At 43.7% G+C, this 72,089-nt stretch overlaps 1 protein-coding gene and 1 pseudogene across 1 annotated transcript; both read right to left on the bottom strand.

Moving 5' to 3' along the window:
* Positions 1-12,573: 12,573 nt before the first annotated feature.
* LOC123395370 (RING-H2 finger protein ATL65) lies at positions 12,574-14,988 on the bottom strand. The gene has a single exon (XM_045090362.1). It carries the CDS (start codon positions 14,369-14,371, stop codon positions 13,130-13,132), a length of 1,242 nt encoding a protein of 413 aa, XP_044946297.1. The 5' UTR covers positions 14,372-14,988; the 3' UTR covers positions 12,574-13,129.
* Positions 14,989-33,074: 18,086 nt separating this feature from the next.
* Positions 33,075-33,617, bottom strand: LOC123398975 (annotated as a pseudogene).
* Between the last annotated feature and the right edge of the window lie 38,472 nt (positions 33,618-72,089).

The following is a 72,089-nucleotide window of genomic DNA, read 5'->3' as shown; positions in this document are numbered from 1 at the left end:
TCATGTTATGAATAAAAATATAGCTCCAAGTAAGATATACCAAAAATGTTGAAGGGGAAAGAGGGGATGCCTTCTGGGGCATCCCCAAGATTAGCCGCTTGATTCTTCCTTGTATATTACCTTCTGAATGCATTGGGAATCCCCAATCTTAGATTCTTTCTGCTACATATTCTCCTCATATCATATCTCACCGAAAACTTGAAAACTTCAATCACACAAAATTTAACGGAACTTCATGAGATGGGTTAGTGTAATAAAGATAGATCATTCTCTTAGGCACTATCAAGACAAGATTCATAATTTTTATCACATGATACCTACTGTACATATCGTTACCATAATTTGTATCACTCAATATAAGTATGGAAATACTAAAATAAGCAAACTATGCATGCAAAACAAAATCTGTCACAACAGAATAGTCTTTGAAGATCTGAATGAACACAATACTTGCCTTACTCTAAATATTCCGAAATATTTGGAGAACACAGAGAATTTGCATATAAAAACTGTGTAAAAATTTCAGAATTTTTTTGCGCGCCAATAAAATCAGAGAAATTTTCCACTGGGCATAAAAGTTTTTGTTTCTGCACAGAATCAAACAAGCAAGTATCCACACCATCCCAAAGGCTTTACTTGGCACCTAATTGAAGTAAAAGATACAAAACATGATTAATACATGGGATTTATCATGTGAACACACAAAAACAGAAAGGAAAAGTGTTGGGTTGTCTCCCAACAAGCGCTTTTCTTTAATGCCTCTTAGCTAGGCATGATGATTTCAACGATGCTCGCATAAGAATAGTAATTGAAACATGCAAAAGAGCATCATGAATCACATGACAAGCAAATTTAAGTATAACCTCTTGATAGGGATTTTCCTATGCATAGGGATTTTCCAAGCAAACAATTATTGTAGAAATAATTATCTTGCATAGTAAGGCAAAATAAGCATGACTTCGAAACTTTGAACACATAGGGAGGAAACTTGATATTATTGCAATACCTACAAGCATATGTTCCTCCCTCATAATAATTTTCAGTAGCATCATGAAGGAATTTAACAATATAATTATCACATAAATCATTATCTTCATGATCCACATGCATGGAATTTTTATTGCTACCCACACAAGCAAAATTCTTCTCGTTCAAAGAAGTGGGAGCAAACTCAACAAAATAACTATCATGAGATACTTGGTTGATATAATTAAAATGAAAATTAAATTTATGATGACAAGTTTCATGGTTATCATTATTCTTTATAGCTTACATGTCATCACAATAATCATCATAGATAGCAACTTTGTTGTGATAGTCAATTGAAACCTCTTCCAAAATAGTGGACCCGTCACTAAATAAAATCATGACATCTTCGAATCCATTGTTATCATTATTACAATAAGATTCAACACCCTCCAAAATAGTAGGATCATTGGTACCTAGAGTTGATGCTCTTCCAAACCAACTTTCATCAATATAGTTATCCTAAATAGGTGGCAAGCTTTCATCATAAAAAAATCGCTCATCAAAACTTGGGGGACTAAAAATATCATCTTCATCAAACATAGCTTCCCCAAGCTTGTGGCTTTGCATATCATTCGCAAGATGGATATTCAGAGAATTAATACTAACAATATTACTATCCTGCTCGTCATTGAAGGAAATATCATTAAGCATTTTTAAAAATTCTTCCTCTAACAATTGAGCACATTTTTCCAAACTATCATTTTCACGAAAGACATTATAAAGACAAAGCAAATGAGGCAATCTAAATTCCGTTTTTTGTAGTTTTCTTTTATAAAGCCAAACTAGTGAAAAACAAGAAACAAAAATATCTAATTACAAGATCTAAAGATATACCTTCAAGAACTCACCTGCCTCGCAACGACGCTAGAAAAGAGCTTGATGTCTACTATGCAACTTTATTCTTGTAGACGCTGTTGGGCCTACAAGTGAAGAGTTCTGTAGGAGAGCAACAAATTTTCCACAAGTGGATGACCTAAGGTTTATCAATCCGCGGGAGGTGTAGGATGAATATGGTATCTCTCAAACAACCGTGCAATCAAATACAAGAAATCTCTTATGTCCCCAACACACCGAATACAATGGCAAATTCTATAGGTGCACTAGTCTGGCGAAGAGATGGTGATACAAGTGTAGTATGGATAGTAGAAATATATTTTTATAATCTGAAGAAATAAAAACAATGATGTAGAAAATAGTAAAAAGTGAGAAAAAACGTTGAATGAATGTTTAGAAACAAGGCCTAGGGTTCGTACTTTCACTAGTGCAATCTCTCAACAATGCTAACATAGTAGAATAATATGATCACCCCTCAACGTGCAACAAAGAAGCACTCCCAATATCATAAGTAGCTTTTGTTGCCTGGCAAGGAGCCAACGTCGACCTCCGAGCTTTGGTTGCCTGAAAAGGCACCGTCGTCGACCTCTGACCTCTTATTTCCTGGCATGCTTGGAATAATTAATGGAAGATAGGTGTCGACTAGATCTATGCACGGTGTCGCTGCATTGCCGCAAGGGTCATATAGAGCTAGCCACTCATTGGTGGCGGAAACAACAGAGGAAGAGGCGGGAAGCATTGGCGTGGATTGTAGGACACGCGTATAACCCCATTAATTTGTGCACTAGGGCTTCTTTGTTCATAGGTACCAGCTGGTGCACGTCATCAGTGGTTGTACACGGGCCGGTTTCGGGGTTTCTCCGAATTTATTATGCATCTAAATAGTTTGTTGAGGTAGTCAGTTATATAATCATAACTTTAATTTGGTTATGCATCTTGTATTTTTTTTCTCAAGCACGCAAAGATTTTGTACCATTGCATTGGTTATGCATCTTGTATTTGTAAGCATTTATCTTGTTGTTCTATACACAGAGCAAATCACATCGTGAACGATTAAACCAACAAACACGACGGTGATGATTTGAACAATCACAAACAAGTGTTCACCAACAAGCGTTTGCCCACACCACATACAACTTATTAGCAGAAATTGTGTGTACTATTATCGGTCTTCACACACAATTCAGATAACTGGCATATTTTCTCGGTATCACACACATCTTCTTACGCCGAACCGTATCTGTTACTTTGGCTCATCACACATAGTTTATCCGAGTGGCACGTATGCTCTGTATCACACACAGCTTGATCTGAGCAACCGTTTGTGTTATTTTGGATTGTCGCAAATAGTTCATTCGGGCAATTGTTTGCCTTCTATCGCACACATGACACATCTTGATCTGGGTGATCCTTTGTGTTATTTTATGTCATCGCAAACAGTCCATCCGACTGACCTATATGGCGTCTATTGCACACATAATCATCTGGACAATCGTTTGTGTTGTGCTTGATCAGCGCAGACACTTTATCCGGGTGAACTGTGTGTCGTACATCACACAAACTTGTATTAAGTTAACCGTTTGCGTTATTTTGGTCCATCACAAACAATTTGCGCGGGTCAACTGTCTGCCATATATCGCACGCGTAACTCTTTTCTGAATCATATCTGATGGATCCGCCATCGCACAGAGTTCATGTCATTAGCGACGGAGCTTGAACTATACCGTTTTTGATTGATGGACCGCGCGCAATTTCGTCGAAGGGTCTCTAATTGATGTGTCATCTTTGGACCATCCTGTAGTAGTGTCAGGTGATGATCGTCATCAAGGTTGCGGTGTCCAAGTTCAAGTGGAGCATCACGAAGAGATCACATGCTTTACGCTTGCCATCCATTATGGTGATAATAGACATGTGAAGATGTGCCGAAAAGAGGCTCACGCATAGTGGAGTATGGGGGAACAATCTATTGGTCTTCATCGAGCCGACGCATCAACAAAGGTGATACATCTTAAGGATGACAAGATCATCATCATCTAGATCAAGTGGACTATGCGCAGGGGAAAGGTTTGCTCTTTATAGGTTATATATTTTACCGGTCTCATGGTGTTAGTTGGGAGACTGGGTTATATGAGAAATTGTCGTACTATCAAGGAGGTCTCTCAAGTGAGTTGCTTGATCGCAGCATTCATAGAGAACTCAAACCATTGCATCATTGGCATCATCTTTCTTGGTTTTTGTTTTTATTTTATCCATATGAGATTTGAAGCTTATGGTCATCTTATTGTGAAACTCAAGTTCATCAAACCAATTTCATATGCATCATCCTTGTATTTTTGGTGTTGGGGATTTCGTTGGATCATATTTGGGAAGGTCATCTTCCTTATCCTAGTGGCAATTATTTTCCATTGCTTGTTCTTAAAATAACCTTGAGTTTGTTCATTTTGGATCATATTTGGGAAGGTCGTTGTTACAGCTTAGGCGGTACTTCCGCTGTGAACTACTGCTGCTACTACCACTTGGGAAATCCTTTCTATGTAAGTTTTTGTTGCGTAATTTCTTCAAGGGGTAATAGGACGGTAGTAGCCCGGTAGTATCGCTTAAGCAGTACTTTTGTTGTCTACTACCGCTTAGGGATTTTCTTCTGTGTTGGTTTCTGTTGCCCCTTCTCCATCTCTGGTACTAGGGTGGTACTAGCATAGTAGTACCGCTTTGTGCGATACTTCTGCTTTAGTGCCTCTTTGTACCGTCGTTCCTCTGTACCAGGTGTTCCAAAGCGGTAGTAGCGATGATGCATGGACGGTAGCACCGCTCCGGCGACACTGCCATGTCAGCACTTCACGTGCTCACTGTGCTACTCTTGGAACTACCGCTTGAGCGGTGGTACCACTCCTAAGAGCGGTAGTACCGCTTTGCTACGGGTTGGGGCATAATGGTTGGATTTCTCCGTGCCTATAAAGGGGGGGGGGTTGTGACACCCGAGACCGATGCTTCAGAAGATTCCCCTCTTATTCCGTTGCCGCCATGTGATTATTTGTTTGTCGCACTGATCATCGCACCATGCCCATCATCTGCATTGCATCGGCACTCTGTTGCTGCCAGTTTTCAAACTTGCATCTGTTATTAGTTGACGGTTCTCTCCGTGTTCTTCGTTCACCGTTTTGAGACCAATCACACACCCACGCGCCCGCGGGATCGTTAAAAGTCTTGTTTTCAAAAGTGCGTTAAAAATATTCTCAGATTGGATTGAAACTTGACGTGCGGTCTTAATAGTGTATAGGTAGGCCGCCTGTCAATTTTCGTCGCAATGAGAGTTCGTTTGATCCCCGAACGGTCGATCGTAGCGGCACCGTCTTCGGTTTATTGTTCGACGTTTGTCGGTGTTTTGAAACTTGTGTCACGGGCTGTCATTTCCCTCTCATCTCAGTCCAAGTCTCTATACACATCCCAATAACCTATCATAATACTAGGGCGCAACCGGAGCCGTCCGATCGAGATCGGAGGATCCGAAAACGCCCCAAACAGCAAACCCTAGCCCCTGTCTATAAATAGACAGCCACATGCCTTATCTGGACAGCCAACCCCTAACCCTACCTCGATTTCCACGCCCCTCCTAACCCTAGCCACCACTTGGTGTCCCCTGTCTCCCACCTCCAACCGCAGGCCCGTCAGGACCCGGATCGGGCCCTGGGAAGCCCATCTGGGCCCGACCCCGAGTTCCCTTGGCGCTTCCCCATGGCTCTCGTGCCCTAGCTCGCGCCACTCTTCACCCGCGACAACCATCACCCCGTGCCGCACCTTTGCCGCCGCCGGAGTTGGCCATTCCCGGAGCAGCGCCATCTCGCAGTCGCAGCTTCGCTGGCTAGCGCCCCACCGGAGCCCGACCAGCAGCCCCGCCACCAGCTTCTCGTGTGCATCGCCCCTGCTCCTCCCTTTTCCGCCGTCGGGAATGGACCGGCCGCCCCCGGATCTGGCCCCCACCGGCGAGCCCTGCCAGGTACCTCGCCCTGCCTTGCTGCCATCGCCGGAGTTCGAAGCCGTCGCCGCCGCCGACCTCGTCCTTAGTCCTGTCGGGATCGGGAGGACGACGAGGCCCCGAGCGCCCCGCCTCACGACCTGGGCCGACTTCCCCAGGTGGGATGCAGCGAGCGCCTCGCCCATTGGCTAGTGGCTGGGCCCCGAGCAGGCCCAGCAGCGCCCCCCAGCCAGCCTCCTCCGTGGCGAGGCCCAGCTCCGCCCGACCGGCCTGCCAACCCCCTCTCCTCCGAGCCGGCCCATGAGGCCCTCTCGTAAGCGTCCGCTTCTATCCCCCACCTTGGCACATTGTAGCTAAGATGCGCCCGCTGAGCACTATTGGGCCAGTCAGATTCGGCCCAGTGCTATTTTTTTAGTATCCGCGATTATTCTTTTTTAGAAAAATAGCATTATTTTTAAAATGTCGTAGCTTTTAATCCGTGCGTCGAATTTCCACAAGTTAGATATGTAACTTGGCTAGAATTTTGCGTAGAACAACATTTTCCAACTCTCGTGCATGTTTAAGGCTGTTAGCTGTGCTGTTTGCATCGGTTTGCATGTCGACGCGATAAAAACTGTTTAGGTCGTAGTTTTTTAACCGTAGCTTCGTTATAGATGAGCCATATATGTAAATGGACCAGAACGATGTGTAGTTTCACGTCAACCAATTTGTTTTGATGTTTAACAAACATAAAAGGTGATTAGGAAAAATCTGGACAGATTTAGAATTTAACGCGTGGGGTCATTCGGAGATGCTATATGTCGTTTCCGACCTCATTTGAAATGCCTAGATAGGTTGATTAATTTATGCTTCACCACTTGCCATGTTAACAACATTTTAATATTGTCGTGTTAATAAACGGGAGTGAACTAAATAATTAATCGTGGAGTTTCGTCAATATGCAACTCGTTGCATATTGAACTTCACTTAACGTGTAGTGTTTGGTTGTTGTGAATTGCCATGCCATGTCTTGCATTTTTGAAATTGATCATGCATCATATTAGGTTGTGCATCATATTGTGCATGTGCCGTGGTGAATATCATGTGTTGATGCTTGTTTCCGGTTGCTTCGTCTCGACAGAGTTCCACAAGCGTATCGAAATGTGAGGACCCGTTTGACTACGTCGGTTCGTCTACTTCACGGAGTCGTTCTTCTTCCAAGCGAGATCTCAGGCAAGATGATCATTTACCTAGATTCCATTACTATCAATGTCATTCTAGTTGTTGTTTCTATCGTTATGTCTCGCTGCCTACCACCTGTTAATATGTTAGTCTTTCAGCATTGTCATGAAACCTTCAACCTGTTCACAACCTACCAAACCACTAATTGGCTATGTTACCGCTTGTTAACCATTAGATAGTGTTGCTAGTTGCAGGTGCAGTTTCTTCCATGTGTTAACACGGGTTCCTTGTCATATCACCATATTTAATGCTAGTTAAATTAATGCACCTATATACTTGGTAAAAGGTGGAAGGCTTGGCCTTTCTAGCCTGGTATTTTGTTCCACCTTTGCCGCCTTAGTTTCGGCTACCGGTGTTATGTTTCATAAATGAGCGCTCCTAACATGCTTGGGGTTGTTATGGGTCCCCCTAGATTCTCGTTTTGGGATAAAGCTCGTCTGGCAAGGCCCAACATTGCTACTACATTTGCCTAATAACCTAATAAAATTGCATAGGGACTTTACGGACCCCGTGGATAATTAATCACCCCCCCCCCCCGTCCAGTGCTCCACATGAGTGTTGGTCCAACCTGTCAACCACCAGTGGCTACCAGGGGAAACTTTGTGTTTGTCCTACCAGAAGTTTGGACAATCTGTCGTGTTGTGAGAACGAGGTACGCGGCTCCTATCGGGATCGTTGACACGTCGGGAGGCCTTGCTGGACTTGGTTTACCTTTCTCGAGCGTCTTGTGCGAGGGATTCCGAGGATGCTTTGGGTTATCTCGAGGTTGAGGTTTTCTAATAGGAACCCGAGGAGATCACGGGTTTCCCTGATCGAGGTTATTCCATCGCAGTGTGTGGTAGTTTGTGATGGACTAGTTGGAGCACCCCTGTGGGGTTAAATCTTTCGGAAAGCCATGCCCGCGGTTATGTGGCAACGTGGAAGCTTTGTTTAACATCCGGTTCTAGATAACTTGAAGAAATCTTCATTAAAACTTCCCAACCGAGTGCGTAACTGTGACTTTCTCTTTCGTGAGTTCCTTCTCCGATCGAGGACATGGTGGGGTTATGTCTGACGTAAGTAGGTGTTCAGGATCATTCATTTGATCATAAGTAGTTCACGTCCGCTATGCGTAGATCATCCCCCTCTTTTGTCGTTGTACTCATAAGTTAGCCACCTCAAATAAATGCTTAGTCGCTTGCTGCAGCCTCACCACTTAACCACACCTCACCCATTAAGCTTTGTTAGTCTTGATACCTTTGGAAATGAGATTGCTGAGTCCCTATGGCTCACAGATTACTACAACACTAGTTGCAGGTACAGTTAAAGAGTTACTTTGATGTGAGCGTGATGATTGTGCTTTTGGAGTTTCTTCTTCTTCATCATCGATCTAGGATGGGTTCTAGGCTGGCAGCCTGGGATAGCAAGGATGGACGTCGTTATTCTATCGTTTGTTTTCATCCGTAGTCAGACCCTGCTCTTCTTCATGATGATTGTATGTATTGTACTGATGTGACTCAGATATAGCTTGTAGCGAGTGTAAGCCAACTCTTTATACTCATCTTTTCCGTACATGTACTAGTTACGATATCCATTCTTGCAAAACGACGAGATGCGTTTCTATCCCTGTCGAGGCCCTCGCGCCAAAATAAGGATAGTACCACATCTTGGGCGTTAAAGTGTTCTTCCCCAATGGATCTTATCCTTTCAGATTGTGTTCTCCCCCCATTATTGACCCTCTTAGAGCTTGCTAGCTCTCAATCCCTCCAATGATTCTTGCTGCATTTTAAGGAAAAGAGAGAGGAGATCTAGATCCACATTTCCACTAATCACTTTCTCCTTTATTTGATGGGAACGCCTTGGATCTAGATCTTGTAGTTCTTTGTGTTATCCTTGTTCTTCCTCTCATATTCCTCCATAGATTTTATTGTTGTGGTGGGATTTGGGGGTGAGGTACTTGACCACTTCTTGTGTTCTTACTATTACATTAGTTTCGTCAGTTTGAGTTCTCCACGATGATACGTGAAAGTGAAAAGTTGAGAAGCTTAATACCCTTGGTTGTTTAGACACCCTAGAGCTTGTGGCTCTTGGGTGCATGCTTGGGTGCCCTAGATGGTTGCTGGTGCCAAGAAGTTCGATCATTGTTGTGTAAAGCTCCGAGCAAGTGTTACGTTCTCCAATTAGGTTGTGGAGATTACCACGATAAATTTGTACTGGTTTCGTTAAATGCCCGCAAGAGTTGCCAATTGTACAAGTTCGGTGACCGCCCTCAAGGGTCCCTTAGTGAAATCATGACATCTTACATTGTGCGATGGCGTGAAGAGATTATGATGGCTGTAGTGGCATTTTGGGGAGCATTGTGCCTCCACGCCGTTCCAAACAGAGATTAGCATCCGCAAGGGTGTGAACTTCGGGATACATCATCGTCCCGAGTCCTTTACTTATGCACTTTACTTTGTGATAGCTATATTGTTTCATGTTATATATCTTGCTATCACTTAGTTATTTATCTTGTTTGACATAAGTTCTCGGTGCACATACGTGAGCCTAATTGTTCTAGATTTTGTGCTTGACAAATTAAATGCTAGTTTTATTCCGTATTTGTTCAAGCGTAAAATTTTATTATTTTAAAACGACTATTCACCCCCCCCCCCCCTCCGCGGTGACACCTACGGCTTTTCACTGATATTAGCAAAGAACGAGTAACGTTTATATAGGATGCTAAGAGCTCCAAAACTGAAAAATCCAACCTAGCTAGAATTTTTATGCCTACGATCAGAACTTTTCACTTGTCAATCCAAATAAAGGAGGGGTCAGTGTAGGTGTCAAAATGAACAAATTTGACGCTTGCTGGAAGTTTAACACATAAGGAAACCAATCCATATGTTTTCATTAAGTGGCCAATTTGCATGACGTATAGATCTAGCATAGCACTCTGCCCCGAGGCTTCATGCAAATGGGCCCTAGCATGACGCCCCGTGCCAAGGCGTCATGCTATATAGCATGGCGCCCCAACTCCGGGCGTCATGCAAGATTAGGTCATTTGTGTTTTTTTACTTGGGTTCATTTTGTGTCAAAGTTCCAAAAACTAGTCAGATTTCTCTTTCATGATGTAGGTAGAGTATCATGACTGTTGTTGGATCTACCCTATAATGATCCACGCAATAAGCAGCTGCAGATCCGACAACAGTTAGGATGGATGCGCGAAAAAGGACCCAGTATACGACATTTGGAAAAGCACGCGGCAACACGAGACAATGTTCAAAAAATATGCAGATGTAAATGTACAAATATCATAACACTCATACTTATGGTGACCTCGAGTAAATAGCAAAAAAAAAAACTACCACAAAATTGGTTGGTTTTTCCCAAAAAAAACAACAAATGACCACGTTGTTTAAAATTGATTCGGATTATCTCGGGGCCACTCGCGAGGTTGACCCTTAGCTTTGAGCGTTAGGTTGACCATTGTCACGTTATGACAAATATGCCTCACATATTTATAAAAGGCAAGCAGTTCCTACATAAAAAAGCAATCAGGTCCTTGTAATTTAAAAAGGGTAATTGAGTCGCTCCAAATATATATAAATCAATAAGGTTCCCGTAGGCGAGCTCGTCACTCGAGCTGGTGAAGGGATCTGTGCGAGTCGACCGGCCTTGCTCTCGCGACGGAGCTCGAGGGCGTGTCGATTGTTGCACGCAGCGAAATAGCTGCTCCCCTTGGATGTTGCGACTCCCGTTGTTCCTCGCATGGCGGCCCAAGCTTCTGGGAACGACAGCGGCTCCTCTGGTTGGCGCAGCGGCAACTCGAGCCTCTCGAAGAGTGAAAAACAAAATTGCGAGAGGCATGGTTTTGCCTCTGTGAGAGCAAGGCCGGTTTTGCTTTACGGAAGCAAAAACGTGTCTCTCGTAAAAAAATAAAAAACACGTTTTTTCCTTTTCCGAGAGGCACAGCCTTTCGCGAAAGCAAAACCGTGCCTCTCCCAAAAGGAAACCCGTGGCTCTTGAAAAAAAACACATTTTTTGCTTAATTATTTTTTAAAAGAAAATCATCAAAAAATTAAGAAATACCGGTGAAAAACCAAAACACAAAAAAAATGAAAAAAAACATTCTAAAGAACCGAAAACACGGGCGAAAAAATAAAAAAGGAAATCCGAAGGAGGCGCTTAGAGCGCTAAGCCGACACGTGACGTAGGTTGAGAACGAGCCAAGCGACGGCGCGTGGAAATGCTTGCTGCGTTGATCCTGGAGAAACACTCGCTAACTAGTGGCTCGCAGGAGGGGATAGGTCTCGCACAAGAGAGTTTACTCGGGTGCTGGGTGGTTTTCTCTTTTTTAAGACTACCCATAGTGAGAGTAACATAGGTAGTAACATAGATGGCACCTAGACAAGAAATATGATGTGGCAACTAATTAATAAAAAGAGAAAGAAATTAAGTAACTTAGCATGTTACTCAAACTAGGTAACATAACGGATACCAAAGCAAAATGAGTCTATAGGCTAATAAATAAAAGGCTCAATGTTACTACCCCTATATTACTATCCACTCTAGAGGTACTAACTTAGGGCCAGTTCTTTTCATAGCTTCTAGAATAAGCTGAAATAAGTTGCCCCCTACCCAGCTTATTCTAGAAGCTCAATCAAATATATATTCTTTTAGAAGCCTACTAATTAAGTCTTGATTGCTAGGCTTCTAGAAAAATATTTTTAGTTGGGCTTCTAGAATAAGCTGGGTAGGGGGCAGCTTATTCTAGAAGCCCAAAAAAGCTACCAAAAGAACTGGCCCTTAGACTAATAACATATGTATGTTACTAATCTATGTTACTCTCCGTTGTGAGTAGTCTAATGGGCTGGGCAGATGACATGTGGGCCTTAACAATCGACGCCAATGATCTTAAGGCCCTGTTTGGCACCGCTCTGCCCCATCAAAAACAGCTTCGCTCCACTAAATCCACTTTGAAGCAGTTTCACACGGAAGTTGTAGCTCTTTCAAATAGAATGTTTGGTTTTTATCCAGCTCCAGCTTCACGAATGGAAAATTTGATGAAAATGATCTATTTGATTGGATGAGAAGGGAGAAAAGAAAGGGTATCCACTTACTGATGGCAATGGTGGGTAATTTCGCTTCAACTTCAGCTTATACAATTTGATGGAGCACCTTTTTAAGAGCTTCATAAAAAACATGAAGCTGGACCCCAGATTCTAGTTTTTTTGTGGAGCTGTATATCGTGGAGCTACTTCGTTTGGCTTATGTTTTCTAAATCGGAGCTGAATTTTGTGGAGTAGAGAAGTCCCAAACAAGCCCTAACAGTCAACACTTTGAGGGGGGCCCACCCTGTCATAAACCTGTTTAATACCTAATAGTTCAATCATTTGTTTTTTTAAACAACCAAACAATTTTGTGGTAGCATTTTGAAACATTAAGAAATGGGTAGTATTTTTTTTTATCCCTGGCCCGTAACGTACATGAATATTTTCTTCCTTGCATTCGGTGACCTCATATATATGTACGAGGTTAAAGTTTGGTCAATACAGTTTGGTGAACGTAGATGAATATTTTCTTCCTTGCAGAAAATTTTGACAAATATTTGTAAACAAATATATGGTACAACAAATAGGACGCCAACTTCTTAAACTCAAGCACACTGCTTCTATATAACTGAGTTTTCTACCAGCAGAGAAGAACACATGGCAATGGCCCCCACTGCTGCCCTCCATTTGAGCCGTCCGGCGAGAAAACGAACGCTCCGGCCAACCGCCATCGTCGCCGAGAGCCGTTTGTTTTCTGATCGGACGGCTCAGACGGCCACCGACTCTGTTTACCCACCGCGACCGCGCGGTACACGATGAGCATCCGGTCAAAACTTGGGGCTGGAAATTTCGAACGCGTCGAGGCCTGCGCGGAACAGGACACGCCTCGTCCTCCCGCCATTAAAACCTCGGCAGGCCGCGCATTTAACGCGCCATTACTGCTGCCTCCCTCTCTGTCCACGCGACGCGGGCCCACCACCACCGCCGCGGCGCGCGAGGACAGTGCACGACACCGGCAGCGGGGTGGGGTCAGCGGCTGCGGTGGGAGGTTTTCTTGGGGTCAGCGGCTGAGGCGGTCCGGCGAGAGCAGCGCCTCGGGGTCCCCGCACCGGAGCCGGCTCGACGGGCGGTTGCTCCGCCTCGCCGCGGCGATGGACGGGGGCTCCGAGGACAGGGACATGAAGAACCCGCCTGCTGCCGGGGCTGCGCCGGCGCGGCGGCGGGCGAAGGGGGAGGACTTGCCCGTGGCCGAGCGGAACGAGAAGACACGGGCTGCGGCCGCCGCGGAGCCCCCGACGCCGCCGAATGGAGACGGCCAGCGCTTGCTCCAGAAGCTTCGGCCGCGGCCGCTGGCGCCGTCTCCGCCGCCGCCGCCCAAGCGGTAGCGCCAGGAAGGGGATGCTGTGGACGCGGCCTCCGTGGCGAGGTTGCGCTCGAAGCCGAAGGAGTAGGAGCGCTTGAGGAGGAAGTCCCTCGGGTTGAGCTCATCGGGGCTGGCCGGCGTGATCTCCGGCAGCGCGCCGGCGTCGTTCTGGGGAGGCGGCGGCACGGGGTGGAAGAAGAGGAGGTCGTCGAGGCTGGGGCGGACGCGTCGGGCCGAGCGGAGCGGGGAGGAGACGGGGGGCGGGAGCGCGACGGCGGCGCGGCAGAGCGGGCAGGAGGCGTGCGCGCGGAGCCAGACGTCGATGCAGTCGGCGTGGAATGCGTGCGCGCACAGCGGCAGCGCGCGGAGCTCGTCGCCGTCGCCGAACTCCAGCAGGCACACGGCGCAGTCGCGCGCGCCGGCGCTCGCGCGGGCGGCCTCCGCCTTGAGGAACTGCGCCGAGGGCAGCGACTTGATGGCCGCGTCGTCCAGGCCGTAGGGCGAGAAGGTGTGGTAGAAGTTGTCGTAGGTGGTGAAGGACGCGAAGGAGTCGTTCGCCGGGGAGCCGACCGGGAGCATCAGCAGCCGCCGCCGCCGCCTCCACCCACGCCACCGCCGACGGACGGCCCGGACCACGCGCCTGGCCAGCCGCGCGTAGAGCACCACCAGCAGCGCCGCCCCCACCACCGCCAGCATCGCGATGAGCGGCGGGCTGATGCCACCCACGCCTCGCCGCGCGCCCGCGTACGCGAGCACCGCATCAGGCTCCGGCGCCGGCGCAGGCACGGGCGCCGGTCCCGGCGACGCCACCGCAGAGGGAGAAGGCGGGGAGCTGATGAGCCCGCCCTGAAATGCCGCTGTCGGGGACGGCATTGGCGACTGGTACGGGGACGGAGAGGGCGCCGGCGAACCGCCCGGCGGCGGGCGGTGCGCGCGCATGGCGTTCTTCCCGCTCTCACTTCCCTCTGCTTCTCACCGTCTCAGTGCGTGGTAGTAGTAGGAGGAGGAGGAGGTGCGCACATGGCAGCAGCGAGTGGAAGTGAGGCTGCGGCGCATCATTGGTAGGAACTAGGGAGAGTGTGGTTGAGCCGAGTGCAAAGCTCCACCATGGCTACACAGTCACACACACACTACACAATACACTGGTTGGTGGCATGGTTTATTATGAGTGCCAAATGCATTCATTTCGCCACCACCACCACTGGTACGAATGACGATCCATAAAAAAATTTGAGGCGCGAAAATCACCTTGGTTCGAAAAACACGTTGGAGGCAGGGAAATCAAGGGTTTCCTTTTGAACTGAAATCAACTTTTCTTGTGTGGGAAAAGATATCTCCGGTTTGTTTAAATTGAAACAGAAACCATTGTTATTTTTCTTTGGATTGTAAATGACTTTGTTCATTCAGAATGTGCTAGGATGCCTATAGTAATTGGGAGGAGCTAAAACCACATATATGGATGTTCCGCATTGAGGCCCAAAGTCCTTTTTCAAGAGCATGATTTTCAAAAAAAAAAAGTGTCTTTCAAAATTTCTTTCCCACCCTTCGTGTTCGAACTATACGCTTGCCAAATGGATCTTCCACATGACAATCTCCTTCTAAAATGCACTGGATATAGGGTGTCTAAATTGTTATCATTTACCACCATCAAGCAAACTATGGCCACTTTACGCATAATTCAAGTGAAGAACATGCACTGAAGATACAGCTTCACCACGGCCCATAGCACTTTGCTTAAACCGGATTGAAAAATCCCCCATAGACCGTCGCCAAAGCCCTTGATAAATCTTGTGCTTGTCCCAAGAAATAATCGTGAAACTTGGTCAAAGGTTGCTCCTGGGGTGGATCCCTCGGTTGTGCTAATACTTGGTGCATAGGGCCGCAGAGCGTCCACAATGTGTTGATTTGCCGCCTCTAAGGCCTTAGAGACTGGCGCTATACACTACATGCGTGAGGCTCTAAGCAAAAAATGCTACCATCGACGCTTAGCTTAGAGGCTGCCTCCAACGTTTTGGTTTGAATAAAATAATATGCTTGGTCCACTTGTCATTGGAGGAAATGGTACTGGCCATGCACAAGAGACGTGAAGGATTTGGTTGGAGAAATAGTTGTTTATAAAACATGGGTCCACCTTAGAGGCTTGAAGCCATTTGCTATACACTACGACAGTTTTGCAATAGCTTAGAGGCTAGACGTGGGACCCAGCTTGGAGGCAAGCCCGCCTCCAAACGCTGTGGATGCCCTGATGAATCTTGACTAGTGCTGGTAGCTGCAACGGATATGTGCTTGTTTATAGTGTAGAAGTGTTTTGTTTTCTTTGTTTTAGCCTACTTTGGTACGCTTTGCTATAGCTTCTCTTCACCAACTTGTATCATTTAGCATGTTGGCATGTTGTTGGTTATTGTAATCATGACCAATTTATGACTATTGATTCAAAGTCGGACCGGTCCCAACCCCATTCTAATAATCTCACGCCCACATATATCCTGGCACAGTGGGAAAAAAGTCAGGTGGGACATATAGCCCAAACGCCTTTGCGGGATATAACCGAAAAGTGTGTGCTTCACTTTCCTAGTAGAGCGAGGGTTTCTGATACATCTTCAACATATCTATAATTTTTAATTGTTTTATGCTATTATATTATCATTATAGGATACTTTTTCAGTAATAATTTACCAACTTATACTTTTTGAGCACTAACCTATTAATCCAATGCCAGTGCGAGTTGTTGTTTTTTGCGTGTTTTTTTACTTTTCAGGTTTACTCTACCAAACGAAGTGCAATTACTTCAAAACTTTTTTATGATTTTTCTGGACTGAAAGAAAACCTGGAAGACTCGGGAGAAGCCGGAGACCACACGAGGGAGGCACAAGCCAACAGGGCGCGGCCACGGAGGGCGACGTGCCCTGATGGCTTGTCCCTCCCTGGTGGCCCCTCTTCCTCCTTCGCTGGCCTATAAATTCACATATATTTCAGCACCCTCGGAGAGCATCGCGTAACACTTTTTCCGCCGCCGCAAGTCTCTATTCAGTGTCGATCCCATCTGGAACTTCGTTTCGACACAATGCAGGAGCGGGATCGATCACGGAGAGCCTCTTCATCAACCTTGCTGCCCTCATGATTATGTATGAGTAGTTCACCACAGACCTACGAGTCCGTAGTTTGTACCTAGATGGCCATCTCTCTCTCTTTTGATCTTGAATACAATGATCATCGCAGCTTCACTTTGATCCATCCGATGTAATACTTGTGTACGGTGCGTTTGCTGGGATCCGATGAATTGTGAAATTATGTTCTGATTATTCATGATAAATATATGAGTCTTCTCTAAGTTTTAATTATGATTCCTATTTTCATGATCATCATAGCTTCCTAAATCTATCTGATCTATTGAATTGCTTTGGCCAGGTAGCTTCATTGTTCTTCAGTGATAGGTGTGTGTTGTAATGGGTTCAACCTAACCAGTATCTATATCCAGTGATAGAAGGGCACAAGTTGAGTCTTCGTGTTGTTGCCACTATGGACAACACGATGGGGTTTATTCATATTGATTGAGTTTACTTTGTCTACATCATGTCATTGTTCTCCAAGCATTACTCCATTTGTCGTCAACTTCATACGTGGAAATGAGAGCATATAAACGCTCCTGAAGTGGAGTAATAGTTGTAGGTGCAGGCAGGAGTCGGCCTATTTGCTTATGGACATGATGCCTATATACACATGATCATTGTCGTGAAAATCGCATAACTATGTGATTTTCTGTCAATTGCCCAACAGTAATTTGTTACCCATTGTATGTTGCTATCATGAGAGATGCCACTAGAGAACACTATGCCCCCCGGGTTCGTTCACTTATATATTTACTAGACTTATCGTTACCTCGTTGCCTTCATTTATCTTTTTTTTTGTTTAGAGTTCTCTACAATTATCTACACAAGTCATTTGCTTAAGAATAACGAGATCAAGGGGATTGGCAACCCTCTTGCCCGCCTTGGGTGCAAGTTGATTGCTCTTTTGTGTGCAACCGCTGAAGACGGTTGAGGATTGATATTCCTATTGGTTCGATAAATCTTAGTTTCTTAACTGATGGAAATACTTACCCGCTTTGTGCTGCAATCACACATTCCTCTTCATAGAAAATCCAACGCAGATCACAAGCATCACGAACATTCCTCTTCACACAAAACCCAACGCAGATCACAAGCACCAGGAAGGATTTTTGGCGCCGTTGCCGAGAAATACCATCACCAACTACCAAGTAACTTCACACAAATTATCATTCACTTGTTCTTCTTTTTGTTCATTGTTTTATCTTGCTTGCTCCATCAAAATGGAAAATACAAAAGTATTTACCTTTGCTTGTTGCTAGTTTGCTACTTTAATCGCTAGTTCACTTGTCGTACTTGTTACTTTGCTTGCTCGGTCACCATGTGTAACGTCTAAGATGCGGCCCTTTCCTTATTTGGGGGCGAGGCCTCAAAAGGGAGAGGGGCGCATCTACACGTTTCGCAAGCGAGATAATCATAACATTACATAACTGAAAGAGTGACAAGTAGGGCATACGCTTGTTATCTAATAAGAACATAGTCATATAGTCATACAGACACAATTATTCAGAACATGGTAATGTCGAGCTACGGATAAGATAAAAACAGATAAAGCTATGACATCCCGCATGCTGGCCCCACGATCACGACCACGGCCTCTAGTCCTCTGGATAAGTCACGTACAACCTGCCGCTGTCCTCATCGAACTCCCACTTCAACTGACTCTCATCACGATCTCCTGCATCAGGCGTACCTGTACCTGTGGGTGTTTGTAGTAAACCGTGAGCCACGAGGACTCAGCAATCAAATGACCTTGGTATCGAATCTAGCCGAGTTAATGGGTGAGGAAGGTTAAGTGTATGGGTTTGCAGCAACCTAAGCATATATGGTGGCTACCATACGATGATCAGAGTAAACGTATGGTGGTCTACGCAAATCGGCCGAAGACTAGATTGATCACTAAGTGATCATGAACACCTACTTACGTCAAACATAACCCCACCATGTTCTAGATCAAGGAAGGGGCTCTGAAAGAGACTCACGGTTACACACTCAGTTGGCAGTTTTATTAGAATTACTTTAAGTTGTCTAGAATCGGATGTTAATAAATATCCATATTTGCCTCATAACCGCGGGCACGGCTTTCCGAAAGATTAAACCCTGCAGGGGTGCTCCAACTAGTCCATCACAAATTACCACATGCCGCATAGTAATCCTCTACCACGAATCTCGTGATCTCATCGGATTCCTTAGAGGAAAACCTCAACTTTGAGGAGACCCAAAGTTTCACCGGAATCCCAATACACAAGATATATCGCTAAGGTAAGACAAATCCAGCAAGGCCGCCCGGCGTGTCAACGACCCCGATAAGAGCCGCGTATCTCAGTCTCAGGACACGACGGATGGGAAGCCTACAGGATACGAGACCTCAAGTTTCCTTGGGATGGCCCCGCAGCCTGCCCAATGTGGACCAACACGCATGAGGAACACTGGCCCGGGTTGTTGATTAATTCCTCGGGGTAGTTATTCCCTATGCATTTTTATTATTAAGTTATAGCAATTAAGACCAATGTTTGGTCATGCCAGACAAGCCTTAGCACCATGCGATTTATCAAGGGGGTCCCAATAACAACCCCGAACGTGTTAGGAGCGCTCGGTTATGGAATAAAACACCGGTAGCCGAAACTAAGGCGGCAACAACGGAACAAATCACCCGGCAAAAGGCTAGGCCTTCCGTTATTTACCAAGTATATAGGTGCATTAATTAAATAACAGATAATATGATGATATCAAATTGCTCATGTTATCACATGGGCCAGCTGGCACGTGCAACTAGCAATGTTATCCATTAGTGGTTGACCAAGCCTACTTAGCCAAACAATATTTTCTAGGAAAGGGAAGTGTTTGAGATTCATGGCAAAGTTTGATGGCATATGTATCATGTGGTAGGTAGCAGGCATGTAACGAAGGAAACATAACTCTAAGCATAACAAAGCTAGAAACGGTGTCAAGGTCACACTCATCTTGCCTGTGATTTCTTCAGACCGGAACTACTCTTGTTCTTCCTGCACGAACTCTCCAGAATCCACGTACTCGCTCTCCATTACCGGTGCTACCCAAAGATAAGATAACAACAAATAAACACCAGCAAAACATAATGCAACAACCAACATGATGCATCTGTAATGAAGAGGGCATGCATCACTATTCTAGTCACTTTCATATGCATTAGTTGAGTTGTTTAAATTCTGGGACAGAAGCTCATGTTAAGTTATCTTGACATGCATGAACATGACATAATCATATGCATCACGAGAAAACGATGCAACAACCTATAAAGAACGTCGTGAATGGAGTCTCGAATCAACCGGAAACTACAAAACAAGTTACGAAGGTCTATGAATTCAAAACAGCCACAAACACAATTATATGGGCACTCACTAGTGTAACCAGGTTGCCAAAAGAGCAATCACTAAAATACAAGTGGGGTGGTGTTGGAGAACACACAAAACCATCAACCATAGCTCACACAAGCTCAAAAACCAGTTTGACACCAATCTGTTTTTAACAGCAACATAACACATTGACTACAATATCTATAGCAGCTACAACCCTCTAAATAATTCAAACAAGACATGAAACTGAAGCCATCCAACTTCACTACAACCTCTAACAAGTAGCTAAGGCAAAGGGATCACACATCAGCAGATATACAGTCCCTAATTTGGACAAAATATCACACATTGGGACTTAGTGAAAACTACAGATTTTTCACCAACTGCTTATGCTCTGAAGCATTTTGGCAGCCTCCAAAATGATATGTACAGGAGGTATTTGGTCATGAAATTTGACAGAGAGCTAGACAAACATACCAGCAAACAAACATTAGTTTGTTGCTTGGGCTAATTCCCAACAGAGGAGCAAATATAAACAACACAACATGGGAAGAAAATAACCCCAGATTCCCAGACTTAGTGAAATTCACAACTTTTCTCAAAAATGTCATTTTCAGTCAAGTGGTCACTTTGACAAGGGGTAATAATAACATGCAAAAACATATGAACAAAATATATGTCCCATGTTGTAGAGGGGTTCAACCACTACCATCTACCAAGGGATCAACATCAAAAGATCAATGCTCCACTTAATACAAAGCTCTAAACAGGGCATGAAATCCTAAGTTGCAACCTTAGGGAAAAATCTTCCTCCTCCACAAACAACAAAACAAACATGGAGAAAAATATATAGTGAGGGGGGTCCACCTGGCAGTGGCCCTCTCACAGGATGACATGTGGGTCCTTTGGACCCACTATCATACACACACAATTTCACACACCTGCATACAGTAAAAGAAAAAGGGGCCAGAGGGGGGATCGAACCCACCACCTCTCTGGCGGAGCTAGGTACTCCCACCACTGGGGTAGCACCTCGTTGTTGTACTAACATGAAACTGAAGCAACATAACACTTTGACTACAATATCTATAGCAGCTACAACCCTCTAAATAATTCAAACAAGACATGAAACTGAAGCCATCCAACTTCACTACAACCTCTAACAAGTAGCTAAGGCAAAGGGATCACACATCAGCAGATATACAGTCCCTAATTTGGACAAAATATCACACATTGGGACTTAGTGAAAACTACAGATTTTTCACCAACTGCTTATGCTCTGAAGCATTTTGGCAGCCTCCAAAATGATATGTACAGGAGGTATTTGGTCATGAAATTTGACAGAGAGCTAGACAAACATGCCATCAAACAAACATTAGTTTGTTGCTTGGGCTAATTCCCAACAGAGGAGCAAATATGAACAACACAACAGGGGAAGAAAATAACCCCAGATTCCCAGACTTAGTGAAATTCACAACTTTTCTCAAAAATGTCATTTTCAGTCAAGTGCCACTTTGACAAGGGGTAATAATAACATGCAAGAAACGATGAACAAAATATATGTCCCATGTTGTAGAGGGGTTCAGCCACTACCATCTACCAAGGAATCAACATCAAAAGATCAATGCTCCACTTAATACAAAGCTCTAAACAGGGCATGAAATCCTAAGTTGCAACCTTAGGGAAAAATCTTCCTACCTACACAAACAACAAAACAAACATGGAGAAAAATATATAGTGAGGGGGGTCCACCTGGCAGTGGCCCTCTCACAGGATGACATGTGGGTCCTTTGGACCCACTATCATACACACACAATTTCACACACCTGCATACAGTAAAAGAAAAAGGGGCCAGAGGGGGATCGAACCCACCACATCTCTGGCGGAGCTAGGTACTCCCACCACTGGGGTAGCACCTCGTTGTTGTACTACAATATCTATAGGAGCTACAACCCTCTAAATAATTCAAACAAGACATGAAACTGAAGCCATCCAACTTCACTACAACCTCTAACAAGTAGCTAAGGCAAAGGGATCACACATCAGCAGATATACAGTCCCTAATTTGGACAAAATATCACACATTGGGACTTAGTGAAAACTACAGATTTTTCACCAACTGCTTATGCTCTGAAGCATTTTGGCAGCCTCCAAAATGATATGTACAGGAGGTATTTGGTCACGAAATTTGACAGAGAGCTAGACAAACATACCAGCAAACAAACATTAGTTTGTTGCTTGGGCTAATTTCCAACAAAGGAGCAAATATGAACAACACAACAGGGGAAGAAAATAACCCCAGATTCCCAGACTTAGTGAAATTCACAACTTTTCTCAAAAATGTCATTTTCAGTCAAGTGCCACTTTGACAAGGGGTAATAATAACATGCAAAAAACCTATGAACAAAATATATGTCCCATGTTGTAGAGGGGTTCAGCCACTACCATCTACCAAGGGATCAACATCAAAAGATCAATGCTCCACTTAATACAAAGCTCTAAACAGGGCATGAAATCCTAAGTTGCAACCTTAGGGAAAAATCTTCCTACCTACACAAACAACAAAACAAACATGGAGAAAAATATATAGTGAGGGGGGTCCACCTGGCAGTGGCCCTCTCACAGGATGACATGTGGGTCCTTTGGACCCACTATCATACACACACAATTTCACACACCTGCATACAGTAAAAGAAAAAGGGGCCAGAGGGGGGATCGAACCCACCACCTCTCTGGCGGAGCTAGGTACTCCCACCACTGGGGTAGCACCTCGTTGTTGTACTAACATGAAACTGAAGCAACATAACACTTTGACTACAATATCTATAGCAGCTAGAACCCTCTAAATAATTCAAACAAGACATGAAACTGAAGCCATCCAACTTCACTACAACCTCTAACAAGTAGCTAAGGCAAAGGGATCACACATCAGCAGATATACAGTCCCTAATTTGGACAAAATATCACACATTGGGACTTAGTGAAAACTACAGATTTTTCACCAACTGCTTATGCTCTGAAGCATTTTGGCAGCCTCCAAAATGATATGTACAGGAGGTATTTGGTCATGAAATTTGACAGAGAGCTAGACAAACATGCCAGCAAACAAACATTAGTTTGTTGCTTGGGCTAATTCCCAACAGAGGAGCAAATATGAACAACACAACAGGGGAAGAAAATAACCCCAGATTCCCAGACTTAGTGAAATTCACAACTTTTCTCAAAAATGTCATTTTCAGTCAAGTGCCACTTTGACAAGGGGTAATAATAACATGCAAGAAACTATGAACAAAATATATGTCCCATGTTGTAGAGGGGTTCAGCCACTACCATCTACCAAGGGATCAACATCAAAAGATCAATGCTCCACTTAATACAAAGCTCTAAACAGGGCATGAAATCCTAAGTTGCAACCTTAGGGAAAAATCTTCCTACCTACACAAACAACAAAACAAACATGGAGAAAAATATATAGTGAGGGGGGTCCACCTGGCAGTGGCCCTCTCACAGGATGACATGTGGGTCCTTTGGACCCACTATCATACACACACTATTTCACACACCTGCATACAGTAAAAGAAAAAGGGGCCAGAGGGGGGATCGAACCCACCACCTCTCTGGCGGAGCTAGGTACTCCCACCACTGGGGTAGCACCTCGTTGTTGTACTACAATATCTATAGCAGCTACAACCCTCTAAATAATTCAAACAAGACATGAAACTGAAGCCATCCAACTTCACTACAACCTCTAACAAGTAGCTAAGGCAAAGGGATCACACATCAGCAGATATACAGTCCCTAATTTGGACAAAATATCACACATTGGGACTTAGTGAAAACTATAGATTTTTCACCAACTGCTTATGCTCTGAAGCATTTTGGCAGCCTCCAAAATGATATGTACAGGAGGTATTTGGTCATGAAATTTAACAGAGAGCTAGACAAACATACCAGCAAACAAACATTAGTTTGTTGCTTGGGCTAATTCCCAACAGAGGAGCAAATATGAACAACACAACAGGGGAAGAAAATAACCCCATATTCCCAGACTTAGTGAAATTCACAACTTTTCTCAAAAATGTCATTTTCAGTCAAGTGCCACTTTGACAAGGGGTAATAATAACATGCAAAAAACCTATGAACAAAATATATGTCCCATGTTGTAGAGGGGTTCAGCCACTACCATCTACCAAGGGATCAACATCAAAAGATCAATGCTCCACTTAATACAAAGCTCTAAACAGGGCATGAAATCCTAAGTTGCAACCTTAGGGAAAAATCTTCCTACCTACACAAACAACAAAACAAACATGGAGAAAAATATATAGTGAGGGGGGTCCACCTGGCAGTGGCCCTCTCACAGGATGACATGTGGGTCCTTTGGACCCACTATCATACACACACAATTTCACACACCTGCATACAGTAAAAGAAAAAGGGGCCAGAGGGGGGATCGAACCCACCACATCTCTGGCGGAGCTAGGTACTCCCACCACTGGGGTAGCACCTCGTTGTTGTACTACAATATCTATAGGAGCTACAACCCTCTAAATAATTCAAACAAGACATGAAACTGAAGCCATCCAACTTCACTACAACCTCTAACAAGTAGCTAAGGCAAAGGGATCACACATCAGCAGATATACAGTCCCTAATTTGGACAAAATATCACACATTGGGACTTAGTGAAAACTACAGATTTTTCACCAACTGCTTATGCTCTGAAGCATTTTGGCAGCCTCCAAAATGATATGTACAGGAGGTATTTGGTCACGAAATTTGACAGAGAGCTAGACAAACATACCAGCAAACAAACATTAGTTTGTTGCTTGGGCTAATTTCCAACAAAGGAGCAAATATGAACAACACAACAGGGGAAGAAAATAACCCCAGATTCCCAGACTTAGTGAAATTCACAACTTTTCTCAAAAATGTCATTTTCAGTCAAGTGCCACTTTGACAAGGGGTAATAATAACATGCAAAAAACCTATGAACAAAATATATGTCCCATGTTGTAGAGGGGTTCAGCCACTACCATCTACCAAGGGATCAACATCAAAAGATCAATGCTCCACTTAATACAAAGCTCTAAACAGGGCATGAAATCCTAAGTTGCAACCTTAGGGAAAAATCTTCCTACCTACACAAACAACAAAACAAACATGGAGAAAAATATATAGTGAGGGGGGTCCACCTGGCAGTGGCCCTCTCACAGGATGACATGTGGGTCCTTTGGACCCACTATCATACACACACAATTTCACACACCTGCATACAGTAAAAGAAAAAGGGGCCAGAGGGGGGATCGAACCCACCACCTCTCTGGCGGAGCTAGGTACTCCCACCACTGGGGTAGCACCTCGTTGTTGTACTACAATATCTATAGGAGCTACAACCCTCTAAATAATTCAAACAAGACATGAAACTGAAGCCATCCAACTTCACTACAACCTCTAACAAGTAGCTAAGGCAAAGGGATCACACATCAGCAGATATACAGTCCCTAATTTGGACAAAATATCACACATTGGGACTTAGTGAAAACTACAGATTTTTCACCAACTGCTTATGCTCTGAAGCATTTTGGCAGCCTCCAAAATGATATGTAGAGGAGGTATTTGGTCATGAAATTTGACAGAGAGCTAGACAAACATACCAGCAAACAAACATTAGTTTGTTGCTTGGGCTAATTCCCAACAGAGGAGCAAATATGAACAACACAACAGGGGAAGAAAATAACCCCAGATTCCCAGACTTAGTGAAATTCACAACTTTTCTCAAAAATGTCATTTTCAGTCAAGTGCCACTTTGACAAGGGGTAATAATAACATGCAAGAAACTATGAACAAAATATATGTCCCATGTTGTAGAGGGGTTCAGCCACTACCATCTACCAAGGGATCAACATCAAAAGATCAATGCTCCACTTAATACAAAGCTCTAAACAGGGCATGAAATCCTAAGTTGCAACCTTAGGGAAAAATCTTCCTACCTACACAAACAACAAAACAAACATGGAGAAAAATATATAGTGAGGGGGGTCCACCTGGCAGTGGCCCTCTCACAGGATGACATGTGGGTCCTTTGGACCCACTATCATACACACACTATTTCACACACCTGCATACAGTAAAAGAAAAAGGGGCCAGAGGGGGGATCGAACCCACCACCTCTCTGGCGGAGCTAGGTACTCCCACCACTGGGGTAGCACCTCGTTGTTGTACTACAATATCTATAGGAGCTACAACCCTCTAAATAATTCAAACAAGACATGAAACTGAAGCCATCCAACTTCACTATAACCTCTAACAAGTAGCTAAGGCAAAGGGATCACACATCAGCAGATATACAGTCCCTAATTTGGACAAAATATCACACATTGGGACTTAGTGAAAACTACAGATTTTTCACCAACTGCTTATGCTCTGAAGCATTTTGGCAGCCTCCAAAATGATATGTACAGGAGGTATTTGGTCATGAAATTTGACAGAGAGCTAGACAAACATACCAGCAAACAAACATTAGTTTGTTGCTTGGGCTAATTCCCAACAGAGGAGCAAATATGAACAACACAACAGGGGAAGAAAATAACCCCAGATTCCCAGACTTAGTGAAATTCACAACTTTTCTCAAAAATGTCATTTTCAGTCAAGTGCCACTTTGACAAGGGGTAATAATAACATGCAAAAAACTATGAACAAAATATATGTCCCATGTTGTAGAGGGGTTCAGCCACTACCATCTACCAAGGGATCAACATCAAAAGATCAATGCTCCACTTAATACAAAGCTCTAAACAGGGCATGAAATCCTAAGTTGCAACCTTAGGGAAAAATCTTCCTACCTACACAAACAACAAAACAAACATGGAGAAAAATATATAGTGAGGGGGTGTCCACCTGGCAGTGGCCCTCTCACAGGATGACATGTGGGTCCTTTGGACCCACTATCATACACACACAATTTCATACACCTGCATACAGTAAAAGAAAAAGGGGCCAGAGGGGGGATCGAACCCACCACCTCTCTGGCGGAACTAGGTACTCCCACCACTGGGGTAGCACCTCGTTGTTGTACTACCATATCTATAGCAGGTACAACCCTCTAAATAATTCAAACAAGACATGAAACTGAAGCCATCCAACTTCACTACAACCTCTAACAAGTAGCTAAGGCAAAGGGATCACACATCAGCAGATATACAGTCCCTAATTTGGACAAAATATCACACATTGGGACTTAGTGAAAACTACAGATTTTTCACCAACTGCTTATGCTCTGAAGCATTTTGGCAGCCTCCAAAATGATATGTACAGGAGGTATTTGGTCATGAAATTTGATAGAGAGCTAGACAAACATACCAGCAAACAAACATTAGTTTATTTCTTGGGCTAATTCCCAACAGAGGAGCAAATATGAACAACACAACAGGGGAATAAAATAACCCCAGATTCCCAGACTTAGTGAAATTCACAACTTTTCTCAAAAATGTCATTTTCAGTCAAGTGCCCACTTTGACAAGGGGTAATAATAACATGAAAAAACCTATGAACAAAATATATGTCCCATGTTGTAGAGGGGTTCAGCCACTACCATCTACCAAGGGATCAACATCAAAAGATCAATGCTCCACTTAATACAAAGCTGTAAACAGGGCATGAAATCCTAAGTTGCAACCTTAGGGAAAAATCTTCCTACCTACACAAACAACAAAACAAACATGGAGAAATATATATAGTGAGGGGGGTCCACCTGGCAGTGGCCCTCTCACAGGATGACATGTGGGTCCTTTGGACCCACTATCATACACACACAATTTCACACACCTGCATACAGTAAAAGAAAAAGGGGCCAGAGGGGGATCGAACCCACCACCTCTGTGGAGGAGCTAGGTACTCCCACCACTGGGGTAGCACCTCGTTGTTGTACTAACATGCACATCAGAACAGGTATCTAAATAACACATGTAACAAAATCAATGAAAATTAAAAGGGGCGCCAGGGGGATCGAACCCACCACCACAGGCTTGCACGCGCGGCGCTCGAACCAGTCGGGCTAGGAAGGGGGATCTGAACAGAGAGCTTCTGCTACTCTGAAACTGGCACTGTTGTAGCTAGCAACAGGACACGGCATCACCGCCGGGACTGGGGACGATGCCATCTCGCGCTCCGGCGCCGAATCGAACCATCTAAGTTATGCGCGAGGGAGGCGGTGCCACGGGGGTTCCATTCCCGGGGTTAACTCCCTGGAAGGAGGCCCACAACGGCAGCTCGACGGCGTGACACCACTCGGCCATGGCGGTGAGGACATCACGACACCTACGCTACGCGATCCTACAGGGAAGCAGAGAGGGTAAGGAGACGACGATGACTCACCCTGAGGGGCTCGAAGGCGCACTTTACACTGAGAAGAAGGAAGAAGAGGCAGTGCGACGGCGACAGCACTGCCCCGCTCCGTTCCCGACGAAGACGACGAGGAGGGGCCGACAGAGGAGGGGAACCACCTCTCTACCAGCGGGAATGGGACGAGGGATGATCAAGCATCCTCCCTGCATGCTTGGACTCGACGGAGAAGCACCGGCGACGAGGGGAGGGACCGCGGCGACGGCGACAGCACTGCCTGTGAAACTTCTTCTCTCTGAATCTCTCTTTAAAACCTTACCTGCAGAGGAGGGGGGAAGGAGGAAGAAAGCATGGCAGCGGGGAGAGGGAACCCTAGAGCACGCATGCCGAGGGGGTGCTCTAAATAGGCGTAGACGGGACAGCTTGACGGTGCCTCGACGTCCGTGAGCCCCATGAAGCGCTCGCTCTCTCACATCTCTCTGACGGAAAGCAACAGAGGGGAAAACGGCGTGAGGAGGAAGAATGAAAGGGGAGTGGGCTCTAGCGCCACGGAGAAGGCAATGGGCCAGGGCCCATCCAACTCCCTCACACCCTTTTAAAACAAATGCTGGTTTTTCTTTTAAAAAATAAATCAAACCAGCTTTGGAATAAAACGAGGGAAGGAAAATAAAATAAAAAGGAATAAAACTGAAAATAAATATAAGTCTCTAAAATGCTCCTCCTAATTATAAAAATAGATGAGGCATTTTAGAGCAAAGTAAATTATTATTTTTATTAAATACGTCCCTGTTTTAAATTAAAACAAAAAGTAAAATAACTTCAAATAAGTGAGGGTTGTCACCCACAAATATTTAAAAGTATTTCCAAAGAAGATGAACTTTTTTAATGGCCCAAAACAGAAACTTAATTTTGCCTCAAAATATAAAGGAGAGGGGGGGTTTTGTTTGGTCTATGGTGCAACTAAGATTTGAAGGCCCTTGTTGCACCCACACCACACTTCTCAATAAACACACAAACCACATGTAATCACCTCACCAAGGTAGGCACAACCACAAGAACAAGACTAGCACAAGGAAGATGCAAGATATGCATGATGCATGAGATGCACATGAAATGACAACCACATGAAATGATAAACACCTCCATAACATAGGTTCAACAAGGTTGCCACAATTGGAAAAGCTTACAAAAGAGGAAGGAAAGCATTTGGGCTGTTACAACTCTCCCACACTACAAGAGGATCTCGACCCGAGATCTAGGAATGGAAAAACTCTGGAAATTCGGAACGGAGGTGATCCTCGCGCTCCCAAGTGTCCTCTTTGTCGGAATGATGTGACCATTGCACTTTGAGAAACTTGATTGACTTATTGCGGATCTTGCGCTCAGTCACTTCAAGAACTGCAACTGGATGCTCATGGTAGGATAGGTCGGGCTGGAGGTCGATATCCTGGAGATCAACTGTACGCTCGGGAGTCTTGAAGCATCTCCGGAGCTGAGAGACATGAAACATGTCATGCACATTTGAGAAGTTGGAAGGGAGCTCTAACTGATATGCAAGATCGCCTCTCTTGCCAACAATTCTGAAAGGACCAACAAAACGAGGAGAAAGATTCCCTTTGATGCCGAAGCACTGAGTGCCCTTCATGGGAGATACTTTGAGATACACAAAATCATCGAGCTGAAAAGTCATGTCATGATGCTTGCTATCGTAGTAGCTCTTCTGACGGGACTGCACTGCTTTGAGATTACCCCGAATGACACGACACATTTCTTCTACTTCCGCAATCATGTCATTCCCAAGAATCTGACGCTCACGAGTCTCTGACCAATTGAGTAGGGTACGACACTTCCTGCCATAAAGAATCTTGAATGGAGCCTTGCCTGAGCTTTCCTGATAGCTGTTGTTGTATGAGAACTCAGCACAAGGTAGCCAGTCTTCCCACTTCATGCCAAATGAAATCACACAGGCTCTTAGCATATCATCGAGGACCTGATTTACTCTCTCAACTTGCCCACTAGTCTGAGAATGGAAAGCTGTACTAAATCAAATCTTAGTACCCATCGTAGACTGAAATGAATCCGAGAACTTGGAAGTAAATATGCTTCAGTGGTTCGAAGATATCAGCATTGGAACACCATGCAATGAGACTATCCTTGACGTATACAACTCTGCAAGCTGAGCTGCCGAGATAGACTCCTTGACTCGAAGGAAATGAGCGACTTTGCTCAACTTGTCGATGATGACGAAGATGGCATCGTTGCCTTTCTTGGACTTCGGAAACCCAGTCACGAAATCCATCTCAACATGATCAAATTTCCACCCAGGAATGGGCAAGGGATGCAAAAGACCTGCTGGACGTTGATGCTCTGCTTTCACTCTACGACAAACATCACATTCATTCACGAACTAAGCAATTTCACGCTTCATGCGAGTCCACCAGAAAGTATGCTTCAGATCCTGATACATTTTGGAACTTCATGGATGTATAGAGAGAAGGGAATTATGGGCTTCTTCCATGATAAGCTTCCTGACATCCCCTTTCGGAATGGCAAGGCGATCCTCGAAGAACAATGTATCTCTGTCATCAAAACGGAAGCATTTATATTTGGGAATGCTCTTTGCCAAGCCAATCTTAACTTTCTTCACCATTGCATCAAGAAGTTGAGCTTGCCAGACTTGGTCTCCCAAGGTAGGAGAAATATCGAGATTAGCAAGAAATCCCTGAGGTACTAACTAAAGGTTGAGCTTCCTGAAAGATTCACAAAGATTAGGCTGGAGAGGCTTCAGAATGAGACTGTTGTAGTAAGCCTTTCTGCTCAAAGCATCTGCAATGACATTAGCTTTGCCTGGAGTGTAGTCAACGCTCGGATTGTAATCTTGGAGCATTTCCACCCAACGAGTTTGCCAAAGATTGAGGTTAGGATGGGTGAAGATGTATTTGAGACTCTTGTGATCGGTGTAGACCTCAACCTGTCTGCCCAACAAGAGATGTCTCCAAGTCATCACAGCATATACCACTGCCGCCAACTCAAGATCATGAGTGGGGTAATTCTTCTCACTTGGCTTCAACTACCTCGAGGTATAAGCTACCACTTTCTTCTCTTGCATCAGGACTGTACCAAGACCTTGAAGAGAGGCATCACATAACACTTGATAAGACTTGGAATCAGGAGGAGGAATTAAGACTGGAGTAGAAGTGAGCTTCTCTTTGAGTGTGTCGAAGGCCAACTGACACTCTCGAGACCAAACAAACTTCACACTCTTCCGAAGAAGGCTTGAGACAGGCTTAGCAATCTTGGAGAAATTCTCAACGAATCTTCTGCAATAGCTTTCAAGCCCGAGAAAGCTTCGAAGCTGCTTCACATTCTGAGGAGGTTCCCACTCAACAATGGCCTGCACCTTCGATGGATCAACTTTGATGCCCTCGGCAGAGATGATGTGCCCAAGGTACACAACTTCCTTCAACCAGAACTCACATTTGGAAAACTTAGCATAGAACTTATGCTCTCTTAGCTTATCAAGCACAAGCCGGAGATGTTCTTCATGATCTTCCTCAGTTTTAGAAAAGACCACGATGTCATCAAGATACAACAAGACAAATTCATTCTTGAATGGGGAGAAGATATAATTCATCATCTGACAAGAGGTCGGTGGAGCATTGGCGAGACCGAAAGACATCACTGTGTACTCATACGAGCCAAAGCTTGTCCTGAAGGCATACTTGGGAATGTCCTCTTCACGAATGCAAATCTGATGATATACCATCCAGAGATCAAGCTTAGAGAAGATCTTAGCCCCTTTCAATTGCTCGAACAACTCAGTCATGTTGGGAAGTGGATACTTGTTTTTGATCGTCTTCTTATTCGATAGACGGTAATCGACACAGAGTCGGTCCGTGCCATCCATCTTTTTGACGAAAAGAACTCCACAACCCCAAGGAGATGAGCTTGGTTTGACAAGACCCAGACGCTCTTGCTCATCAAGATGCTTCTTCAGCTCCTTCACCTCTTTTGGACCCAGTTTATACGGCTGCTTGCATACTGGTTCAGTACCCGGTTTAAGCTCAATTACGAACTCAACTGCCCAGTGCGGAGGCATTCCTGGCAATTCTTCCGGAAAGATATTTTCATACTCGACCACTGGGACTTGAGAAATTGGAGAGATCTCACCCTTCTCATTCAAGGAAAACAGACGGACCGTGTCATCACGCGCCGCGAAGATAATCACGTCCTCCGAAGGATGAGTTAGCTTTACTTCTTTAGCTTCACAATCAATAGATGCCTTGTTCATAGCGAGCCAGTCCATCCCAAGGATCAGATCAATATCAGAGTTGCCAAGGACAATAGGAGAAGCCAGAAAGGCATAATCGCCCATCTTGACAGAGACATCAGGAACCAACAAACTAGAACTCATATGCTTCCCAGGGGAAACAACTGCCAACGGCTTAGGGAACTGCTCCTGATACAAATTATGCTTGGATGCAAATGGATATGATATGAAACAATGCGAAGCACCTGAATCAAATAAAACCTTTGCATGAATATCATTAACTGAAAGATTACCCGTTATCACGTCTGAGGAGTTTTTTGCTTCTACTGCATTCACCATATTGACTCTCGCAGACCTGGGATTGAACTTCACCATTGCATTGCCTGGAGGCTTCCTTGGAGGAGGGGGCAGAAGACGCTACTGAGAGGTGCACTTGTTGGACTAGTGACCCTTCTGCCCACACTTGTGACAAGTGACATCTGACAGCGAACGGAATTGCACTTGAGGATTCCCTTGCTTCTGGTGCTGAAACCTTTGCTCGAAAGCTGGGTTGGGTGGGTGGGAAGAACCACGACCACCTGACTGCTTGAACTGCTGAATCTGCCGAGGAGGAGGAGACACCCAATATTTCTGCTGCTTCTGGACCACCTGAGTTGATGGCGAGGAACTGGAGTCTCTGAAACGCTTCCTCGAATTCTCCATTTTGAGCAAAGCTGCTTCAGCCCCGAGAGCCAAGTTATAGAACTTATCAAACTCATTGGGATCGTGCAAGGCAAGGGCCAACTGCAAGTCTTCCCTCATACCACCTCTGAACTGACAGATCTTGCTCTTCTGATCTGGAATGTCCTGCAAAGCATATCGAGCCAGCTCATGGAACTCGACGTTGTACTGTACACAGAGGATCCTCCTTGCTTCAAGCGTGTGAACTTCTCACGCATCTCTTCCAAAAAGCTAGACGGGATATAGTGAAACCTGAAATCTTTGCAGGAATCGTCCCAACTGATCATTCTGCCTCCCCTGGAGTCCTTCAACTATTGCCACCAAACTGTTGCCTGCCCCTTGAGCTGAAACGTTGCAAACTTGACGAAGTCCTTTGGTCGGACATTGGTGCACTCAAAGTGTTTGTTCATGTCACGAATCCAGTCCTCTACGTCGAATGGCTGGTCACAAGACGTGAAGGACTTCGGCTGGTTCGCCAGTAATTGATTCAGAGATGCAAACTGATGACCACCATGGTTGAAATTGCCCTGCTGCTGCTTGTTCCTCTCTTGCAATAGCTGAAGTAACATCTGGGTGTTAGCATTTGTTGCAGCCATCACCGCTTTCCATGCCTCTGGAGGAGGAGGAGGCGGGGGCGGTGGCGGAGCATCAGCACCCTCGCGACCCAGATTCTGGCGAGTTTGTGGAGCCATCCTGAAGACGGACAACACGTTAGACTAGAGAATAACATTCAAGGTAAAGATGAATCAATAGGAAGAAATATGTGAACAAGAATACTTAGCAATTGCATTCGAACAATAATTAGTAAGAATGCTTCCTCAAAGTGACCGCCGACAACATCTGATTAAAGGCCACTCGCAAACCAAGTATGAGCTAGGATTTCTCGGAACAAACATATGACAGAGATTCCATCCGATATCTTCGTGGATATGATCGCACGAGCTCCAACTTACAGTAGCCATCCTGTGCAAGGCAGTGCACACAACATACGAAGCGTCCCCGAGTCGTAGCAAGCTACAAGGACTCATAAGACACAACGAGAACCACTGTAAGACGATCGTGAACAAACGGACCCATTGAATGTCGAATCCCAACCTCACATCATGCATCTGTAGGAAGATTGTCCTATAAGTCACTACCTCATATCCCACCTATGAACTCCCGAAATATCTGGTGATGCAATATGGTCCACGGATACAAGGAGTAATATATCACTCAACTCCTATACTAACCCGACCAGTGTATCACGTCCGTCAACACATAACCAGAATCTCGGAATTCCATCTATCACAGACCCTCGTAATCACAACGATACTAAGTGTGGCAATACATCTGGAACTCTCTGCACCAGTACTGGGGAAGCCGGACTCCTCTCGTCACTACTAGTATTGAAGCAATTACGAACATACTCCGTCCTGAGATACTAAGAAATCTGAATGATAGCGATGTGCTCAAGAATCCCCTGGAGCTCAACTCCCCGGAAGAAATCAAGTCAGACAGGAGGCACCAAGACAGAACTCCGTCACATCGACATCACATAGATTCCAAAAATATCCGCGTGATCCTAAAATTTTTTTGAGCGAGAAGAGGAGTAGAATTAAGATTTCCTAATTCATGAACCTCACCAGAGCATAGAAGAGGAGAAAAAAGAAACCTACTCTCCGATATAACTAAGACTCAAATAGTGTTTGCTAGACTCGACTCGGCCAAGTTCGATCAGACAAAGGCTCCTATGGTCGTAAGGCTCTAATTACCAACTTGTAACGACTAAGATGCGACCCTTTCCTTATTTGGGGGCGATTCCTCAAAAGGGAAAGGGGTGCATCTACATGTTTCACAAGTGAGATAATCATAACATTACATAACTGAAGGAGTGACAAGTAGGGCATACACTTGCCATCTGATAAGAACATAGTCATATAGTCATACAAACACACTTATTCAGAACATGGTAAGTTCCAGCTACGGACAAGATAAAAATAGATAAAGCTATGACATTCCGCATGTTGGCCCCATGATCACGACCACGACCTCTAGTCCTCTCGATAAGTCACGTACAGTCTGCCGCTCTCCTCATCGAACTCCCACTTCAACTGACTGTCATCGGGATCTCCTGCATCAGGTATACCTGTACCTGTGGGTGTTTGTAGTAAACCGTGAGCCACGAGGACTCATCAATCGAATGACCTTGGTATCGAATCTAGCCGAGTTAATGGGTGAGGAAGGTTAAGTGTATGGGTTTGCAGCAACCTAAGCATATATGGTGGCTACCTTATGATGGTCAAAGTAAACATATGGTGGTCTACGCAAGTCGGTCGAAGACTAGATTGATCACTAAGTGATCCTGAACACCTACTTACGTCAAACATAACCCCACTATGTTCTCGATCAGAGAAGGAGCTCTGAAAGAGACGGTCACGGTTACACACTCACTTGGCAGTTTTATTAGAATTACTTTAAGTTGTTTAGAACCGTATGTTAACAAAATATCCATATTTGCCTCATAACCGCGGGCACGGCTTTCCAAAAGATTAAACCCTCCAGGGGTGCTCCAACTAGTCCATCACAAATTACCACAGGCCATATAGTAATCCTCTACCACGAATCTCATGATCTCGTCGGATTCCTTAGAGGAAAACCTCAACTTTGAGGAGACCCAAAGTTTCACTGGAATCCCAGTGCGCAAGATATATCGCTAAGGTAATACAAATCCAGCAAGACCGCCTGGCGTGTGGACGACCCTGATAAGAGCCGTGTATCTCACTCTTAGGACACGACAGATGGGAAAGCCTACACGATACCAGAGCTCAAGTTTCCTTGCGGTGGCCCCGCAGCTTGCCCAATGTGAACTAACACTCATGAGGAACACTGGCCCGGGTTGTTGATTAATTCCTCGGGGTAGCTATTCCCTATGCATTTTTATTATTAAGTTATAGCAATTAAAACCAACGTTCGGTCATGCCAGACAAGCCTTAGCACCATGCGATTTATCAAGGGGGTCCCCATAACAACCCCGAACGTGTTAGGAGCGCTCGCTTATGGAATAAAACACCGGTAGCCGAAACTAAGGCGGCAACAACAGAACAAATCACCCGGCAAAAGGCTAGGCCTTATGTTATTTACCAAGTATATAGGTGCATTAATTAAATAACAGATAATATGATGATATCAAATTGCCCATGTTATCACATGGGCCAGCTCGCACGTGCAACTAGAAATGTTATCCATTAGTGGTTGAGCAAGCCTACTTAGCCAAACAATATTTGCTAGGAAAGGGAAGTGTTTGAGATTCATGGCAGAGTTTGATGGCATATGTATCATGTGGTAGGCAGCGGGCATGTAACGAAGGAAATGTAACTCTAAGCATAACAAATCAAGAAACGGTGTCAAGGTCATGGTCATCTTGCTTGTGATTTCTTCAGACTGGAACTGCTCTTGTTCTTCCTGTACGAACTCTCCAGAATCCACGTACTCGCTCTCCATTCCTGATGCTACCCAAATATAAGATAACAACAAATAAACACCAGCAAAACATAATGCAACAACCAACATGATGCATGTGTGATGAAGAGGGCATGCATCACTATTCTAGTCACTTTCATATGCATTAGTTGAGTTGTTTAAATTTTGGGACAGAACCTCATGTTAAGTATCTTGACATGCATGAACATGGCATAATCATATGCATCACGAGAAAATGATGCAAAAACCTATAAAGAACGTCTACGGATCAACCGGAAACTACAAAACAAGTTACGAAGGTCTACGGATTCAAAACAACCACAAACACAAATATATGGGCACTCACTGGTGTAACCGGGTTGCCAAAAGAGCAGGCACCAAAATACAAGTGGGATGGTGTTTGAGAACACACAAAACCATCAACCATAGCTCACACAAGCTCAAAAACCAGTTTGACACCAATCCGTTTTGAACAGTGATACGTCTCCATCGTATCTACGTTTCCAAACTCTTTTGCCCTTGTTTTGGACTCTAATTTGCATGATTTGAATGGAACTAACCCAGATTGACGCTGTTTTCCATGGTGTTGTTTTTGCGCAAAAATAAAAGTTATCAGAATGAACTAGAAATTTACGAGGATTTTTTGTGGAATATACAAAAAATACTGGCGCAAGAATTACCTGGAGATGCAGAGACACGAGCCCACAAGCCCAGGAGGCGCCCCCCTGGCCTCCCTCGTGGCTTTGTCGCCTCCAACTCCAGCTCTATATAGTCTCTCTCGCCCAGAAAAAATTAAGAGAGAATAGTTCATCGCGTTTGACGACACGGAGCCGCCTCCACCACCTATTCTTCCTGTGGAGGGCAGATTTGGAGTCCGTTCTGGGCTGCGCAGAGGGGAAATCGACGTCGTTGTCATCACCAACCATCCCTCATCGCTAATTCCATGATGCTCTTCATAGTTCGTGAGTAATCTCATCGTAGGCTTCCTGGATGGTGATGGGTTGGATGAGATCTATCATGTAATCGAGTTAGTTTTGATGGGGTTTGATCCCTAGTATCCACTATATTCTAAGATTGATGTTGCTACTACTTTGCTATGCTTAATTCTTGTCACTAGGGCCCGAGTGCCATGATTTCAGATCTGAACCTATTATGTTTTCATCAATATATGTGTGTTCTTGATCCTATCTTGCAAGTTGTAGTCACCAACTATGTGTTATGACCCGGCAACCCCGGAGTGACAATAGCCGGAACCACTCCCGGAGATGACCATAGTATGAGGAGTTCATGTATTCACTATGTGCTAATGGTTTGTTCCGGTTCTCTATTAAAAGGAGACCTTAATATCCCTTAGTTTCCATTAGGACCCCGCTGCCATGGGAGGGATGGACAATAGATGTCATGCAAGTTCTTTCCCATAAGCACGTATGACTAAATACAGAATACATGCGTACATTACATTGATGAACTAGAGCTAGTTACAAATCACCCCATGTTATAACTGTTACATGATGAATGTCATCCGACATAATTATCCATCACCGATCCAATGCCTACGAGTCTTTTCCTAGTGGTCCTTGCTAAGTTACTTTACCGCTACTGATGTCACTACTGCTACTTTTACCGCTGCTATTGTGATTATTGCTACTGTTACCGCTGCTACCGTTACTATCACGCTACTTTGCTGCAGATACTAAATCTTTCAGGTGTGGTTGAATTGAAAACTCAACTGCTAATACTCGAGAATATTCTTTGGCTTCCCCTTGTGTCGAATCAACAAATTTCGGTTGAATACTCTACCCTCGAAAACTGTTGCGATCCCATATACTTGTGGGTTATCAAGACCTTTTTCTGGCGCCGTTGCCGGGGAGGCCTAGCTTTATTCTCTGAGTCACTTGGGATTTACGTCTGTTGATATCTATGAGGAATCCGAGAGATACAAAAAATAAAGTCTTGCCCTCAACTACGAGGACAGGTAAGGAACTCCCATCTAGCTCTGCACTTGATTCACCTTCAGTTATGAGTAAGTTTGCGACACCATCACCTACTAGAAATTCTGATATGTCGCCTGTGCTTGATGATGCTACTTCTGCTATCCATGATGCTTATGATGATGCTTTTCTTGATAATGATTTGCCACTGGGTCCATTTCTTGATGCACAAATTGCTAGAGTTACTGCTGAATGTGTTGATACTTCTGAAACTGATGAAATTATTGAAGTGGAACCTGCTGCTACACCTGTTAGACCTAGCTCTCCTAGATATGAATTGCGTGATATACCTAAGGGTTATGTTATGGAGGGAGAGGTAGCCGAAGACTTTCTTTCTTGTAAGGATAGCTATGATCTTGAGAGTTTATTACGCAAGTGGAAAGAAAAATCTCTAAATGCTAGAATGAAATACGATCCTAAGTTTGTTACTTCACCTATCTTTGTTACTGATAAGGATTATTAATTCTGTGTCGATCCTGAGTTGGTCACTTTGGTTGAATCTGATCCTTTTCATGGTTATGAGTCTGAAACGGTTGTAGCACATCTTACTAAACTGAATGATATAGCCACCCTATTCATGAATGAGGAAACAATTCGCCATTACTATATCCTTAAGTTGTTTATTTTCTCACTAAAGGGTGATGCTAAGACTTGGTTTACTTCTCTTGCTCCTGGTTGTGTGCGTAGTCCCCAGGATATGATTTACTACTTCTCTGAGAAATATTTTCCTGCCCATAAGAAACAAGCTGCCTTGCAGGATATATATAACTTTGTGCAAGTTGAAGAAGAGAGTCTCCCACAAGCTTGGGGGAGGCTTATCCAGTTACTTAATGCTTTGCCTGATCACCCTCTTGAGAAGAATGAAATACTTGATATCTTTTATGATGGATTAACCGATGCTTCTAGGGACCACCTAGATAGTTGTGCTGGTTGTGTTTTCAGGGAACGAACTGTGGAACAAGCTGAAATTCTATTGAATAATATCTTGAGAAATGATAATGCTTGGACTATTCCCGAGCCAACTCCGAAGCCAACTCCGAAGAAAAGAGGTATTCTATTCCTCAGTCCTGAAGATATGCAAGAAGCCAAGAAACCTATGCAAGAGAAAGGTATTAAATCTGAAGATGTTAAGAATCTACCACCTATTGAAGAAATACATGTTCTTGATAACCCGACACAGGTAGTAGAGGTAAATTCTCTTCGTAGATTCAATGAGAGTGATATTCCTTATTATAAACCTGCTAGCTTATGCTCAGATGAATTTGATAACTTCGTTGCCAAACAACAAAATTTCAATGATTATGTTAGCAGACAATTGGAACAAAATGCTTGCATGATTAATCATATAAGTGCTTGTGTGGATAGAGGTGTCAATGATCTTAAGCTTTTGAGTAAACATGCCTCTATGGTCACTACTCAAGTAGAACAAGTACTTAAGGCTCAAAATGACATGCTCAATGAGTTGAATGACAATTCTGTTAGAGTCATCACTAGAGGTGGTAGAATGACTCAGGAACCTTTGTATCCTGAGGTCCATCCTAAGAGAATTGAACAAGATTCTCAAGGAGTTAGCACGGATGCACCTAGTCATCCTGGTAATAGGAAGAAAAAGAAAGGTGATAGGAACTTGCATACTAGCAAACTTGTTGCTGTTACACCTAAGAATCCAAATGATGTCTTTGTTTCTGATGCCGAAACACAATCTGGTGATGAACATGAGCCTATTGATAATTTTGATAGTGGTGTTCATATTGATGCTCAACCTAGTAATGATAAGGATGTGGAGATTGAACCTGATGTTGATCTTGATAACCCACAACCTAAGAACAAGAGATACGATAAGAACGACTTCATTGCTAGGAAGCATGGTAAATAAAGAGAACCATGGGTTCAGAAACCCATGCCCTTTCCTCCCAGACCATCCAAGAAAAAGGATGATGAGGATTTTGAGCGGTTTGTTGAAATGATTAGACCTGTCTTTCTGCAAATGCGTTTGACAGATATGCTCAAAATGTCTCCGTATGCTAAGTACATGAAAGATATTGTGACTAATAAAAGGAAGATACCTGAGGTTGAGATTTCCACCATGCTTGCCAATTACACCTTCAAGGGTGGAACTCCTAAGAAACTAGGTGATCCCAGAGTGCCCACTATACCTTGCTCCATTAAAGGAAATTATGTTAGAACTGCTTTATGCGATCTTGGAGCTAGTGTTAGTGTTATGCCTATCTCTCTTTATCGTAGACTTGAATTGGATAAGTTGAACCCACTAAAATGTCTTTGCAAATGGCCGACAAATCAACTGCTTTTCCTATCGGCTTTTGCGAGGATGTGCCTGTTGTGGTTGCTAACGTTACTATCTTAACAGACTTTGTTATTTTGGATATTCCCGAGGATGTTGCCATGGCGGTCATCCTTGGAAGACCCTTTTTAAACACTGCAGGGGCTGTTATTGATTGCAACAAAGGCAGTGTCACTTTCCATGTTAATGGTAATGAGCATACAATGCACTTTCCGAAGAAACAGTATCGAGTACATTGCATCAACGCTATTGAAAAATCTTCATCAATTTTTATTGGAAGCTTTGAATGTCCTATATCAACTGTCAAGATGAAGTATGATTTACTTGTTGGGGATATGCACATCCCCGTTGAGGTAACCTAGTGATTATTCGAAAATTCTCTGGTTTCATGTGATTCAAAAAAAGTTTGTCAAGGAGACTTGATTAACCTCATTGACGGATTTCTTTTGATGACCATGAGATGGATGAATCTAGAAGTCAAAACCTTATGCTCCCAACTTTTATTTTCTGTTTGTTTAGAAGAAAAATGATAAATTTAGCTTTATTTTCCTGTCTTCTGCTTTTTCCGTCCCTTAGAAAAGTGTCCCGAAAATAGAAGTTCTTCAAATACCCTGAAATTCAAGTATGATTGTTTCTGGAATTTTTGAAAACTTCTGAGATAGAGAGCTAGTCAGGGGGATGCACCAGTGGGCCACAAGCCCAGGAGGCGCGGGCACCCCCTTGGTTGCGCCTGGCAGGCTTGTGGGTGCCACGTGACCCCCCTCCACTTATTCCAGCTCCCATCTCCTTCTCCTACCTCCAGAAAAAATCATTCCACAGCTCAAACCCGTGTTCTTGCTCTTCTTGCTACATTTTTCGATCTCCTTGTGCAAAGCCCCATTCACCAAACTGTTTTGGGGGAATTGTTCATTGGTATGTGACTCCTCCATTGGTCCAATTAGTTTTTTCTCTAGTGCTTTATTCGTTGCATATTATTGCTCCCTTGGTGACCCTGTTCTTGAGCTTTGCATGTTAATTTTAGTTGGTCCCAAGTAGTTTTGATGCATGATATGGCCTCTAGACACTTGTAGGTGTAGTTGCTATGAGTTTTGTTGAGCCTTGTTCACTTTTCTTTTGAGTCACTAATTTTTTTTAGAAAAAGAAGATGTTCAGGAGAAACTATCATGGTGGTTCCTCAAGCAAAAGGGGTCCCCGTCTCTCGATTCGGGAGCCCGATCCTTATCAGCCGAGGAACGCACATGTACAACCATGTGAATGGCCTTCCGATGAATTCATGATTGATGCAGGTTTCAAGGACGAGTTTGATACATTTGTTCACAACGCCGGGCTCGAAGAATTCATCTCCAACAAATGCGAACATTATACTACACTCACTGCCTCTTTTGTTCGTAGATTCAAATTTTTAGTTGGCCGTGACACATCCATACTGTTTGATCTTTATGACAAATCGTATAACATGGATTTAGAGGATTTTAATAAAATTTGCAAGATACCCGATTGGGGTAGTCTCAATGATCCTCCTAAGTCTTCGGTTAGAGATTTTATCTCTAGTATAACTGTTGGAGAAACTAGAGATATTACACAGGCTACCATGGGGAGCATTCATTTTCCTGCCTTACATTACTTTGCCCTCTTCATAGGTAGATGCATTAACAACAAGATTGAGCATTGTCACCTCTGCGCACCTGACCTTAATATTCTTAAGAGCGCAGTAACGGGCGATAGAAGTTTCAACATGGGAGCTATAATCGCGAGGAGGCTAAATAATAATGCTAATGAAGGGGATTTCTTTGGTGGGATCTATGCCACTCGCATAGCAAATTTTCTTGGAGTACCCATCCGCGAAGGAGATCCCCCACTCCATACAGCTTTCCTTGATCGCGCCGCTATGACACGTTATCAGTTCCTTGAGAGGGATAATGAATCCCTCCTATACCGGTTAATATTTAACCGACAGCGTGTTTTCCATATTACCCTTGATGCTCCCGCCTTCTTTGACTTTCAGGTAAAATGGAGATATTACATAACCAGAGGAGAGGCAGAGGAGTGTGAGAGGGAGGCAAAGGCTGCTCGCGTCCGTGAGGCAGCTATTCAGGCGGTAGCTGCCGCGTTCCCGTACAACCCCCATTATGATTTTGGATATCGCCCGGACCAGCCGTGGGAGTAGACCAACTTAGGCCACAAGCCTAAGCTTGGGGGAGTACGTGTTTCTCACCGACTTTATATTCATGCTCACACATTCACTTTGATAGTCGGTGTTCACACTTTGCCATTGTATCATGCATGCTAGTTTATTTCTTTTTCTCGCTTTCTTCTCGTGTGTTTGTTTAAATTGAGAAAAACAATTAGTTGCAAGTTTACTTTCCAGCTTGCTTAATGGTGTTCAAAAAAGAAAACCCCAAAAGATTTCCCGTTCTTCTTTTGCTTGTTGGGAGCTTTCAAGTGCAAATAGTTTTCTTTTTCTTTGGGTCAAGGTAGAAGACCATGGTTAAAATGTTTAGTGGCTCTCACATTCATATCTGTTTATCCGTCAAAGAGCCATATTACTTTGTCTTCTCCTTTGAGTTTGCTTGCAGATTCCAGCTTAGTCCAATGCACGAACACTCTCATTATTATTCACATCATTCGGTCGTGCAAGTGAAAGGCAATAATGACGATATATGATGAAGTGACTGAGCCTGGAAAAGCTGGTATGAACTCGACCTATTTTGTTTTTGTAAATATGACTAGCTCATCGTTCCTAATTCAGCTTTGTTATGAGAGAAACATGTTTTCAATGACAACTTAGAGATCATAGTTTCTGATGCCATGCTTAAATAGCTAGGAGCTTATAATGGTTTGTCTTGGATGCTAACATGAATTACAAGATGATTATGAGGTAGTATGATAGGATGGTATCCTCCTTTGAATGATTCAAGTGGCTTGACTTGGCACATGTTCACGCATGTAGTTGAAACAAAATCAACATAGCCTCTATGATATTCATGTTTATGGTGATTTATATCCTACTCATGCTTGCACTCAATGTTGGTTAATTTCAATGCATATTGATGACTGTTGTCGCTCTGTAGTTTGTTGCTTCCCAGTATTTTGCTAGCCTTCACTTGTACTAAGTGGGAATACTGCTTGTGCATCCACTTCCATAAACCCAAAGTTGTTCCATATGAGTCCACCATACCTACCTATATGCGGTATCTACCTGCCGTTCCAAGTAAATTTGCATGTTCCACTCTCTAAATCTTCAAGTAATAATCTCTTTTCTATGCCTGAACCGCTCATGTGGTGACAAGGGGTGGTCAGTATCTTCCATGCTAGGCGTTTTATCCTCGATACGTGTTTATTCACTATCACTCACGAGAAAGGGGCCAGTAATCGGAATGCCCGGTTCCATGCTCAAATCGAAAATATAATTGCAAACAAAACTCCCCTGGATTGTTGTTGGTATGGACGGCACCCGAGGATTCGGCTAGTCGTGGAGTGTGATTGATGAGTGGTGGGGGAGTCAAAACTTTACTTTTCTGTTTGGGAACCGCCTATAATATGTGTAGCATGGAAGATGGTGAAAACTCTTGGTCATCACGTTGACAATGAAAGCATGCCACCCAAATATATTTATCTCTGTTTTAAAAGCTTAAGCTCTGGCACCTCTACAAATCAATACTTCCCTCTGCGAAGTGCCTATCTATTTACGTTTCTGTTGAGTCATCCTCTTTTTATAAAAGCACCAGTTAGAGAGCACCTCCGTCATTTTTATGCTTTGCTATTAATTGATATTGAGTATGACTGTGACTGGATCTCCTTTGCCATGAATTACAATGTTCAGTCAGCCCTTGGTATTTGAAGGTGCTCTGCATTTATGTTTTGCGGTCTCAAAAAGGGCTAGCGAGATACCATGTGTTCATATTGCTTCATGATTGTTTTGATTGAAGTGTTGACGTTTCAAACTTATTATTATTGCTCGCTAGTTGATTATGCCATTGATATGAGTACATCATGAGACCTAAATGTCATTGCTTATGTGGTTAGCTTATGACCTTGCTGAAAATCTGAATATGAGTTAGACATAATTACAACAGCAAGGTCAAACAGTGTTCATAAAAGTTTTTATTTTGTCTCTTTCAGTTTGTCAACTGAATTGCTTGAGGACAAGCAAGGCTTTAAGCTTGGGGAGTTGATACGTCTCCATCGTATCTACTTTTCCAAACTCTTTTGCCCTTGTTTTGGACTCTAATTTGCATGATTTGAATGGAACTAACCCGGACTGACGTTGTTTTCAGCAGAATTGCCATGGTGTTGTTGTTGCGCAGAAATAAAACTTCTCGGAATGACCTGGAAATTTACGAGGATTTTTTGTGGAATATATAAAAAAATACTAGCGCAAGAATTACCTCGAGACGCAGAGCCAGGAGCCCAGAAGCCCACGAGGCGCCCCCGCTCCAGCCGCGCCTGGCAGGCTTGTGAGGCCCTCGTGGCTCCGCCTCCTCCAACTCCAGCTCTATATAGTCTCTCTCGCCCAGAAAAAATTAAGAGAGAAGAGGTCATCCCGTTTCACGACACGGAGCCGCCGCCACCACCTGTTCTTCCTCTGGAGGGCAGATCTGGAGTCCGTTTTGGGCTCCGGAGAGGGGAAATCAGCACCGTCGTCATCACCAACCATCCTTCATCGCCAATTCCATGATGCTCTTCATCGTTCGTGAGTAATCTCATCGTAGGCTTGCTAGACAGTGATGGGTTGGATGAGATCTATCATGTAATTGAGTTAGTTTTGATGGGGTTTGATCCCTAGTATCCACTATGTTCTAAGATTGATGCTGCTACTACTTTGATATGCTTAATGCTTGTCACTAGGGCCCGAGTGCCATGATTTCAGATCTGAACCTATTATGTTTTCATCAATATATGTGTGTTCTTGATCCTATCTTGCAAGTTGTAGTCACCTACTATGTGTTATGACCCGGCAACCTCGGAGTGACAATAGCTGGAACCACTCCCGCAGATGACCATAGTATGACGAGTTCATGTATTCACTATGTGCTAATGCTTTGTTCCGGTTCTCTATTAAAAGGAGACCGTAATATCCCTTCGTTTCCATTAGGACCCCGTTGCCACGGGAGGGATGGACAATAGATGTCATGCAAGTTCTTTTCCATAAGCACGTATGACTAAATACGGGATACATGCCTACATTACATTGACGAACTGGAGCTAGTTACAAATCACCCCATGTCATAACTATTACATGATGAATGTCATCCAACATAATTATCCATCAGCGATCCAATGCGTACGAGTATTTTCCTAGTGGTCCTTGCTAAGTTACTTTACCGCTACTGTTGTCACTACTCCTACTGTTACCGCTACTATGTGACTACTGCTACTGTTACCGCTGCTATCGTTACTATCACGCTACTTTGCTACTGAAACTTTGCTGCAGATACTAAATCTTCCGAGTGTGGTTGAATTGACAACTCAACTGCTAATACTCGAGAATATTCTTTGGCTTCCCCTTGTGTCGAATCAACAAATTTGGGTTGAATACTCTACCCTCGAAAACTGTTGCGATCCGCTATACTTGCGGGTTATCAAACATCAACATAGCACTTTGACTACAATATCTATAGCAGCTACAGCCCTCTAAATAATTCAAACAAGACATGAAACCGAAGCCATCCAACTGAATTACAACATCTAACAAGTAGCTAAGGCAAAGGGATCACACATCAGCAGATATATAGTCCCTAGGACAAAATATCACAGATTGGGACTTAGTGAAAAGTACAGATTTTTCACCAACTGCTTATGCTCTGAAGCATTTTGGCAGCCTCCAAAATGATATGTAGAGGAGGTATCTGGGCATGAAATTTGACAGAGAGCTAGACAAACATACCAGCAAACAAACATTAGTTTGTTGCTTGGGCTAATTCCCGATAGAGGAGCAAATATGAACAACACAACACGGGAAGAAAATAACCCCAGATTCCTGTTGGGGAACGTCGCATGGGAAACAAAAAATTTCCTACGCGCACGAACACCTATCATGGTGATGTCCATCTACGAGAGGGGATGAGTGATCTACGTACCCTTGTAGACCATACAGCAGAAGCGTTAGTGAACGCGGTTGATGTAGTGGAACGTCCTCACGTCCCTCGATCCGCCCCACGAACAATCCCGCGATCTGTCCCACGATCTAGTACCGAACGGACGGCACCTCCGCGTTCAGTACACGTACAGCTCGACGATGATCTCGGCCTTCTTGATCCAGCAAGAGAGACGGAGAGGTAGAAGAGTTCTCCGGCAGCGTGACGACTCTCCGGAGGTTGGTGATGACCTTGTCTCAGCAGGGCTCCGCCCGAGCTCCGCAGAAACGCGATCTAGAGGAAAAACCGTGGAGGTATGTGGTCGGGCTGCCGTGGAAAAGTCGTCTCAAATCAGCCCTAAAACCTCCGTATATATAGGTGGGAGAGAGGGGACCTTGCCTTGGGGCTCAAGGAGCCCCAAGGGGGTCGGCCGAGCCAAGGGGGGAAGGTCTCCCCCCTCCAAACCGAGTTGGACTTGGTTTGGTGGGTGGGAGTCGTTCCTTCCCTTCCCACCTCCTCTTTTTTTTCTCTTTGATTTTTCTTCCAATGCGCATAGGGCCCCTTTTGGGCTGTCCCACCAGCCCACTAAGGGCTGGTGCGCCACCCTTAAGGCCTATGGGCTTCCCCGGGGTGGGTTGCCCCCTCCCGGTGAACTCCCGGAACCCATTCGTCATTCCCGGTAACTCCGAAAACCTTCCGGTAATCAAATGAGGTCATCCTATATATCAATCTTCGTTTACGGACCATTCCGGAAACCCTCGTGACGTCCATGATCTCATCCGGGACTCCGAACAACATTTGGTAACCAACCTTATGACTCAAATACGCATAAAACAACGTTGAACCTTAAGTGTGCAGACCCTGCGGGTTCGAGAACTATGTAGACATGACACGAGAGACTCCTCGGTCAATATCCAATAGCGGGACCTGGATGCCCATATTGGATCCTACATATTCTACGAAGAACTTATCCTTTGAACCTCAGTGTCAAGGATTCATATAATCCCGTATGTCATTCCCTTTGTCCTTCGGTATGTTACTTGCCCGAGATTCGATCGTCAGTATCCGCATACCTATTTCAATCTCGTTCACCGGCAAGTCTCTTTACTCGTTCTGCAATACAAGATCCCGTAACTTACACTAAGTCACATTGCTTGCAAGGCTTGTGTGTGATGTTGTATTACCGAGTGGGCCCCGAGATACCTCTCTGTCACACGGAGTGACAAATCCCAGTCTTGATCCATACTAACTCAACTAACACCTTCGGAGATACCTGTAGAGCATCTTTATAGTCACCCAGTTACGTTGCGACGTTTGATACACACAAAGTATTCCTCCGGTGTCAGTGAATTACATGATCTCATGGTCATAGGAACAAATACTTGACACGCAGAAAACAGTAGCAACAAAATGACACGATCAACATGCTACGTCTATTAGTTTGGGTCTAGTCCATCACGTGATTCTCCTAATGACGTGATCCAGTTATCAAGCAACAACACCTTGTTCATAATTAGAAGACACTGGCTATCTTTGATCAACTGGCTAGCCAACTAGAGGCTTGCTAGGGAAAGTGTTTTGTCTATGTATCCACACATGTAAATGAGTCTTCATTCAATACAATTATAGCATGTATAATAAACGATTATCTTGATACAGGAATTATAATAATAACTATATTTATTATTGCCTCTAGGGCATAATTCCAACAGTCTCCCACTTGCACTAGAGTCAATAATCTAGCCCTCACATCATCATGCGAATTACATTGGAATAAATCTAACACCCATATAGTTCTGGTGTTGATCATGCTTTGGCCGTGGAAGATGTTTAGTCAGCGGGTCTGCTACATTCAGATCCGTGTGCACTTTGCATATATTTACGTCCTCTCCTTTGACGTAGTCACGGATGAGGTTGAAGCGTCGTTTGATGTGTCTGGACTTCTTGTGAAACCGTGGTTCCTTTGCTAAGGCAATGGCACCCGTGTTGTCACAGAACAAGGTTATTGGATTTAGTGCGCTTGGCACCACTCCAAGATCCGTCATGAACTGCTTCATCCAGACACCCTCCTTAGCCGCCTCCGAGGCAGCCATGTACTCCGCTTCACATGTAGAATCTGCTACGACGCTTTGCTTGGAACAGCACCAGCTTACCGCACCCCCATTAAGAATAAATACGTATCCGGTTTGCGACTTAGAGTCGTCCGGATCTGTGTCAAAGCTTGCATCGACGTAACCTTTTACGGCGAGCTCTTCGTCACCTCCATATACGAGAAACATCTCCTTAGTCCTTTTCAGGTACTTCAGGATATTCTTGACCGCCGTCTAGTGATCCACTCCTGGATTACTCTGGAACCTACCTGCCATACTTATGGCCAGGCTAACGTCCGGTCTAGTGCACAACATTGCATACATGATAGAACCTATGGCTGAAGCATAGGGGACGGAGCGCATATGCTCTCTATCTTCATCAGTTGCTGGGCACTGAGTCTTACTCAATCTCGTACCTTGTAAAACTGGCAAGAACCCTTTCTTGGACTGTTCCATTTTGAACCTCTTCAAAGCTTTATCAAGGTATGTGCTTTGTGAAAGTCCTATCAGGCGTTTTGATCTACCCCTATAGATCTTAATGCCTAGAATGTAAGCAGCTTCTCCTAGGTCCTTCATAGAGAAACTTTTATTCAAGTAATCCTTTATGCTCTCCAAAAACTCTACGTTGTTTCCAATCAGCAATATGTCATCCACATATAATATTAGAAACGCCACAGAGCTCCCACTCACTTTCTTGTAAATACAAGATTCTCCAACCATTTGTATAAACCCAAATGCTTTGATCACCTCATCAAAGCATTTGTTCCAACTCCGAGATGCTTGCACCAGTCCATAAATGGATCGCTAGAGCTTGCACACCTTGTTAGCATTCTTAGGATCGACAAAACCTTCGGGTTGCATCATATACAATTCTTCCTTAAGGAATCCGTTAAGGAACGCCGTTTTGACATCCATGTGCCAGATTTCATAATCGAAAAAATGCAGCTATTGCTAACATGATTCTGACGGACTTAAGCATCGCTACGGGTGAGAATGTCTCATCGTAGTCAACTCCTTGAACTTGCGAAAAACCATTTGCCACAAGTCGAGCTTTATAAACAGTTACATTGCCGTCAGCGTCTTTCTTCCTCTTAAAGATCCATTTGTTCCGAATAGCCTTGCGGCCCTCAGGCAGTACCTCCAAAGTCCACACTTTGTTCTCATACATGGATCGTATCTCGGACTTCATGGCTTCTAGCCATTTGTTGGAATCCGGGCCCACCATTGCTTCTTCATAATTTGCAGGTTCATTGTTGTCCAACAACATGATTGATAAGACCGGATTACCGTACCAATCTGGAGCAGCACGTGGTCTCGTCGACCCGCGTGGTTTGACAGAAACTTGAACCGGAGTTTCATGATCACCATCATCAACTTCCTCCTCCGCCGGCGTTGCAATGACAGAGGTTTCCCTTGCCCTGCGCCACCATCCAGAGGGATGAGAGGTTCGACAACCTCGTCAAGTTCTATCTTCCTCCCACTCAATTCTCTCAAGAGAAACTCCTTCTCGAGAAAAGCTCTGTTTTTAGCAACAAACACTTTGCCCTCGGATTTGAGATAGAAGGTGTACCCAACTGTCTCTTTTGGGTAACCTATGAAGATGCACTTTTCCGCTTTGGGTTCCAGCTTTTCAGGCTGAAGCTTTTTGACATAAGCATCACATCCCCAAACTTTAAGAAACGAGAACTTTGGCCTTTTGCCATACCACATTTCATATGGTGTCGTCTCAACGGATTTTGATGGTGCCCTATTTAAAGTGAATGCAACTGTTTATAATGCATAACCCCAAAACGATAACGGCAAATCGGTAAGAGACATCATAGATCGCACCATCTCTAATAAAGTACGATTACGACGTTCGGACACACCATTACGCTGTGGTGTTCCAGGCGGTGTTAACTGTGAAACAATTCCACATTGTCTTAAGTGAGCACCAAACTCGAAACTCAGATATTCACCCCCACGATCAGACCGTAGGAACTTGATCTTCTTGTCACGATGATTTTCAACTTCACTCTGAAATTGCTTGAACTTTTCAAATGTTTCAGACTTGTGCTTCGTCAAGTAGACATAACCATATCTACTCAAATCGTCAGTGAAGGTAAGAAAATAACGATATCCGCCGCGTGCCTCCACGCTCATCGGACCACACACATCGGTATGTATGATTTCCAACAAGTCACTTGCACGCTCCATTGTTCCGGAGAACGGAGTCTTAGTCATCTTGCCCATGAGGCATGGTTCGCACGTGTCAAGTGAATCAAAGTCAAGTGACTCCAAAAGTCCATCAGCATGGAGTTTCTTCATGCACTTTACACCAATATGACCTAAGCGGAGTGCCACAAAAATATGGCGCTATCATTGTTAACTCTAACTCTTTTGGTCTCAATGTTATGTATGTGTGTATCGCTATTAAGATTCAGTATGAACAATCCTCTCACATTGGGTGCATGACCATAAAAGATGTTACTCATAGAAATAGAACAACCATTATTCTCTGACTTAAAAGAGTAACCGTCTCGCAATAAACAAGATCCAGATATAATGTTCATGCTCAACGCAGGCCCTAAATAACAATGATTAAGTTCATCACTAATCCTGATGGTAACTGAAGTGAAACCGTGCCGACGGCGATTGCATCAACCTTGGAACCATTTCCTACGCGCATCGTCACTTCATCTTTCGCCAGCCTTCGTCTATTCCGCAGTTCCTGTTTCGAGTTGCAAATATGAGCAACAGAACCGGTATCGAATACCCATGCACTACTACGAGAGCCGGTTAAGTACACATCAATAACATGTATATCAAATATACCTGATTTTTCTTTGGCCGCCTTCTTATCTGCCAGATACTTGGGGCAGTTGCGCTTCCAGTGACCCATACCCTTGCAATAGTAACACTCCGTTTCAGGCTTAGGTCCAGCTTTGGGTTTCTTCGTCGGATTGGCAACAGGCTTGCCGCTCTTCTTTGAATTACCCTTCTTGCCTTTGCTGTTTCTCTTGAAACTAGTGGTCTTATTCACCATCAACACTTGATGCTCTTTACGGTGTTCAGACTCTGCGACTTTCAGCATCGCAAACAACTCGCCGGGAGACTTGTTCATCCCTTGCACGTTGTAGTTCAACACAAAGCCTTTATAGCTTGGCGGCAGTGATTGAAGGATTCTGTCAGTGATAGCCTCTTGCGGGAGTTCAATCCCTAGCTCCGCTAGACGGTTTGAGTACCCAGACATTTTGAGCACATGTTCATTGACAGACGAGTTCTCCTCCATCTTGCAAGCATAGAATTTATCGGAGGTCTCATACCTCTCGATCCGGGCGTTCTTCTGAAAGATAAACTTCAAGTCCTGGAACATCTCAAATGCTCCATGACGCTCAAAGCGACGTTGAAGTCCCGGTTCTATGCCATACAAGAATGCACATTGAACTACTGAGTAGTCCTCCTTACGTGCTAACCAAGCGTTCTTAACATCCTGATCAGCCGTAGCGGGTGGTTCATCTTCTAGCGCAGCATTAAGGACATAATCCTTCTTACCAGCTTGTAAGATTAGCTTAAGATTACGAGCCCAGTCTACAAAGTTGCTTCCATCATCTTTCAACTTAGCTTTCTCTAGGAACGTATTAAAATTCAGGGTGACTGTCGCGTGAGCCATGATCTACAACACAAATATATTCAAAGTGGACTTAGACTATGTTCAAGATAATTAGAGTTTAACTTAATCATAATTATACGCTAAACTCCCACTCAAAAAGTACATCTCTCTAGTCATTTGAGTGGTTCATGATCCACTTACACTAGCTCAAGTCCGATCATCACGTGAGTTGAGTATAGTTTCAGTGGTAAGCATCCCTATGCTAATCATATCATATATATGATTCATGATCGACCTTTCGGTCTCATGTGTTCCGAGGCCATGTCTGCACATGCTAGGCTCGTCAAGCTTAACCCGAGTGTTCCGCGTGCGCAACTGTTTTGCACCCGTTGTATGTGAACGTTGAGTCTATCACACCCGATCATCACGTGGTGTCTCGAAACGACGAACTGTAGCAACAGCGCACAGTTGGGGAGAACACAATTTCGTCTTGAAATTTTAGTGAGAGATCACCTCATAATGCTACCGTCGTTCTAAGCAAAATAAGGTGCATAAAAGGATTAACATCACATGCAATTCATAAGTGACATGATATGGCCATCATCACGTGCTTCTTGATCTCCATCACCAAAGCACCGGCACGATCTTCTTGTCACCGGCGCCACACCATGATCTCCATCAACGTGTCGCCATCGGGGTTGTCGTGCTACTCATGCTATTACTACTAAAGCTACATCCTAGCAAAATAGTAAACGCATCTGCAAGCACAAACGTTAGTATAAAGACAACCCTATGGCTCCTGCCGGTTGCCGTACCATCGACGTGCAAGTCGATATTATCTATTACAACATGATCATCTCATACATCCAATATATCACATCACATCGTTGGCCATATCACATCACAAGCATACCCTGCAAAAACAAGTTAGACGTCCTCTAATTTTGTTGTTGCATGTTTTACGTGGTGACCACGGGTATCTAGTAGGATCGCATCTTACTTACGCAAACACCACAACGGAGATATATGAGTTGCTATTTAACCTCATCCAAGGACCTCCTCGGTCAAATCCAATTCAACTAAAGTTGGAGAAACCGACACTTGCCAGTCATCTTTGAGCAATGGGGTTACTCGTAGCGATGAAACCAGTCTCTCGTAAGCGTACGAGTAATGTCGGTCCAAGCCGCTTCAATCCAACAATATCGCGGAATCAAGAAAAGACTAAGGAGGGCAGCAAAACGCACATCACCGCCCACAAAAACTTTTGTGTTCTACTCGAGAAGACATCTACGCATGAACCTAGCTCATGATGCCACTGTTGGGGAACGTCGCATGGGAAACAAAAATTTTCCTACGCGCACGAAGACCTATCATGGTGATGTCCATCTACGAGAGGGGATGAGTGATCTACGTACCCTTGTAGATCGTACAACAGAAGCGTTAGTGAACACGGTTGATGTAGTGGAACGTCCTCACGTCCCTCGATCCGCCCCGCGAACAATCCCGCGATCAATCCCACGATCTAGTACCGAACGGACGGCACCTCCGCGTTCAGCACACGTACAGCTCGACGATGATCTCGGCCTTCTTGATCCATCAAGAGAGACGGAGAGGTAGAAGAGTTCTCCGGCAGCGTGACGGCGCTCCGGAGGTTGGTGATGACCTTGTCTCAGCAGGGCTCCGCCCGAGCTCCGCAGAAACGCGATCTAGAGGAAAAACCATGGAGGTATGTGGCCGGGCTGCCGTGGAAAAGTCGTCTCAAATCAGCCCTAAAACCTCCGTATATATAGGTGGGAGAGAGGGGACCTTGCCTTGGGGCTCAAGGAGCCCCAAGGGGGTCAGCCGAGCCAAGGGGGGAAGGTCTCCCCCCTCCAAACCGAGTTGGACTTGGTTTGGTGGGTGGGAGTCCTTCCTTCCCTTCCCACCTCCTCTTTTTTTTCTCTTTGATTTTTCTTCCAATGCGCATAGGGCACCTTTTGGGCTGTCCCACCAGCCCACTAAGGTCTGGTGCGCCACCCTTAAGGCCTATGGGCTTCCCCGGGGTGGGTTGCCCCCTCCCGGTGAACTCCCGGAACCCATTCGTCATTCCTGGTACATTCCCGGTAACTCCAAAAACCTTCCGGTAATCAAATGAGGTCATCCTATATATCAATCTTCGTTTCCGGACCATTCCGGAAACCCTCGTGACGTCCGTGATCTCATCCAGGACTCCGAACAACATTCGGTAACCAACCATATAACTCAAATACGCATAAAACAACGTCGAACCTTAAGTGTGCAGACCCTGCGGGTTCGAGAAGTATGTAGACATGACACGAGAGACTCCTCGGTCAATATCCAATAGCGGGACCTGGATGCCCATATTGGATCCTACATATTCTACGAAGAACTTATCCTTTGAACCTCAGTGTCAAGGATTCATATAAGCCCGTATGTCATTCCCTTTGTCCTTTGGTATGTTACTTGCCCGAGATTCGATCGTCAGTATCCGCATACCTATTTCAATCTCGTTCACCGGCAAGTCTCTTTACTCGTTCCGTAATACAAGACACCGTAACTTACACTAAGTCACATTGCTTGCAAGGCTTGTGTGTGATGTTGTATTACCGAGTGGGCCCCGAGATACCTCTCCGTCACACGGAGTGACAAATCCCAGTCTTGATCCATACTAACTCAACTAACACCTTCGGAGATACATGTAGAGCATCTTTATAGTCACCCAGTTACGTTGCGACGTTTGATACACACAAAGTATTCCCCCGGTGTCAGTGAGTTACATGATCTCATGGTCATAGGAACAAATACTTGACACGCAGAAAACAGTAGCAACAAAATGACATGATCAACATGCTACGTCTATTAGTTTGGGTCTAGTCCATCACGTGATTCTCCTAATGACGTGATCCAGTTATCAAGCAACAACACCTTGTTCATAATCAGAAGACACTGACTATCTTTGATCAACTGGCTAGCCAACTAGAGGCTTGCTAGGGACAGTGTTTTGTCTATGTATCCACACATGTAAATGAGTCTTCATTCAATACAATTATAGCATGTATAATAAACGATTATCTTGATACATGAATTATAATAATAACTATATTTATTATTGCCTCTAGGGCATAACTCCAACAATTCCCAGACTTACTGAAATTCACAGCTTTTCTCAAAACTGTCATTTTCAGTCAAGTGCCCACTTTGACAAGGTGTAATAATAACATGCAAAAACCTATGAACAAAATATATGTCCCATGTTGTAGAGGGGTTCACCCACTACCATCTACCAAGGGATCAACATCAAAAGTTCAATGCTCCACTTAATACAAAGCTCTAAAGAGGGCATGAAATCCTAAGTTGCAACCTTAGGGAAAAATCTTACTACCTCCACAAACAACAAAACAAACATGGAGAAAAATATATAGTGAGCGGGGTCTAGCTGGCAGTGGCCCTCTCACAGGATGACATGTGCGGTCGTGTGGACCCACTGTCGTACACACACTATTTCACACACCTGCGTAAGTAAAAGAAAAAGGGGTCAGAGGGGGATCGAACCCACCACCTCTCTGGTGGAGCTAGCTACTCCCACCACTGGGCTAGCACCTCGTTGTTGTACTAACATGTGCATCAGAACAGGTAATTAAATCACGCAGGTAACTAAATCACTGTAACTTAAAAGGGGCGCTAGGGGGTTCGAACCCACCACCACAGGCTTGCACGCGCGGCGCTCGAACCAGTCGGGCTAGGAAGGGGGGTCTGAACAGAGAGCTTCTGCTACTCTGAAACTGGCGCTGCTGCAGCTAGGAAGAGGACAGGGCGTCGCCGCCGGGACAGGGGACGACGCCATCTCGCGCTCCGGTGCCGAATCGAACCATCTAAGCTATGCGCGAGGGAGGCGGTGCCACGGGGGTTCCATTCCCAGGGTTAACTCCCCGGAAGGAGGCCCACAACGGCGGCTCAACGGTGCGGCACCACTCGTCCACGACGGCGAGGACAACAAGACACCTACGCTACACGATCCTACGGGGAAGCGGGGAGGGGAAGGAGATGGCGATGACTCACCTTGAGGGGCTCGGAGGCGCGCTTGATGCCCAGAAGAAGGAAGAAGAGGCGGGGTGACGGCGACGGCACTGCCCCGCTCCGACCCTAACGAAGACGACGAGGAGGGGCCGACAGAGGAGGGGAACCAGCTCTCTACCAGCGGGAACGGGACGAGGGATGATCCAGCATCCTCCCTGCGCTCTTGGACTCGACGGAGAAGCACCGGCTACAAGGGGAGGAACGGTGGCGACGTCGACAACACTGCCTCTGAACCTTCTTCTCTCTGAATCTCTCTCTGAAACCTTACCGATAGAGGGGGGAGAAGGAGGAAGAGAGGATGGCGGCGGGGAGAGGGAACCCTAGAGCACGCACGCCGAGGGTGTGCTCTAAATAGGCGCGGACGGGACGGCTTGACGGCGCCTCGGTGTCCGTGAGACTAAGGAAGCGCTCGCTCTCTCACATCTCTCTGACGGAAAGCAACAAAGGGGAAAACGGCCTAAGGAGGAAGAAGGAAAGGGGAGTCGGCTCTAGCGCTAGGGAGAAGGCAATGGGCGAGGGCCCATCCAACTCCCTCACACCCTTTTAAAACAAATGTTGGTTTTTCTTTAAAAAAATAAATTAAACCAGGGAAGGAAAAAATACAAAGGAATAAAACTGAAAATAAATATAAGTCTCTAAAATGCTCCTCCTATTTATAAAAATAGATGAGGCATTTTAGAGCAAAGTAAATTAATTGTTTTATTAAATAAGTCCCTGTTTTAAATTAAAACAAAAAGGAAAATAACTTCAAATAAGTGAGGGTTGTCACCCACAAATATTTAAAAGTATTTCCAAAGAAGATGAACTTTTTTAATGGCCCAAAACAGAAACTTAATTCTGCCTCAAAATATAAAGGAGAGGGGGGGGGTTGTTTGGTCTATGGTGCAACTAAGATTTGAGGGCCCTTGTTGCACCCACACCACACTTGTCAATAACCACACAAACCACATGTAATCACCTCACCAAGGTAGGCACCACCACAAGAACAAGACTAGCACAAGATGCAAGATATGCATGATGCATGAGATGCACATGAAATGATAACCACCTCCATAACATAGGTTCAATAAGGTTGCCAAAATTGGAAAAGCTTACAAAAGAGGAAGTAAAGCATTTGGGATGTTACACCATGTCCCAAGATAGATTCCATAATACCAAAGAATGTTGGAAATAGAAGGCTCTACGAAAACTTTCATGACTTCACAGTATGAGCATAGTGAATCATTTGCTTCTAAAATTAAGGAACATTCAACTTTGCTTGATGCTATTAGTAATAAACTTCATGAAGTCAATGAGTAAGTGCCTAATCTCCAATCACAATTTGCTAAAACCTAAGATTTGTTAGGAAAGATCTATGATAAGAAAACCACCCTAGTAAATAGGATGGCCGCTAAACCGGAATCTTTTCCTATTAATGACCATGATGAAGATCTCAAAATGATTGGCACTCCTCCTATTGAATACTTATTTAATTCTCTGAATATAAATGATAATGGGACTTGAGATGTGTCAACTTTAGTTAGAGAGCGTCCTATTTGCTTGGAGGGTGATGATTCTAATGTTAAAAGTGAAAAAGTGGGTTTGGAGAGGTTAAAACTTTAACTAGTGATGTGTTCACTATCTTGGATTACAATGAGTTTAATTATTAAAATTTCTCTTTAGTATAATGTATTTCCTTGTTACAAACCATTATTAGCTCACCCAATGCTTTTGAACAAAACAAAGCTTTCACTAATCATATAGTGGAAGCAATGATAAAAGCTTATGATGAGAACCTTGAACTTGAAGTTTCTATTCCTAGAAAATTGCATGGTGAGTGGGAACCTACTATAAAAATAAAGATAAATAAATATGAATTCAATGTTTTGTGTGACCTTGGTTCTAGTGTTTCAACAATACCTAAATCCCTATATGATGTGCTTGGTCTCACTAATATTCAAGAGTGTTCCCTAAACTTGCATCTTCTGGATTCTATCATTAAGAAACCCTTAGTCATAATTAATGATGTTCTCATTATTGAAAATAATAATTATATGCCTATGGATTTCATGGTGCTTCATATTGATTGCAATCCTACTTGTCTAATAAGACCTGGAAGACCATTTGTACGAACTATAGGTGCAATTATTGATATGAAAGAGGGAAACATAAGGTTTCAATTTCCATTAAAGAAAGGGATGAAACACTTTCCTTGAAAGACAATAAAACCAGCTTATGAATCCATTAGGAGGGATACTTACGGGTTGAGTGTCAAAGATGACAACACTTGATCATACGCATTACGCCTAGCTAAGGGCACAAAACAATAGCGCTTGTTGGGAGGCAACCCAATAGTTATCTTATTTTTTGCTTTTTAATTTCGGTTTTGGTGTGATGACATGATTATTGTCTCTGTAATGATTGTGTTTTTATGTTAAAATTAGTGTTTGTGCCAAGTAAAGCCTTTGGGATGACTTGTATGATAAGTATAATTGGTACAATGCAAAAAACAGGAACTTTGACGTCCAATGCAGAAATTCTCTAATTTTACTCGAACGTATTTATAAGCTGAATTGTTTACACATTATTTACATATAAATTCCCCAGGTCATCCCATTTTTTCCGAATTTTTGGATATAGTGAAGTATAGGATCATTACAGACTCTTCCATTTTAGACAGATTATGTTTTTGCTTGCATAGTTGGCTTGTCTTGATGATGTTATGGATTGTATCGGGGGGTATAAGCCATGGAGAAGTCAGAATACAGTACCTTTTATGCAATAGTGAAATATGAATCAATTTATAACAGTACCCGAGTATTTGATATGTTTCTTATACTAACGGATCTCACAAAAAATTTGTTGAGTTTGGTGTGATTGAAGTTTTCAAGTTTTGAGTGAGATCACGATGGATGAAGGAATAAGGAGTAATAAAAGCCTAAGCTTGGGGATTTCCCATGGCACCCCAAGGTAATATACCAGGAGTACGGAGCAACTAAGCTTGGGGATTCCCCGGAAGGCATCCCCTCTTTCTTCTTACAACCATCGGTAATTTTACTTGGAGCTATATATTTATCCGTCACATATCATGAGTTTTGCTTGGAGCGTCTTGTATCATTTGTGTCTTTGCTTTCTTTGCTGGTTAGTTTGTCATAATAAACCTTGCTGGACACACCCATTTGAGAGAGCCAAATTATGCGATGATTTGCTAGAAACGCTCTTTATGCTTCACTTAATTTTTTTAGAGCCATGGAATTATTCTAGCGCTTCACATTTATCTTTATGAGCATACTAGTGCTATTATTTTGAAGAAATTTTCTCTCATGCTTCACTTAGATTATTTTGAGAGTAGTAGAAATTTTGAAGAAATCCTCTCTTGCTTCACTTATATTTGTTTGAGAGCTTGTTATTTGCAATCGCAATAATGAAATTAGTCCCAAAGTGATAAATATCCACGAAGGATATAATAAAAACTTTCATGAAGATCATTGTATATTAAACTTGATTGCTTGCAATAGTTTTGCGATATAAAGATAGAGATATGTGAGTTATGTTGATGAGTAATTATGCTTTAGTAAGAATATTGGTGTTAAATTTTGTGATTCCCTATGCATGCGCATGAAGTCGATAATTATGCTATGAAATTACATCCTAATTGTGTTGCATTATTCGGTGTTAGTTATATATAATGTTTACTTATGATGATTTTCGTTCCTCGGTTGGGCGCTTCTCAATCTATTTGCTAGCCTTCACTTGTACTAAGTGGGAATAATCCTTGTGCATCCAAATCCTAAACTAAAAGTTGTGCCAAATGAGTCCACCATACCTACCTATATGCGGTATTTCAACACCGCTCCAATTAAATTTGCAAGTGCCAACACTAATGTTCAAAATAAATTTATGTTTTGTGTGCTCGTACCGCTCATGAAGCTGTGAGGGGTGACCGGTATCTTCCATGTTAAATAGGTTATTCTCAAGATGAGTGTTTATTCACTTATCATTGCACGAGGGTATGGAGGTAATAGGGATGCTGATACGTCCCAAACGTATCTATAATTTCTGCTTGTTCCATGATCTTTTGGGTGATATTGTTATATGTTTTGCTATACTTTTATATCATTTTACACATATTTGGACTAACCTACTAACCCAGTGCACCCAGTGCCAGTTTCTGTCTGTTGATGTCTATTTTGTAGGGGCTTTTACCCAATTTTCCAAAGCCCGAAAAATATATAAAAAATATATAAAAATTAGCGAAACAGAAGCTTCGAGGTCACCGAAGGAGGGCCAAAGGGGGCCAGGGGCCTCCCAGGCAGCCTGTTGGCCCGGCCAGGCCCTAGGTCGCGCCAGGACGTCGCCTTGGTGGGTCCCACCACCTACGGTGCCTTCCTTTGGCCTATATTTAGTGTTCCGTGAGGAAACCCTCGCAGACTTTCTGGAATCGCGAATTTCTCCATCGTTCCGCCGCCGCAGCGCTTCCAAGATCAGGAGCGTCAGGAGAACTCTTCCCGGCACCCTACCGGAGGGAGGATTGACCTCCGGGAGCTTCTCCACCGCCATGGATGCTTCCCGGACGTGCCGTGAGTCCTCCCCCTTGGACCATGAGTCCATGACCAGTAGCTATGTGATGTCTTCTCTCCAATCTTGTGCTTCAATGATTAGTCCTTGTGAGCTGCCCTACATGATCAAGGCATCTATGTAATTCTCTTGCTATTGCTATGCTCGGTTTGTTGGGATCCGATGGATTATGAGATTATGTTCAGATTGTTATGAGTTATATATTTGATTATCCTTTTATATTATGTTCCTTAGTGATTCATGCATGTTCTCCGTTGCTTTTGTTGGTTTGGCCAAGTAGTAGATCGTAACTCCAAGAGGGAGAATTATGCATGATTGTGGGTTCGGGCCCCTCGATGTCTATCTTGAGTGACAGAAACATGAGACCAGGGGATGTGCTTTTTGCTAACAGGGAGAAAACAATGGTGCTTGTGACCACGGTTGCAAGGATTGTTTACCTTACGCATAGTTCGTTAATGCAGTTTTCCGTTGCTTTGAGTTTATACTTTGGGTGGGGCTCGCAACTTAATACCGGAGAGATGTTCTGGATAGATATCTCAAGGTGGATGATTAGTAAGTAGATGCTGCTTAATAAACGGTCTACTTGTCTTTGCATACTGCCCATTACTATTGAGCCTCTAACTATCAAGGAGCATAATTAGCAATGCGGTGCGATCATAATTCTGTCAATTGCCCAACTGTGATTTGTTAACCCTAGCATAGTTGTTTATCGTCTTTTGGTAGAGATACATCACTAGTGAACATCATGTGACTCCGTTCCATATCACCATCATTGCTTACACCTCCATCATTTACCGCTTTCATTTACTTTTCCGTTGCAATCACTATTACCTTCCCGCTTGTGTTTTGATCCTTTGAAAACTACAAGGCCGGAGAGATTGATAACCTCTCTGTACTCGTTGGGAGAAAAGTTATTTGTTGCGTGTGTAGGTCCACGTCTTCTGCTGACTAGGACAGGAGGCACCTACTTGTTGAGCCTAGGAGTCCTTCTCGTTCGATAAACCTTACAGTCTCCGTGTAAGGGAAATCTGATGCTGACTACATCTCCACCTTCCACTTGGGGTAACCAACAAGGGGAGAGAAGTATATCCATCAACTCGTAATCAGATGCCTAGTCCCAAAATACAAAAAAAATTATGTTATCAAATAATAAATTCCCTGGGAAGTGTTGGTATGGACGGTACCCATGGATACGGCTAGCCATGGAATGTGAAAGAATGGTGGAAAACGGAATAAACTTTATTTTCACTTTGGGAACCACCTATAATGTGTTTAGCATGGAGGATACTGGAAACTCTTAGTCATTTTTGTCGACAGGAAAAGCATGCCACCCAAATAAAATTATCTCTAAGTTTTTCACTTTGAGCTCTCGCACCTCTAAAAATCCCTGCTTTCCTCTGCGAAGGACCTATCTATTTTCTTAATGCAATTTTTATTTTGAATTTGAGTCTCCATCTTCTCTTATAAATCACCAACTAAGGAACACCATTATCATACTTGAGCATTGGTTGTAGTTAATATTTGGTGTGTTGCATGAATGGATCAATGATAGAGCGTGATGGGCTAGGGATAACGTTCTTTAGCGTTAATATTTTGAGAGACTTGGTTGCTTGTTGATATGCTTGAGTATTGAAATTTTCATGTAAAACTATAGACTATTGCTTTGCATCATCTACAAGTCCATATATATGTCCATGCCAAAAAGAAAGAAATAACGTGATGAACATGTGAGGCAACATTCCACATCAAATTTTTTGTTTTTATCATTTACCTACTCGACGATGAGCAGGAATTAAGCTTGGGGATGCTGATACGTCTCCAACGTATCTATAATTTTTGATTGTTACATGCTATTATATTATCATTCTTGGATGTTTATGATCATTTTATAGCAACTTTATATCATTTTTGGGACTAACCTATTGACATAGGGACTAGTGTGAGTTGCTGTTTTTTGCTATTTTTTTCCTTCACAGAAATTCATTATTATATGAAGTCCAAATGCCACGAAACTTTGAGAGTTTTATTTTGGACCAGAAGGAAACCTGGGAGCCAAGAATGAGCTTTAGACGAGGCCCAGTTGGCCCACTAGACACCAGGGCACACCAAGGGCCCCTGGCATGGCGTGGTGTCTAGTGGAGCCCTGCTACCTCTTGAGCTGGCGTTGGTTTTTCCCTTGAACAGGAAAGGGTGATGCAACATAGTAGCAGTAAGTATTTCCCTCAGTTTGAGAACAAAGGTATCAATCCAATAGGTGTATCAAGGCAAGTCTCCAAAGTACCTGCGCAAAAACAAACAAACTTGCACCCAACGCTATAAAGGGGTTGTCAATCCCTTCACGATTGATTGCAAGGTGAGATCTGAAGGCGTAAAGTGCAACAAGGTGAAAGTGTAGAGCTGAAAATATGAAGTGAAGTAGACCCGGGGGCCATAGTGTTCACTAGAGGCTTCTCTCATGAAAGCAAGTATTACGGTGGGTGAACGAATTACTGTCGAGCAATTGATAGAATCGCGCAAAGTCATGATGATATCTAAGGCAATGATCAAACATATAGGCATCACATCCGAAACAAGTAGACCGATACTTTCTGCATCTACTACTATTACTCCACACATCGACCGCTATCCAGCATGCATCTAGTGTATTGAGTTCATAACAAACGGAGTAATGCCTTAAGCAAGATGACATGATGTAGAGGGATAAATTCATGCAATAGATATAAACCCCATCTTTTTACCCTTGATGGCAACAACACGATGCGTGCCTCGCTACCCCTTCTGTCACTGGGTGAGGACACCACACGGTATGAACCCAAAACCAAGCACTTCTCCCATTGCAAGAATTATAGATCAAGTTGGCCAAACGAAACGCACAACTCGAACAGAATTACAAGGATACGAAATCATGCATATAAGAGATCAGAGGAGACTCAAATAATATTCATAGATAATCTGATCATAAATCCACAATTCGTCGGATCTCGACAAACACACCATAAAAGAAGATTACATCGGATAGATCTTCATGAAGATCATGGAGAACTTTGTATTGAAGATCCAAGAGAGAGAAGAAGCCATCTAGCTACTAGCTATGGACCCGAAGGTCTGTGGTGAACTACTCACGCATCATCGGAGAGGCAACGGTGTTATTGAAGAAGCCCTCCGTGTCCGAATCCACCCCTCCGGTAGGGCACCAGAACGTGCCCCAGATGGGATCTTGCGAAGACAGAAGCTTGTGGCGGCGGAAAAGTATTTTCGTGGATCTCTCCTGCGGTTTCAGTTTTTTAGGGAATTTATAGGCGGAAGAAGTAGGGCAAAGGAGCCACAGGGGGGGGGGCACAAGCCTGCTAGGCTCCCCCCAGGCCGCACCTAGGGGGCTTGTGACCTCCCCCCGGGTCCTTTGCCTTGGTTCTCAAGTTCCCCGCGTATCTTCTGTTACGGAAAAAAATCATTCCGAAGATTTTATTCCGTTTGGACTCCGTTTAATATTCTCCTCTGAAAAGGGTCAAAAACCCGGAAAAAACAGGAACTCGCACTTGGCACTGAGTCAATAGGTTAGTCCCAAAAAACATATAAAATGCATACAAAACATCCAAAGTTGACAAGATAATAGCATGGAACCATAAAAAATTATAGATATGTTGGAGACGTATCAAGCATCCCCAAGCTTAACTCGTGTTCGTCCTCGAGTAGCGAAGTGATAAAGACTGAATTTTTGATGTGGAATGCTACCTAACATATTTGTCCTTTGTAAGTTATTTCATGTGACATGAATGTTCAGATCCGTAAGATTCAAAACAATAGTTTGCTATTGACATGAAAACAATAATACTTCAAGCAAACTAGCAAGGTAATCATGAACTTTTGAAATAACAAGGCCAAAGAAAGTTATCCCTACAAAATCATATAGTCTCGCTATGCTCCATCATCCCCACACAACGAATTTAGATCATGCACAACCCCGGTATTGGCCAAGTAATTGTTTTCGCACTCTTACTTTCTCAAACCTTTTTCAACTCTCATGCAATATATGTGCGTGAGCCATGGATATAGCACTATAGGTGAAGTAGAGTGTGGTGGAGGTTGTGAGGCAAAAAGGAGGAGATGGTCACATCGACTCGGCGTATCAAAGGGCTATGGAGATGCCCATCAATAGATATCAATGTTAATGAGTAGGGGTTACCATGCTACAGATGCACTTAGGGCTATAAGTGTGTGAAAGCTCAAAAGGAGAACTAGTGGGTGTGCACCCAACTTGCTTGCTCACGAAGACCTAGGGCAATTTTGAGGAAGCCCATCATTGGAATATACAAGCCAAGTTATATAATGAAGATTCCCACTAGTATATGGAAGTGTCAAAACGAGAGACTCTCTATCATGAAGAACATGGTGCTATTATGAAGCACAAGTGTGGAAAAATATAGTAGCGTTGTCCCTTCCCTCTTTTTCTCTCTTTTTTGTTTGGGCTCTTTGGCCTCTTTTCATTCATTTTTTTGTGTGGGAAACTTTGGCCTCTTTTCATTTTTTCCTCACATGGGACAATGCTCTAATAATGATGATCATCACACTTTTATTTACTCACAACTCAATACTTAGAGCAACGATGACTCTAAAGGAAATGCCTCCGGCAGTGTATTGAGATGTGCAACGATCTAGCTTGGCGTATGACGTTGAAACATCTCGCTAGCTATCTTACGATCATGCAATGGCAATATGAAAGTGACGGCACAAGTCATGAGACGAAACGGTGGGAGTTGCATGGCAATATATCTCGGAATGGCTATGAAAATGCCATAGTAGGTAGGTATGGTGGCTGTTTTGAGGAAGGTATACGGTGGGTTTGTGCACCGGCGAAAGTTGCGCGGCACTAGAGAGGCTAGAAATGGTGGAAAGTGAAAGTGCATCTATACCATGGACTCATATTAGTCATGAAGAACTCATATACTTATTGCGAAAGTTTTATTAGTAATCGAAACAAAGTGCTAAACGGATACTCCTAGGGGAAGGGTTGGTAGGTGTTAACCATCGCGCGATCCCGACCGCCACACAAAGGATGACAATCAATAAATCAATAATGCTCCGACTTCTAACATAGCGGTTCACCATACGTGCATGCTACTGGAATCACTAACTTCAACACAAGTATTTCTAGATTCACAACACCCTACTAACATAACTCTAATATTACCATATCCATGTCTCAAAACTAATTGAGAGGAATCAAACTTCTCTTTACTAATCGATGCACATGAATATGGAAGTTTTTATTATATCCTCTTTGGATGCCTATCATCTTTAGGACTACTTTCATAGCACAAGCCAATTACCAAGTTACTCAGAGAGAGCACTCTCAAAAAGATATAAGTGAAGATCGAGAGTTCTTATTTCTCCAAAATATGACACTGCCGTGTCTAAAAAGATCTAAGTGAAGCACTAGAGCAAAGTTATCTAGCTCAAAAGATATAAGTGAAGCACATGCGAGCTAAATTGCCTAACTCAAAAGATATAATCGAAGCTCAATGAGTATTCTAGCAAAATCACGATGAGTGCATGTCGCTATCAAAAAGGTGTGCATCAAGGATGATTGTGACACACCAAAAAAGAAAATACTCCTATAATACACGATGCTCCAAGCAAAGCACATATCATGTGGTGAATAAAAATATAGCTCCAAGTAACGTTACCGATGGATTGAAGACGAAAGAGGGGATGCCTTCCTGGGGCATCCCCAAGCTTAGGCTTTTTGGTGTCCTTGAATTTGTCTTGGGATGCCTTGGGAATCCCCAAGCTTGAGCTCTTTCCACTCTTTATCCCACTATCCATGAGAACATCACCCAAAACTTGAAAACTTCACAACACAAAACTTCAACAGAAACTCGTGATATCATTAGCACAAGAAAACAAACCACCACCTCTTTAGGTACTGTAGCAAACTTGATTTCTATTTATATTGGTGTTATATTACTGTATTCTCACTTTTCCATGGCTAGTACCCCCGATACTATCCATAGTTTTATCAAAATAAGCAATCAACACAAAAAAAACAGAATCTGTCAAAAACAGACCAGTCTGTAGCAATCTGTATACTTCGTATACTTCTGGTATCTCAAAACTTCTCAAAACTTATGAAAATTGGGTGAATTGGCATATCAACCAGCAGAAAAAAGAATCAACTCAAAAGCTCTTTTTGGATAGGAATTAAAAATAATTTCTTGAGCGCAGAGTTTCTGTCTTTTTCACCAAGATCAAACAACCATCACCAGAACTAGTCATAAAGGTTTTACTTGGCACAAGCACAAAAAGAAACACAAAGAACACAATCATAACAGAATTATGATGGTGTGGACACAACAAAACAGAGAGCAAAAAGCAAAGATAAATTCATTGGGTTGCCTCCCAACAAGCGCTATTGTTTAACGCCCTTAGCTAGGCATTGATAATTCAATGATGCTCACATAAAAGATAGCAATCAGACACAAAGAGAGCACCATGAAACATGTGACAAACATATATAAGTCTAACATAATTCCTATGCATAGGCATTTTATCGGAAAATAGATTGTCAAGACAACCAATAGTTACCATATGCAAGGAAGAAGAAAGAGACAATATCAATCTCAACATAACGAGAGGTAAATTAGTGATATGAAAGTTTCTACCACAATATTTTCCTCTCTCATAACAATTACATGTGGGATCATTTTCAAATTCAACAATATAGCTATTACATATGATATTCTTTTCATGATCCACATGCATGCAAAGTTGACGCTCTTCAAAAATAGTGGGATTATCATCAAATAAAGTCATGACTTCTCCAAACCCACTTTCAATATTATTGCAAATATCATAATCATCATGAGGCTTAAACAAATTTTCAAGATCATAAGAAAAATTGTCACCCCAATCACGATCATTGCAACAAGTAGTGGACAAAGCAAAACTAGCATCCCCAAGCTTAGGGTTTTGCATATTTTTAGCATGATTTTCATTAATAGATTTTATAATGAAATCATTGCAATCATGCTTTTCATTCAAGGAGCCCTCGTGAATCACTTCATAAATTTCTTCATCACGATTTTCAGATTCACGCATCTCAAGCAAAACTTCATAAAGATAATCTAGTGCACAAAACTCACTAGCAATTGGTTCCACATAAGTGAATCTCTTAAAGAGATTAGCAAGTGGGTGAGGATCCATATCACTAGATTTTCAGCAAGCGAAGATGGAAGCATATTGAAGGCACATAGCACACAAGCAAGCGAAAGAAAAGGGCGAACCAAAAAGCCAAATATTTTTGTAAATTTTTATTTTTCAGAAGTGGGGGAGAGGAAAACGAGAGGCAAAAAAGTAAATGCAAGAGATGAGTTTGTGACAGTTACTTGGATAAGCTTCACTTAGAATAGTCCCCGGTGCCATAAATTGACACGTTGAAGGGAGACTATTCTTGACTTGATACGCCCCGGCAACGGCGCCAGAAATTGGCACGTTGACGGGAGACTATTCTTGACTTGATCCTCCCCGGCAACGGCGCCAAAAATTCTTCTTGCTACCTCTTGAGCTTGCATTGGTTTTTCCCTTGAAGAGGAAAGGGTGATGCAGCACAGTAGCAGTAAGTATTTCCCTCAGTTTGAGAACCAAGGTATCAATCCAGTAGGAGTATCAAGGCAAGTCTCCAAAGTACCTGCGCAAAAAACAAACAAACTTGCACCCAACACTATAAAGGGGTTGTCAATCCCTTCACGATTGATTGCAAGGTGAGATCTGAAGGCGGAAAGTGCAACAAGGTGAAAGTGTAGAGCTGAAAATATGAAGTGAAGTAGACCCGGGGGCCATAGTGTTCACTAGAGGCTTCTCTCATGAAAGCAAGTATTACAGTGGGTGAACGAATTACTGTCGAGCAATTGATAAAATCGGGCAAAGTCATGATGATATCTAAGGCAATGATCATACATATAGGCATCACGTCCGAAACAAGTAGATCGATACTTTCTCCATCTACTACTATTACTCCACACATCGACTGCTATCCAGAATGCATCTAGTGTATTGAGTTCATAACAAACAGAGTAACACCTTAAGCAAGATGACATGATGTAGAGGGATAAATTCATGCAATAGATATAAACCCCATCTTCTTACCCTTGATGGCAACAACACGATGCGTGCCTCGCTACCCCTTCTGTCACTGGGTGAGGACACCACATGTTATGAACCCAAAACCAAGCACTTCTCCCATTGCAAGAATTATAGATCAAGTTGGCCAAACAAAACCCACAACTCGAAGAGAATTACAAGGATACAAAATCATGCATATAAGAGATCAGAGGAGACTCAAATAATATTCATAGATAATCTGATCATAAATCCACAATTCATCGGATCTCGGCAAACACACCGCAAAATAAGATTACATCGGATAGATCTCCATGAAGATCATGGAGAACTTTGTATTGAAGATCCAAGAGAGAGAAGAAGCCATCTAGCTACTAGCTATGGACCCGAAGGTCTGTGGTGAACTACTCACGCATCATCGGAGAGGCAATGGTGTTGATGAAGAAGCCCTCCGTTTCCGAATCCCCCCTCCGGCAGGGCACCAGAATGTGCCCCACATGGGATCTTGCGGAGAGAGAAGCTTGCGGCGGCGGAAAAGTATTTTTGTGGCTCTCTCCCGTGGTTTTAGATTTTTAGGGAATTTATAGGTGGAAGAAATAGGGCAAAGGAGCCACGGGGGGGGGGGGGGGGCACAAGCCTGCTAGGCGCCCCCAGGCCACGCCTAGGGGGCTTGTGACCTCCCCCGGGGTCCTTTGCGTTGGTTCTCAAGTTCCCCGCGTATCTTCTGTTACGAAAAAGATCATTCCGAAGATTTTATTCCGTTTGGACTCCGTTTAATATTCTCCTCTGAAAAGGGTCAAAACACGGAAAAGACAGGAACTGCCACTTGGCACTGAGTCAATAGGTTAGTTCCAAAAAAGATATAAAATGCATACAAAACATCCGAAGTTGACAAGATAATAGCATGGAACCATCAGGAATTATAGATACGTTGGAGTCGTATCAGGCCCTCAGGCGTCTCCTCCACTACCTTTGCGCTCTATAAATACCCCAATATTTAAAAAACCCTAGAGGAGTTGATGAAAAACCGTTTTAGTTGTCCCAAGTTCTAGAAGCCACGAAATCCAATCTAGAGCCTGTTCCAGAGAGGAACATGATACGTCCATTTTGCATCATGTTTTCATGTTGATATTTATCGCTGCTTGGGCTGTTATTTCACTTCACGGTACAATTCTTATGCCTTTTCTCTCTTATTTTGCAAGGTTTACATGAAGAGGGAGAATGCGGGCAACTTGAATTCTGGCCTGAAAGTGGAGCAAAGTTGAGATACCTATTCTGCGCAACTCCAAACGCCGTGAAAATCAACGAGGATTTTTTATGGATTTATCAAAAATACTGGGCTGAAGAAGTGCCATAGGGGCGCCAGGGGTTGGCCACAAGCCTGCACGGCGTGGCCACCCCCCAGGCTGCGCCATGAGGGCTTGTGGGCAACCTGCTGGCCCACTGGACCCCCTCTTCTGCTATATGAAGGGTTTCGTCCAGGAAAAAAATCAGGGAGGAGCTTTTCCGTGGATTCACCGCCTCCACGAGGCGGAACTTGAGCAGATCCAATCTAGAGCTCCGGCACTATGATCCTGCCCGGGAAACTTCCCTCCCGGAGGGGGAAATCGTCGCCATCGTCATCACCAACACTCCTTTATCGGAGGGGACTCGTCACCATCAACATCTTCATCAGCACCATCTCATCTCCAAACCCTAGTTCATCACTTGTAACCAATCTCCGTCTCGCGACTCCGATTGGTACTTGTAAGGTTGCTAGTAGTGTTGATTACTCTTTGTAGTTGATGCTAGTTGGATTACTTGGTGGAAGAGTTTATGTTCAGATCCTTGATGCTACTCATTACCTATCTGGTCATGATTATGATTATTCTTTGTGAGTAGTTACTTTTGTTCCTGAGGACATGGGATAAGTCATGCTAATAGTAGTCATGTGAATTTGGTATTCATTCGGTAATTTGATGTGTTGTATGCTGTTTTCCTCTAGTGGTGTTAAGTGAACGTCGACTACATAACACTTCACCATTATTTGGGCCTAGAGGAAGGCATTGGGAAGTAGTAAGTAGATGATGGGTTGCTAGAGTGACAGAAGCTTAAACCCTAGTTTATGCGTTACTTCGTAAGCGGCTGATTTGGATCCACTAGTTTAATGCTATGGTTAGACTTTGTCTTAATTCTTCTTTCGTAGTTGCGGATGCTAGCGAGAGGGTTTAATCATAAGTGGGATGCTTGTACAAGTAAGGGCAGTACCCAAGCGCCAGTCCACCCACATATCAAACTATCAAAGTAACGTACGTGAATCATATGAACATGATGAAAACTAGCATGACAGAAATTTCCGTGTGTCCTAGGGAGCGTTTTTCCTCCCATAAGACTTTGTCCAGGATTTTCCCTTGCTACAAAAGGGATTGGGCCACTTGCTACACCGTTGCTACTTTTGTTACTTGTTGCTTGCTACGAATCATCTCACCACACAATCACTTGTTACCGACAATTTCAGTGCCTGCGGATTTTACCTTGCTGAAAACCACTTGTCAGATCCTTCTTCTCCTCGTTGGGTTCAACACTCTTACTTATCGAAAGGACTACGATTGATCCCCTATACTTGTGGGTCATCAAGAC

The sequence above is a fragment of the Hordeum vulgare genome, chromosome 5H (assembly GCF_904849725.1).
Source record: "Hordeum vulgare subsp. vulgare chromosome 5H, MorexV3_pseudomolecules_assembly, whole genome shotgun sequence".
Lineage (NCBI taxonomy): Eukaryota > Viridiplantae > Streptophyta > Magnoliopsida > Poales > Poaceae > Hordeum > Hordeum vulgare.
This window is presented reverse-complemented; position numbering and strand designations above follow the sequence as displayed.

Bases quoted from the DNA above. Each gene is read 5' to 3' on its own strand.
- LOC123395370 (XM_045090362.1), bottom strand. From the start codon at position 14,371: ATGCGCGCGCACCGCCCGCCGCCGGGCGGTTCGCCGGCGCCCTCTCCG.